The following is a 72,089-nucleotide window of genomic DNA, read 5'->3' as shown; positions in this document are numbered from 1 at the left end:
TTAAATCAATGGAGGAAAATGAGTGGCAATCCACAGTGACTGAATGGAATCCTCCTATCATTGAAGTTACTGGGGTTGATGGTTCAATGTCTATGAAAACCACACCATATTACCAATGGACCACCCTTCATAAAAGTGAGAGTAGTGCAAATGCTAAAGCACTAAATGCAATTACTTACGCACTATCACCTGATGAGTTCAAAAGAATCATCTCTTGTGATACTTCAAAGCAAGCTTGGGATATATTAAAAATGACACACGAGGGTACTACAATTGTCAAAAAATCTAAAGTCCAACTCCTCACAACAAGATTTGAAGAAATTCATATGGAGGAAAATGAGATGTTTATGGACTTTTACACTAGATTGAATGACATTGTAAACTCAATGTGGGGTCTTGGCGATAAAATCCCGTAAAGTAAAGTATGTGCAAAAATATTACGCTCACTTCCTGAACGGTTCAATTCTAAAGTAACCGCAATCCAGGAACTTCGTGATACGGATAATATGAGGATTGAAGAACTAGTTGGTTCTCTACAAACCTACGAGTTAAACTTTAAAGCTCCTAAAGGTAAATCTATCGCTCTAAAATCTTCTAAATGTAGTTCAAAAGAAATCTGATTCAGAAGATGACATGGCTCTTTTAGCTAAAAAATTTTACAAAATTTTCAAAAGCAAGAAAAGAGTTGATTTTCAAAAATCAAATGACAAAAAGAAGTTTAGACCCAAATCTCGAAAATCTTTGAAAGATAGTCAATGTTACAAGTTCCAGAATATGGGCACTTAGCAAATAGATGTCCTAAAAGGGACAAACCCAAGAAGAAGGGTATGTTGGCTACATGGGATGAATCATCTGATTCTGAAGGTTCTTCTGAATCAGAAGATTCTGAAACCGAGTCGGGCAATGAGGTCAAAGCTCTTATGACTCTAGCCAAATTCACATTTTCAGATAATGACTATACAAGTGAAGAAAATCTGAATAGTGAATGTGAAAATGAAGATGATCTTCAAGATGCTTACAATGCCCTATATAAGGAAAGTTGTAAAATTGCTGTCAAACTTAAACTTCAAAAAGAAAAGTTTTCTAAACTCAAAAATTATTTTGAATCGCTTGTCTTAGAAAAATCACAAATTTCAGATAATTTTGAAAATTCAAAATACGATTTGGAATTTAAAAACTCTTAAATTGTTGATTTAAAATCTGAAATTGAGAAACTTAAAACTGAAGTTTCCTCTCTTCTGAGTTTAAAGGACACATGGAAATATGCCCAAGGTGATCCAAAGTTAGAAAAATTGTTATCCGGATCAAGAAAATGTGGCGATCGATCCGGGTTGGGCTATGATAAAAATCAACCTCCTAAACAAAAGTATACTCCTCCTATGTTTGTTAAAGGAGAGTCCTCAAACTCAAAAGGGAAAAGTACTTATCAAGATTTTTCTAAAAATTCAAAAACTTTTTAAAAACTTAGAAACAGCCATGTCAACTTTAATCAGAATCGAAATCCACTAGCTGAAAAGATAGTTGATTTACTCAAGGAGCTATTAAAATCTAACTCTATAGGTCATTCCTACAAGTATACACAAAAGAAGACCAACTATGTTCCTAAACCCAAAACAGTTATGAAATGGGTTCCTAAAGTCACCTGCTTGGTTGCTCACACTGCTTTCAAAGCAACAAGTCATTCAAAGTGGTACCTAGACAGTGGATGCTCCAGGCATATGACAGGTGACAAAGCCTTATTCACCGATCTGAAAGATATGACTGATGGTTCAGTCACATTTGGTGATGGAAGCAACTGCAAGATTTTAGGCCAAGGTACGGTTCAACTTTTTAATCTTCCTATGTTTAAAAATGTTTTATATGTTGAAGGCCTAAAGCACAACTTGCTTAGTATATCACAAATATGTGATAATAACCATAATGTTCGGTTTTCTAATCAAAGTTGTGAAATACTAAATAATAAGGGTTCTGTAATATTAACTGGACGTAGAACGTCTGAAAATTGCTATATTATTAGCGAATCCAGCTCATCTAATCAAACATGTTACATGGTCCATACAGACGAGACTGATTTATGGCACAAACGTCTTGGACATATACATTATCGAAATCTATATCGATTGAGCAAACGAGAACTTGTAAGAGGTTTACCCAAACTTCAGAAATTAGATAAAATATGTGGTGAGTGCCAGATAGGCAAACAAACAAAGAACTCACACAAAAAGGTGAATTCAAATACCACATCAAGACCACTCGAACTTCTCCACATGGATCTGATAGGACCTACCAGAACAGAAAGTCATGGTGGGAAAAAGTATATCCTAGTAATAGTTGATGACTTTACCAGATTCACTTGGGTAGTCTTCTTAAGGGATAAATCTGAAACCCTTGAAGAAGTAAGAAAAGTTCTCAAAAGGATTCAAACTGAAAAATCTTCTCAAATCAGTAAAATTCGTAGTGATCATGGATCTGAATTTGAGAATAGCAATTTTGAGAAGTTCTGTACCGACCAAGGAATATTACATGAATTCTCTGCTCCCAAAACTCCACAACAAAATGGAATTGTAGAAAGGAAGAATAGGGTGCTTCAAGAAATGGCTAATGTCATGTTGAATAGCATGAAGCTCTCTAAAAATCTTTGGGTCAAAGCGTCAACACAGCTTGCTATATTATTAACCGAGTCTACACAAAAAAAGATAATAATAAGACGGCTTACGAATTGTGGTTCAATAAAAAGCCTACTGTTAAATACTTTCGAGTTTTTGGCAGCAAGTGCTATATTTTACGTGAATGTGAAAATTTGGGAAAGTTCGATACGAAGAGTGATGAAGGTATTTTTTTTTGATACTCTTTAAACAGTCGAGCTTATAGGGTCCTGAACAAAAGGACTGGTGTGATTCAAGAATTCATTAATGTTGTCATTGATGATCATTTAAACACACCAACTTCTAATTCAGATAATGATGAAGTACTAATCATTGATAAACCTGATACTTCATCAAATCAAACTGATTCTGAGTTGAGGACTGTTAAAGATCATCCAACCACACAAATTCTTGGAAACCCTCTCACTGGTGTTCGCACCCGTAGACAACTTGAGGATATATGTAATTATGTATGTTTTACATCCCAAATTGAACCATCTAACGTAAAAGAAGCTCTGGCTGATGAAAACTGGATTGTTGCGATGCAAGATGAACTCAACCAATTCGTAAGAAATGATGTTTGGTATCTTGTACCAAGACCTAAAGATAAACACATCATTGGAACAAAATGGATTTTCAAAAATAAGTCTGACGAACGTGGAAATATAATTAGAAACAAGGCTAGACTGGTGGTACAAGGTTATACTCAAATTGAAGGGATTGATTTCGATGAAACCTTTGCACCAGTAGCACGTCTTGAATCTATCAGACTATTTATATCCATTGCATGTTTTAAAAAGATAAAGATCTATCAGATGGATGTAAAAAGTGCTTTTCTAAATGGCGATTTACATGAAGAAGTCTATGTTGAACAGCTAATGGGATTTGAAGAGTCCAAAAATACTGATTATGTGTATCGGCTTAAAAGGCACTTTATGGATTAAAACAAGCACCTAGGGCATGTTATGAGAAACTAACGAAATTTCTTTTAACTCATAATTTTCAAATGGGATCTGTTGATAAAACTCTGTTTGTTAAAAAACATAATGATCATATCTTAATGGTACAGATTTATGTTGATGATATCATTTATGGATCAACTTGTACTGACTTGACTACTGAGTTTGCAGATTTGATGAAATCACAGTTTGAAATGAGCATGGTTGGGGAATTGACTTATTTCCTTGGATTGCAAGTAAAGCAACAATCTGAAGGAATATTCATTTCTCAATCTAAGTATGCCTTGAATCTAATTAAGAGATTTGGATTTGAGAATGGTAAGAATTTCGATACTCCTATGAGTACTGCCCTGAAACTATCAAAAGACTCTAATGGTAAAAATGTTGACTCAAAACTTTATCGGAGTATGATTGGTAGTTTGTTATATCTAACTCTGCTAGTAGACCGATATTTCTCTAAGTGTTGGTATTTGCGCAAGATATCAATCGATCCAAAAGAATCTCACTTGATTGCCGTCTGCGAATTATTAGATATGTCGCAAGTATTGTTAATCTCGGTCTCGGTATCCTCATGAAACCAATGTTCAATTAGTTGGGTACTCGTGCTGACTGGGGTGGTAATCTAGATGATAGAAAATCAACCAGTGGTGGTTGTTTTTATTGGAAATTGTCTAGTTTCCTGGTTTAGTAAGAAACAAAATTCTATATCACTTTCAACAACTGAAGCTGAGTATATCGCAGCTGGTAATGCATGTACACACTTGTTTGGATGCAACGAATGCTAAGTGATTATGGAATTAAACAGATTCTATGTTATTACATTGTGATAATTCCAGTGCGATAAATATTTCAAAAAATCCTATTCAACATTCTCGTACTAAGCATATTGACATTAGATTTCATTATATAAGGGAATTAGTAGAAGAAAAGTTATATCTCTAGAATATATTCATACCGAAGATCAACGAGCTGACATTTTCACAAAACCTCTTGATAAAAGCAGGTTCAAAAAGATGAAATTTGATCTTGGCATGTGCATTTTAAATTGATAATTTATGCCTTCTTGTATATTATTGTATATATTTGCTAGATTAAATTTCAATTTTTATGTAAATTGCAAGATATTAAATTTTTGGGGTTTGTACGACCAGTCGTGAGTATACACGTAGATACCCACGACCAGTCGTGGAGCACGGATTTCACTTCATATTGGGGATTTTTCACTTTCTTCCTCATTTCTTCTTTCTTCTCCTTGGAGCCGAACTTCGACTCGTCGAACCCATCCTTCAAGTTCTTCAAGGTTAGTGTTCCAAATCCGTTTTTCTTGCATATTTGTGTCAAGATTGCTTCCTTTTCTCTCTTGAAGCTTTCTATCTTGAAAATCATTGAGATTTGGGGTTGAGATTTTGAAAAATCTGTTTTGAGCAAACCCTCTTCTCAATCCTTTGCAACTTCTTTATTCCTTTAAATCCTTGTTGCAAATGGCTTCTAGAGGTAAGAAAACTACTTCACGTGGTCCTTCTTCTTCCTCCCGATCTACCCCTATATCTAAACGTCATCTTCTTGTTCCCAATGATGATCCATCATTTGTTAAGGACATTAGATCTCGTAAGGTTATCGTTGAACATCCTGTTGATGTCAATCATATTGCTCCATTTGACATCCTTCCTATGCTTGAAGCTGTAGGTTGGACTAACTTATTGCATTGGGGTGGGCATGCATACCGGTCCATTGCCCAATCCATGTTTTCATGTATTAGTGCATTTTCACAAGATAATTTAACTTTTCAAATTTCTACTAGAGAAGGGCCATTTGACGTTGATCGTCATTTAATTTCAGCCCTTATGGAAATTCTGTGAATGATGAGGGTATTCCAATTCATAATTTAACCGATAAACCCTCAATGGCTGAAAAACGCATGCTCACTAGAGACTTGTGTAATATGGATGTTCAATGGACTCAAAAGGGAATGCGCTCCCCGCAAGGTATTTGTTACCCAAATACGAAATTTTCCACAGAATCTTTGTGTCTAATCGGTATCCTCGATCGGGTAATAAATCTGATTTAACTTCATTTATGGTTCGTGTTATCCATGCTATCTCAAATGGTACTCAGATTTGTTTACCTTCCTTAATCTGTCATTTCATTATTCAGTTTCGACTCCATCCTGGTCATAGTGACATTCCATTTGCATATTTTATGACTGTATTGGCTACTCATATATTAGTCGATATGCCTGTTGATGAAGCACCTATCCATCATCTGATCTTCAACAATACAAATATTAATAAGATGAAGTTGGATCTGCTTCCTGAACAAGGTGGTGGTGGTGGTGGTCCTGAAGAAGCTGGTGTTGAAATTAATATGGATGATATTTTTGAGGAACATGAATCAGACTCAGCTAATGATCCAGATTTTGTACCATCCGATGTTGATGCACGTTTGAGTGCATTAGAAGGTAGAGTTGAGAATATTAATGTTAAGTTGGAGAACATGTCTGTTGCTCATGATTTGCAATTCAAGTATATGCGCAAATATCTTAGGCGCTTGAACAAAGGCATGCACCAACTTGATCCTTCTATTCCTGCTCCATCTTCAAGTTCTAATTCTGACTAATTTCTATGGGACTTTTGGTATGTAATAACTTTATTACTTTGCTCTTGTTTGATTGAGTTTGAGTTGGATTCTATGCTGGATATTTGTTCTTAATGTAATATTTATGCTGGATATCTGTGATGCTATCTTGAGTATCTGTGATGCTATCTTGAGTATCTCTATGTCTCTTTTGCTGTACTCTATTTCCTCCTCATGTTTACTCTTTTGCTGTACTCATTCCTTTATTTAGTTCTCCTTTGTCATATTGTGACAAAAAGGGGGAGAATGGTTTGTTGTTAATGTGATTGTGAGAGGAGTAGCATTGGTTATGTTACTCAGGGGGAGTGGGGTGTCAAGGAGAATATATGTTAATGTGATTGTGATAATGACTGGTTGAATGTTGAATATTGAATATTGATTTGCAGGTATTAACCAGTTGTTATCCTTTTGTTTATTATGGTTATGTGTTTTGTCGCTAATTTGACAAAGGGGGAGATTGTAAGTACTATAGTTTCTATCCCTATGTGTTGTCAAATTTGTAGTGCCAAAATCACTATTATACTCTGTTATATATAACTTGCATAAGTGAAGCTCTCTCAAGGATCAACATACATGAACAAGCTAAGCTCACATCAAGCAAAGCTCTCAAGTACAAAACTCAAGATCTTGAATGCAAGAGCTGCTCACAAAACAAGACTCAAGCCGAAAAGAAAGTACAAGGCAAGACTCAAGTTGAGACTCAAGCTGAACTCAAGACTCAAGTTGAAAGTCAAGCTGAAATCAAGACTCAAGCTGAAACTCAAGCCACTTTCAAGATTGAGCTACTTCAAGGTTTAATCTTCATCAAGACTTCAAGGCTCATTCTTCATGGTCTCTTGTTTCAATGTCCATACTTCATGATTGAGGTTTGTTTGACCATAGGATGACCTTAGAAGTAGGTCATTTCGGATACATAAACCGAATGTTATTTTACATGTGATTGGTCTGTGTTCTTCGACTAGTCCTAGGGCTTCTTCGACTAGTCCTAGACTTGCTTCGACCGGTCTAAGAAAATCCTCGACCAATCGTAAGTTTGTTACATATTCAGGATAAAATCTTAGCCTTCGACTAGTCCAGAAATCTGTCGACCAATCGTAGGAACAGTGTCGACGACATCGACCCGTCGTAGAATCTACGACTCGAAGTCCAGGAACTTTTGTAGGACCTACGACTGGCCGAAGGAAACCTACGACCGATCGTAGGTGACCTACGACCGATCGTAGGAGGGCTACGACATCGTAGAACGGTCCGCACTTATCCCGCCTAATCTTTCAAATATCTATTACGGCTTCGACTAGTCGTAAGAGACCTAATCGAAGACCCGATCTTCTCACCTATAAATAGAGCACGAATCTCAAAAGAAATCATCGATTTAATTATAGTATTCAAGCCAATCTTCGTCGAACTTCGAGAGATAATTTTGTGCTCCATTTAAGCTAAGTGTGCTTATTTAATATCTTCTTTCCTTAGCTTTATTTTAATTGATTTTGTTTCGGCTATTCCAATCCGATTTGAAAAGAGGAATTGTTATTCCCTTTCTTTGGAATCAAAATCAATTAAGGCAAGCCCTATTTGGTTTAATTTAAAATATATTAGAACTAGAACCATTGTAATCAAGTCTTGGACATTGAACTTGGACATTCAATCATCTACTTTGATTTGGTTCTACCGGTGCTACAACGAAGAAGATATTCGTATTTTACATATTGTAAATTCCTTTCTATTATTTTGGTTTCTTTCAAGATTTGCGGAAAAATCTTGTTATATTGGTTATCCGAGGAAAGCCAGAAAACTCAGAAGATGGGTTTTTAATTATGTAAGCCCACATACAAAGACACAATTGTAAGGGTTTTGGGTGAACCGGGAAAACCTATTTTTAGTGAACGCTAATATCCCTGTGTGAGGATATTAGGAGTGGAGTAGCTTTTTGTGTGGTGTTGGATAACAGTTGGTGAACACACAGGCGAACCACTATAAATCCTTTATGTTGTGGTTGTTTATTTTATTCTTTTAATTTTTTTTTTCTTTTTGTGGGATGTATGTATGGTGGTGAATGTTGTAATTATTTCAAGCTTTGTGAGAATGTTGTAATAGCTTAGAATTTACTTTCTGCTATTCCTTTATAAGCTTGTTTTTCAATTTCATTTGAAAGTTGTTCCAGCAAGGTTGCCCTGCCATTTTTATGGTGTATGGCTGTCCCTAGAACAATACATCTTTAATTACAAGTTATTTCAATTCAGTTCATATTTATTTTTGTATTCCTCTTCGATTTGAGACTTGATACAAAGACCTTTCTAGAAATAAGGTTGTCCTACCATAAACTCTGTTTTTGGTGTAAGGTTGTCCTTAGAATAACGTTTGTATCAACCTCTCAAGATCTGAATTTTGAGGTTGTTTTTCTTTCCTGCATTATTATTTAATTTGGCTATCATTTTCTTTATTATTCCGCTGTTATAAGTTTTTATTTGGCATTGTCCTATTCACCCCCCCTCTAGGACATATAGCTTGGCCTTTTCACACACAAACAGAGATGAAAAAGGGGAGTATATCACATATATAGGGGGCTCTTACCACATGGCAGGCAGCCCCCTGGGGGCCACCGGTCCACAGATGGACCTCCTTTAGTAGGTGGGATCCTCCACACATGTGTTGACCTTGCTCCAAAAAAGGTTGCACCATGTTTCGCATTTCTTTCCCTAATTGGGCTTTGGGCTTGGGCTTGGCTCAAGCCTAGTTCACGGCCTGGCTATATGAGCTGACTGGGTATATGGACTAGGTAGGCTGCCCAAGTGAGTCGACCCAATGAGTTGACTCACTAAGTTGACTCGATGAGTTGACTGGTTTGACTGGGTTTTTCTTAGGGCTAGGCTTTAGGGTTTAAGGTTTATGTTAGGCCTAGTTTAAGGTTTAGGCTAGGGTTTGGATTAGGGTTTTGGTTAATATTAGGTATGTGATTTAGGGTTAAGGTTTAGGTAAGGGTTAGGATTAGGCTAGGGTTTTGGATTAGGGTTTAAACCATCCATATAAACCGTTTAACGTTCTGATTAACTTGTCGACTTGGGTAGGTTAGATCAATAGATTTAAGGATACTTTGTATATCTATAATTAGTCTACTGAATGGTTACATATACCAACAGATGAGAAGGTTGATGAATGGATGATTTAGGATTAGTGATGAAATTTGAAGAATTTGTACACGCTGGTTAAGGATATGAATTGAGGGATTAGTTTCCCATCATGGTTGGATTGTTTTGAATAGTTTACGTATGTTATCACATGTTTCAAAGGACTTATTTAAGTCAATAGGTTTAATGGTGATTAAAGATGTAAGTCTATAGTGAAGTTCATGGGTCAATCGAAGGCAGATTAATCTCAAACTTTATGGGTTTGTTATGAGTTAGTGTAGCTCAATATTATTGATAGGGTAGATTTTTAGTGTGATCACAAGGCCCTAATTGAGTGGTTTTGATACACGGGTCATGAGTCATGTCGGATAGGTTCCGTGTATGTTCAACAGTTGGATCTGGGTTAATTTACAGATGAATAGGCAATCTTGTAAGTGTTAGTAGTGAGAGTGGAATTGTCCATGTATAAATATATGTACATATAAACATAAAACTTATCATTGATAATTACATAAGTCAATGATTCACATTAAATAAATCCATCATGCATATTAATGGTCACATTTTACATAGATTGATGGTTGCATGTATGGATGGATGCGTAAATGAATGAATGGATCTATGCATGTATGCTTGGATGAATGTAAGTGAACACATATATGTGTATTCATGTACATTAAAACCTATTAGTGCATTAATTTATGCACCTTCTTTGTCAGTCACATGAGTCATTGTTTTAGGGAGTCGGTTGATCCCTTAGAAGCTGAAGATCAAAGACATAAGTGGAGGTGAAGCATCAAGGAATAAAGAACATATATATATAAGATGCCTTAGTGACCCTAACCATTGACCCAAAACTATATAAACATTGACCCAAAACATACATGTGTACTCATGTACACCAAAACCTAATTAGTGCACTAATTTATGTACCTTCTTTCTCAATCACATGAGTCATTGTGTTAGGGCATCGGTTGATCCCTTAGGAGCTGAAGATCAAAGACACAAGTGGAGGTGGAGCATCAAGGAATAAAAAACATATATATAAGATGCCTCAGTGACCCTAACTATTGACCCAAAACTATATAAACCTCTAAATGATCTTAACCTTAAAAGATAAATCTTTTATTGATCATCCATTAGTTTTAAGATCCTTAATTGACATACTTAAATTGATTTTAAAGGTCCCATGTTGTTGGAAAAACTACACAATTTCAGCAACATTACGTCCCACCGAACCAACATTCGGTCCCACCGAAATCAGCAAAAACATGTCAGCGTGCTTGAATAAAATAAGGTAATTCTCCTGCAGACGAATGCCATATTCGAACTGACCAAAGACCATATTTGGTCCGACTGAAGACCACATTTGGTGCGACTGAATATGCCAAAATCTGTCCAGGTGCTTTCCTGTCTAATTCGGTGCGACCGAATCTCCATTCAGTCCGACTAAAAACTACTCATTTCTATCCATTTTATAAATGTTGGAACTCGATTCATTTATATAGATCATCTGGTCTTTCAGCATTTTAATGAATTTTTTACATAATAGAAGTTTAGGTGAAACCTCACTCATATCTCACACTTCAAGCCTCTAATCCGATGAGATTTAATTTATCTTCTTGAGCTTTACCATTCCAATGGGATTCCAACCTCAATGTTGAAGATAAATTCAATATCTACCACTTTCTAAAAATTAGACCTAACCTTATTAGTATACCCTTTGTCTAAATCCTCTAGAATACTCATTTAAGTTAATCCTCTAGAATTACAACTTTTCATTAGTTGTAGGAGACTCACCCAACCTCTGACTACCTTGGTTACCGTAAAGGAGCATCGTATACAAGGTGTTTGATTTGGGAGCTAAAGCATTGGTAATGCATCGGTATTACGATCAAGGGAGCAAAACGAGAGTTGATTGAAGCATGGGAGAGCATCAATCAAGCAACCTAATAATGCACATCAAAGGGGCTCAATTCGACAAGTGTCATATATGAGTTCATACTCTCTTTCCTAGTATGGGATTGATGATAAGATTTTGTGACCTAAACTCAATACGTTCTTTTATAGGACTTAAGCTCTTGTGTACGTACTAGTCTCTATGAGAGCCTCTAGTGGGAGTGAACATAACTCCTTGAACTAGGATCAAGGTTCGTGACCAGCCTATAAAAAATCACGTAAGTCTCCGAGGAGCCAATCCTTGTATAAGATTTAAAGGTTACAGGTGAATTTAATGTAAAACCTTCGATAGTGAAATCTGGTACACTTATGGATTGAGTGCATTCGTCAGTAATGAAGTAGGAAAATCGAACCACTATACATGCTTGTATTTGAGATTGTCTTTGAGCAATTGTTTGATTATGCTTATGTGATTGATTGATGAATTATATGAATACATGATTAGATGAATACTAGGAGTTAATAGTTAGCACATCTCTTACACACATACACACTATCATATATAAAGTAGTTTCTTCATTAGAATATAATTTATAGTATTTGTGATTGGACCTTTTATTGGCATTAAAGCTTTAGAGTTAATTGTTTTACTTAGTTTAATTGATATATTAATTTAAGTAGGTAATTGTGTGTTTAATTGGCTAAAATTTTATTTGATCATAATCACCCATCCCCCCTTTAAGACATATCTATCATTCTATAGCTCCGTCAAGCTTTCGGGCATAGCTTGTGGGCCCACTATGTGCAATTTTAAAACTTGGGTCATTACATTCTACTTTTCTTACAAGAATTCCGTCTTCAAAATTCAATCGCACCCACCATTAGAATGGGTGAAGATATTCCTTTATAGTCAACGGTACATCTAAGTGTCTGTTTTGTTTCACATGTTGTAAGCTTGTGTGCGAACAAGTATGTGTAATCGCCTATACAAATTCAGGTCATTATAGTTTGACCATATGATGTGATAAGGTTACAAAACCCCATCGCATCCTCAGGTAAAACTACATCACTCTTTCTTTAAACTGCATCACATCTTCAAGAGCAATCTCATCACACAATCTATCAACCCCATCACATCCTAAAGTGCAATCCATCATACTATCTTAAAACCCCATCACGTCCTCAAGTTCAATGCCATCACACTATCCCAGAATGTTATTTCATCTTCTAATGTAACTTAATCACACTAAACAACAACACCACAACCTTAGGGCCTATTTGGTGCACCATATTAGATGATATTAAATGGAATTGAATTGGGAAAATCACTTTTTCAAATCTAGCTGTTTTTTGGTTATTACCTTTGTTGGTTTGTTGGCGTTGGTTTAAGGTTTTGAAAACCACACGGGATAGAAAATTTAAATTTAAGGGATTCTCCCGATCCCACTTGATTTAATACTATTGGAGCAAATCCCTCGAGGGATTTGAGAGAAAAAATTGAAAGCTGATTGTGTGGTAGTATATGGACGTCACCAAGTTATGTCGGCCCCACCATGATGTACATATAATATCCATACTATCTTTTCATTTTTCAAGATCATATTACGTCATGAGCCCAAAAATGAGACAGATCCAAAGCTCAAGTGAACCACACCACGGAAAGCAGTGAGAACAATGATTCCACCGTTGAAATCATCCTAGGGCCCATCATAATGTTTATTTGTCATCTAAGTTGTTCATGAGGTCACACAAACTTGGATGAAGGAAAAAAAAAAATATTTCAGATTGATCCAAAACTTACGTGGCCCCCAAAAAGTTTTCAATGATAAATGTTAAATCCTCACTGCTTTATGTGGTGTGGTCCACTTGAGATTTGGATATGCCGCATTTTTGGGTCCATGCCCTAAAATGATCTCGTAAAACATATAGACAGTGTGGATATAATACATACATTATAGTGGGGTCCACAGAATGTGGTGACATAAACACATACGGAGTTTGTAAGTCTTCATTACAATTGACTTAATCTCCTCCATGCCTCCACCAAAATTGGTAGATTTTTACCGTTATTAGTCAAACACGGTATCTCATTCATTTGTGACATACATAGGAGATTTCTTACATTCCAACCATGGAATGGGATGGAATGAAAATTTTGAATTCCACGGTAATCTCTGACTGCCCATAATGATTACTTTTAAACAATCCCATCTAACTCAATCCCACCTAATCTCATGCGCCAAACAACCCTTAAGTTTCACCTCCCATTACACTTTTTTTATGGCTTTCTTTACACTTGAGATGATGTGATACCCATGTTACCCTAGTATATTATATGGTGAAATCCCAACATAATTTCAAACAACCCATTCATTCTCTCTACCAACCTCATCACAATTTTTGTGTAACCTGATCACATTGCCTTACAATCTCATCACGTCCCTAGTGCAATCATAACACACCATCCCACACCCTCATTACACTTTCAAGTGCAACCTCATCACAATACCTCACACCTATATCCTATCTTTAAGTGCAACCCCATCATATTGTCCCGCATCCTCAAATGTAACCCCACCACATGGTCCACAAAGGCTAACATAATTAACTAATATAACCCCAACACACTAGACACCAACTACATCACATCCTATAATCTACCATTGTTCCATTGTTCGTAAACCTATCACATCCACTCATAAACCCTATCAATTTATCCACTAATCAATCATATTTTTAATGGGGTTAGATTAGAGGATGTGATAGGGCCGATGGACTATGATGGAATTAGATTAGAGGATGTGATGAGGTTGGTGAGGAGTATGATGGGGTTTTACAATAGGGAATGTGATTTTGTTCATGGGCAGTGTGATGGAGTTACATTAGCGAATATGATTTAATTAGTTAACTCTGTGACGGGGTTTACATGAGATAATGCGATGTGGTTCACGACAACGCGATGGGTTTAAATTAGAGAATGTGATGGGGTTGGTTGTCTATCTGGTAGGGTTATGCATTACCGAATGTGATAGAGTTGGTCGAGTATGTAATGGGGTTTCAAGAGTTAATGTGATGGGGTTATATTAAAGAATGTGATGGGGTTGGTAGAGAGTGTTATTGGGTAACATGAAGAAATGTAATTGGTATTTTGAATAATGCGATAGGTTTACGGAAGAAATGTAATAGGCATTTTGGACATTGTGATGAGATTACATAAGGAATGTGATGGGTTTGAAAGGTAGCATGATAGAGTTGGTAGGTAGGGTGATGAAGTTATGTAGGGGAATATGATGGGATTGGTGGAATGTGAGATGGGGTTGGTAGCCTGTATAATGGAGTTATATGAGAAAGTGTAATGGGGTTCGTAGATTTTGTGATGGGGTTATATTATGGAATATGGTGGATTTTTAATATGAAATTGCTATGGGAAAAATAGACCGACCCATAGAAGTTGGTCGGACCGAGACCCAGCACGACCCACTAGGCTAAGAGCAAGGGAAAGACCAACCGTCCGACCTATCATTAAGGTCAGCATGACCAAGGTCAACACGACTAAGATCAGCATGACAAAGGTCGGACTCACCAAAAGAACCTAGAGGGGTTATTAAACCTCGTGAGAGAGCTAAAAGGTTGCCAGAATTAGAGATCACAAGGACATTACAAGGACTCAGTCAGTTTAGTTATCAAATGATGCCGACCTCCTTATAGCTCAGTCGGTATCTCAGCCAACCCTAATCAAAGCTCGGACAAGAGCGCTCCGGTCTCTACGCAACGACCAACCTAATGTGAAGGAAGACCTATCCGACCGACCGACCTAATGTGAAGGAAGACCTATCTGACCTTTCCTCCACGCATCACGGTAACCATCTCGGGATCAGTTCGGGATTCCGAGATCCTCGCCAAGGATCTCGGGAGATCTCTGACACGTTAAGTGTTCTAATCCAATTACAATATGCACTTACTAAATAGGGAGGATCCCTTCATAATGCAGTCTCTCCTCTATTATAAATAGGGAGTCTTCTAATGGTGAAAGGTATACGCGTACTTATGCCTAGATAACCCTTTACGCTAAACTATCTCTACAAAGATCCAGATTCATAACTTTGGCATCGAATGGTCCCCTAAATTAGCCAGGGTCTTCCTTTCTATTCTCTGTACAAGTGTTCAAGGGTTCAAGAAGGATTAATCAGAAATTGACATCAACAAAAATAATTTCAACGTGATAACCAGTGCTAAAGATGATATCTCATGCAAAGAAAAGGAAAAGCAAAGGAAAAATAAGTTCACAAGAGAGGAGGTGTAGGGAGAGAGAGAACACAATTGATATTGATTTATTTTTTTTCTTCTTCTTCTTTTTTAAAGATATGCAGTCTTTTTTTTTTTTTTTTCTTTTTGATTTGGACGTTTACATAACAAGTAGCTTAAAATCGTCTAATTTCTACATCGGAATTTCCTATGCCTAGAAAAAGACGATTCAAAATCAGATAAAAATCTCTAGTTTCATTGACAGATTTCTAAAGGATGAAAGGTGCAGATGAACAAATACGTTATTTTAGCAGCATTAGGAATGTCTCTCCACTTAGGTATGTTTTTAAATTTTGGTTTAGTAATCTCTAAAATTGCGGCATCAAAATGTCTTCCAACTCAAGTATGCTTTTAAAATTCAATTTAAGTAATCTCCTTTATTCATGCATAGTTTAACTCATTTCTGCGATAAAGTCTCACAAACGATCCAACCAACGTTGATATTATGTGGCCTTATTGCACGGTGGAATCCAAACCTTCCAACAGGTCTCGAACAAATAAAACGTTACAGCAATTGTTGACATTGAACCAGGAAAATAGCCAGATAACCTAAAGACCGGGAAGAGTTTTAGTGCATGCACCATACCATATCAACGGTATGAGGCATGGGGCCACTTCTACAAACTGATTAGACAGAGAAGTTGAGTTTGGACTAAGTATACTGGTCTAATAATTCCACAGGGTCCACTCACACGTGTCAATATGGAACATGTGTGCGACATGGAAGATTTGTTCTGGTTAGAAAGGATACTTAGATCTTCTGCCCCAAAAATCAAGTGGGCCAGGTAAAACATTTTTTTATCTTCTTGTCCATTTGCATTGTGTGCTGTGGCCCACTTGAGGTTTGAAGGGGCATGATTTTAGGGAGGACGAACCAAACAGTTAAAGTCACCTGATGGGACGCTCAGATGCTACACACGAGTTCGACATTGGCACGTGTGGCTGCCTGATGTGCCTAAAGCGTGCGGAATGAGCAAATTTCGGCACTCTATAATACCCTCTTTTATCTGGGGACCTACAAAATTATCATTTGGTCTTTTGCTGATAAGAAACAGCTTTCATTTCTCCAAGCAAAACTGCATACCGTGGCCCAACTTCTCGGGATCGAAGCCGCTCATAGATGGACCGATCAATCGTGCCCCACAAACCTCCCCCGTCAGATGAACGTACATCCCTGACTGTGGGACCCACCATGATGTATGTGCCTTACATCTACACCGTCCATCTGTTTTTGATAGCTCATTTTAGGGCATGATCTCAAAATGAAGTAGATCCAAATCTCAGGTGGACCACAACACAGAAATAGTAATGATTAAATACCCATCATTAAAAACTTCTTGGGGGCCACCAGAATGTTTATTTGCCATCCAAACTTTTTGATAAGGTTACAAAGACCTGGATGAAGGGATCACACAGATATAAGCTTGATCCAAAACTTTTGTGGGCCACAAGTTTTTAGTATGGTCCCCCTGAGATTTGGATCTGCTTCATTTTTTTTAGATCATGCTCCAAAATGAGCTGTCAAGATGGATGGACCACATTGATATAACGCACATACATCACGGTGGGCCCCACAGTCAGGGATCCACTGACGCCACATCCAATCAATTTGTCCCACGTCAGTGTGGGCCATTGATCTGACGGATGAGCAAGATCATGATCGGGAAGGCATTACGACAAGCCTTGAGATTGGATCTGCTCCATTTTTTGGATCATGCCCCAAAATGAGCTGTCAAAATGGATGGACCACATACATCACGGTGGGCCCCACAATCAGGGATCCACTTACGCCACATCCAATCGATTTGTCCCACATCAGTGTGGGCCATTGATCTAACGGATGAGCAAGGTCATCAAACAAGCCCCATATGTGGTGGGGCTCACCAGATGGATGGTCCAGATCAATATACCTTAGTCACACGTGACATGACGTGTGTATGACATCCAACACCCCACTTTGATAATTAGAAAATCACAACAAGCTAAATCATCAGATGGGCTTATGATACTGTAATTATTTAAAATCAAGCTTCATTTTTTATTTTTTATTTTCCAAGTTTTCTGCATGTCTTTGAGCAATGAACCTGGTACAGTAAGCTTAAGGAACTAGCAGGAGTACTTGGTTACTTCTCATACATATAAAATAAAAGAGACCCAAGACAGAATTTCAAGCACATACATTTGTAAGTTTCATTGTAAACATATCTCAAAAATACAAGTACAAAAGGTTTCCTCTAGAGCTCAACCAGTTGCATCTGGGGCCCACTGTTGTGCGTTCATGGGCATCCAACCTTGTCCAGAAGGGCTGTCCCACCATGAAATTGGGAGGCACCAATAATCAGGCTGATCCAATTGGAGGGCTTTTCTATGACGTGGCCCACCTGATGATTGGGTCACCCTGACTTTTCATGGGCCCCACTTTCATGGTGGGCTGTCCCTACTAGACAGGTTGGATGCCATACACACCATGGTGTAGCCACACACACAAGACAAGCTGTAGATGATTCTCATATACAAAAGAAGCATTGGAAATGGGGGAAAAAAAGACAAAACTGATAAACACCAATATATATAGCATAGACTTTCAAAAGGGATAGAAAAGAATCAAAACTGGGCAATGGATTTCCACCATGTCAAATTTCTAAAGAACAGAGGAATGCTTCTTTGGGACTATTAGCAAAAAAGAGAAAAGGGATGTGTGCTTTCAAGCATATAATCAAAACTAGAGTGGAGTTCCAAACTGCCGAAAAGAAGAAAAGATGAGTAGAATTTCCACTACTGGGATGCAGAAGCAGCTTCTTTTAAACAGGACCTCGTGATCTTCCCGAGCTTCGAGCAAGCGTCTAGGCAAAGCTCCATTGCCTGCTCATGGAATAGATGCATACATCAATAACAAACCATTTATCCATACTACCTATAAAAAGGGGAGTTTCCAGGCATTTTAGATTCCCTTTTAACCCCTATCTCTATAATATGCATATACCACTATTTAAAGGTATTTGAGTAAATTCCTAAATTCCTACAGATTATACCACTTAGAATTCCCTTATGTGGATTTACAGAGGTTTGGTGGGCCAAAACCTCCCCACATGTGACTCTATATGGAGCCACAGGTCCGAACTTTGGCCAATGTGTAGGAAATCTGCAGGGAGCAACAGGTCAGATTCATCACAAATTCACAATACTATATATAAAAATAAACTAAGGTTGTTGAGCTATCACAGCCACACGTATCAAAGCGACTGATAGCCTAGAAAAATTGCAAGTTTTTTTGACCATCCACGTTTGCCCTACCTTATAGTTAAACAGCCTCAGTTTGGCCAAATAATCTTAAAATGGTGTGGAATATGCACATGAGACTCAAAAGATCAATTGTCTAGACTACAGAACTATAGGATCCGAACATCACAATTGATGACTGTGTAATGATCATAACTGTATAATGGCCAGTGGTCTGGATACAGGACTATAGCCATTGGGTCTGTGGTCATGTTTGGTGATCCAAATCAATTACACGATAAGCCACATGACTGATGTTGGCTGCCTCAAAAATCTTAAAGATTAGAAGATCATCAATGGTCTAAACAACAGTCCACATTCAAAGGATGAGAGATTCATCAACTATAGGCTTAAATATTCCACTGTGAGAGTTCTTCTGGCATACTGAATCTAGGATGAGGCCTGATGATCCAATCTGGTAACTAGTGTGTATGTTTTAGCATGCATGTACTGTAATGGGTGTATGCGTATGGAATTTGGGATATGTACAAATATATAGAATTGTAATTCAAAGCCTACTAATATGGAAGGAGGTTTGCTTTTACCACCCCTTGGCAATAGTGAGTAGAGACTGCAGAAGTGCATCCCAACATGTACATTACATGGATGGACGACATGTTGTAATAAAACCCTCCTCCAAAAACAATGGAAGGTTTTGCTAAGCCCAGATGGTGTATAGAAAAGCCATCAGCACGTGTACGAGATCTGAGCTTTCCATGAGATGGCCCACGTTCTTCAGATCAAGTGGCCTAAAAACCATGCTCGTTCGCTACTAAGGTGGGCAAGATTGTACAAACAAATGAATGGCCTCAATGATATTTTCTTGTTGTCCATTTGATTTGTTCACTGTTTCCGACCCTGGGGTTGAACCAACTTCATTATTGGAACAAATGGTTTGGAAATTACAGGTAATGTCATTGAAGGCTTGGATCTTGCACATGTGCCACAACAGCACGTGTACTACAAGTGGATGAGCATGACTGTTGGTTTGGGAAAACTCTCCTTTTTTGGTCTCTCCTATCAAAATTGAGTTGCATGAAAAGGAATCTCAGAGATGATGACACAATGCCTGAAGAACCATAACAGGTAGAGCTCTCTTCACAGGATACATGGCAGAGTGATTCCACCATCATATACTGGGACCAGAACAGATAGCTTATGTTTTAGACTTTTCCAGTGGTTCATTCCACTGCAATTTTGATCCTTAACTACCTTTGGTTTCCAGCAGAACAGATAGCTTATGTTGACTGAACAAAAACATAAGTGTCATTGGTTTCCACGTTTGAAGTTTGCATCTCCATTCAACAGAGGGTCTGCCTTGAGCCAAACCAAATGTTGAGAGGAGGTCTGCACAATTCAAGGGCCCATTTGGATGCATTTCTTCAAAAGGGGATTTCTAGAAAAAGGAGAACTCAAGCGGTCCAGCCTGGTTTTTTTAGGTTGATTCGACAAAATCAGGTCCGCATTTTAGCACCTATTTTATCCAGCGGGAGATGAGATGGGGGTTTGCAAAAGTACGTCCAAACACACTATATGAACTGCCATTTGGACCAAGACGGCGTTTAGGGTTCAAACGACCTCTCAGGCGGTGTGTTCAAACGGGCTTCCAAGTCTCTTCAATTTTACTATACTCAGTTTTTTAGTTCTGACAAGTGAAGTTCATGGTTCTAATCCTAAACCATCAAGCACTGCCTCTCTCACTTTGGATGGGCTATGACCCACAAATATCCTCATCCGGGTAGTTGTGGCATATAACAGTTCACATTCAACTAAAAGCAGTCCCACTAGTAATTCGGAAGTGTTGAAATTCATTCAACGTCTAACTATCCCGCACTAGTAACTTCCTCTTCTTCGTGCTTCCTTTTTCTTCATAGGGCCTGTTTAGATTCATGGAAAGCACAGGAAATAGTGCTTCTTGGGAAACCTTATTTCCAGGGAATGGTGGGGAAGGAAACATTGTTTTCCTTGTTTGTTTTCAACAAGATTTTCCTAGAAATGTAGGATCTATTTTCAAATTTGCTGTTCGGAAAAATGAAAAGTTTTGGGAAAAAAAATATTCTAGGTAGTCGCTAGAATGCGCCAGGTTAGCACAAGTGGACATGGGATGCCTGATGTTGAATTGTGTGCACTTGAAGTTGAATTGTGGCACACATGGTACATGTGAGGTGCTTGAAGCCATACGGTGGCAAGATGTAGCACAAGATACACATGGGCAGATTTGACACATGGACGCTTTAAGCTAGATGACAGCACTTGTGCACATTAGCACCATTGGCACATGTAGCATATTTGGAGCGATTGAAGATAGACGATGGCACATTGGTGCATGCAAAGTGCTTTGCACGTGGGGCGCAGGAGAAGATAAATGGTGGTACGTGCGGCACATTAGCAAATGTGAGTGCAAGAGAAGATGGATGGTGTCACGTGTGGCACATTAGCACATGAGGGACACTTGACACGTGTGAGCACGAGATGGATGGTGTCACATGTGGCACATTAGCACATGAGGGACACTTGACACGTGTGGGGACGAGATGGATGGTGACACATGTGGCATTGTGCGTGTGTCAGACATAACTGAAGATTGACAATGGCTCAGTTGGCACATTGGCACATGTGAGGCGATGGAAGATGGATGGTGGCACATTTGGGCTCAAACCTTGAGAAACCCATCTTCCTTCCAACGTGGGAAAATGCCATTTTTAGGGGTGGAGGTGGGAAAAAAATTTGTTTATTTTCCAACAATTATAGAAAGTGGGAAATGGTGTTTCCCAAAAATTCCCACAAAGAAAAGCTTGACAAACAACAGAAAGTGAGTTTCATGGGAAACAATGTTTCCTTTCTTTACAATGAATCCAAACAGGCCTTGTAGAAGTCTCTTCTTCCTTCTTATGTTGCTTCTCATAGAAACATATTGCAAAACATACATTCCACGTTTTTAAGTGAAAATATCGTATTGGCACTTGCATAAAATAACATCTTTTGAAATTGTGCATGCATTTGCACTTACATTGGAATTGAAAATAAGAGGAGAAGCTTAGACTATTTTGAATTCTTACAATAATTTTTAATGCTTGATTATAGTTTTAAAAATGTTCAAAAGTATAATTATAGTTTTAAAGTTTTTAGTATTTCACATAGTAAATAATATCATTATGTTTTACAACATTTTTACTTTTAAGTCATGATAATAATTTAATATTTTAAGATTATACTTATTTTATAATTAAAATCTAAAACAGTGTTCCATGTGCATTCGTGCATGTACAGTTGACAAGTGTTAACATATGCAAAAGAAATAGCAAAATTTCCCAAGTTTCTCCTGAGGGAGCAGATTACCTGCCTCTAGAGGCACAACATTTTTGTGCACCTACATTGTGTACCGCACACGTGGCAGATGCATATAATGATCCAGACTGGCCATCTTGCAGGATCAGCCATCCATTGACCCTTGACTAAAATTTTCTTTGTTTAAGCTATTTTAGCCGTCAAATAAACGGCCCGTTCCTCACTTGATGGGAGTCGTTGTTGATTTTGTCTGATCATTTGTGTGCCACCAAGAAAAGGGCTAAAATTATCCAAACATTGTGATTTTTGGACCATGGACCATTTTCGATTAGAAGCACAAAATGGATGGTTTTAATCTCATCCATGTGTGCCACGTGTTCAGAATGACATCGATGCACGGAATCTGCTCCCATCTTTGAATCTCTGTTTTCCAATTAAGAGGTCAGGCTTAATCCTATATAATGGAAAATATCAAAGAAAAGTGAGGTTTTTCATCGATTCACTAAAAGTTCCTAATCTCTAAATGCAAAGGAAGTCCTCAAATGCATCTCCAACGATCATAGTGGAATTGATGAGGACATCACATCACGCACACCTTTACGCACGTATCAAAAGAGGTGGGCCTCGGTCTCTCTCTGGCTAGGGGAGTATCCGTGTTAAAGACCCCATATTGCATGTACAAGCACCTAGAAGACCTCACACTGGGAAGATGCATATGGGTTACTTGAGGGAGTGATTCGGATAGTCAGATTTGATGGACGCGACAATCGGACCATCGGATCGCATGGAGTACATGATCGGGCCGTTGATCATGGGTCATCTTTCATCAAAGGATGTCATATATATTTAGAATTGTTTTAGGAGTTATTTTCAGCTTGAGTTGTGTTTTTTTGGAGTATTTATGAAAGATTTTATATGTTTTTCTTAGAGTGAGGTTATTATGGTCAAAATACATGAAACAGGGACCATATTGTACTTTTGAAAAGTTTTTGAGACTTCATAGGGGGGAAGCATGTGACCTCTCTCTAATGGTGGAATTTCTCTAAAAAAACAACATACTCTTTGTTTCTTCTTCACGGGATGTGAATACTTGTTCCATACGATTTAAAATGAAGATCGATGTGATGCCCCCTTCTTTAGCCACGAGAGGGCGAGACTTTCCAACTATCAACCATTAATTTTTCCTTCTCTATTCGAGTTATTTTGTTGAGATTCCATCTTCTTCTTGTTTCAAACCTCCAATAGCCTTCCAAAACCCCTTCTTTGCTTTCTCTTTGACCTTCCCTATCAACCCCTTCCACTACGGACCAAACTCTAGCCGCCCAAGGCTCACACATATGACCGTACGGCCACACGTGTGGACCCTGTGGGCTGGTCCATAAGGCCACCCTCTTTCTCTTTTATTCTCCTTTTGATTCCCCACCAAACCCTATGCAATTTGGATCTCCCTACATCCATTAAATCCTAGTTATCCGTATTTAATGATCATGTAGGATGATGCTTGACAACTTAGCCTTGAACTATGCATAAATTCTTCTTTGAATCTTGAGATTTGTAGTTTTTATTAATTAATTTAATTTTGCTGATTGATCTTATTCATTATTTGGCTCCATAAATTGGTCCTAGATTAGGAATTATCTCAACTAAGGGGTAAGGCACCTGCAATGCTGGGATAGAGAGAGAAGCGAGACCAAAATCCTATACAACACCTGTTTTACATAGTGCTAAAAACCCAAACATATGGGGCCCACCATTCTGTGTATGTAGAACTATTCTGTCCATCAGGTTCTAGCCTCGATTCCAGGAATTAGGGAAAAAATCAGTGAGATCCACAACTTAGGTGGGCGGCATCACGGGGAACAATGGGGTTGGGAAGCCAACCATAGGTTTGTGTGTGGGGCCTGGACCACCATGATGTGTAACTTTCATCAAACGATTAATCATATGTAACTCATCATGATGCGTGAAAATATAAAAATTAGCCTCATACAAATATCAGACAGGCCACTCCGTGTGAACTTAGGTCTTAGGAGCAGTTTTACAATGTTCCCACTGTGTAGCCCATTAGAGTCTTCATTGGGCCAGCCTTTTGTGTGTACGGTTCAAATGATGACTCAGACGGTCAGACCTGATGGACAGAGTGGATTTGCATATAAAACATGGTGGCCTCACAGAGCTTGGTTGTTTTATACACCTGTGTAAAACAGGTGTTATGGACGATTTTGGTTTGAGAAAAGAGAGACAAGGAAGGAAAGGTGAGGACCATATGCAAGTGCATGAAAGAAAGAGAGAAGGGAACAGTAGGCAATCCATCTCACTATTTCCCTTGTTGTGGCCCCACTCAAGTTCCTAATCCACTTAGTTTTTGAGCTAATGTCCTAAGATGAGCTTACTTCACAGATGTATGGAGTGGATGGCACATAGTTATTAGGATGGGCCCCATGGAGCCTTTGACACGGTCTCTTAATTAGACGCTTTGTGCAGGTGTCGAAGAGAGGTTGGTGCAAGCCCTACATTAAAGAAGTGAAAGGAAGTGGGTGCAATCCATAATGTCCCTTGTGCGGTAAAATAAAAACCATTTCTTGCCAAACAGCTACATTTTTATGACAAATTTTCCCTCCCATAACCAATTCTGTGAAGACTAATCGTGAGGAAAATGTCCAAAAAACTGTGTTACATAGAGTAGAGATGAGCACAGGAGTAGGTTTTGTGGTTCACACCAATTCAATCAAGATACTTTTTTAATTAAAAGTGCAGCTTGGTTATCTTAAACCCCAAAAATGCCAACTTAGTGCTCAAAATATCAGCCTACAGAATAGGGTTTTTAAACCTCAAAGGGGATCAGTTTGGATTGTCCGTAGAATACATGTGTCCAACCCCCTTGCATGAGAGAATATGGTATACTAACGGGTCCAAGATCCGACCCATTATCAATCCATATCATTTTGGGGCACACTTTGAGAACGGGAGTGTTTAGCGCCTCCTGCAATTGAAATTTTTGCGGGATTGCACCAAATGGTTCCACTTTGGCAAAATGCACATGGCCAGATACGCATTCAATTCCATTCTCATTCTTGGTTACACCCAAACAGACAGTAAACTTTAGAATTCAAGAAACACAATTGCATAGTTGACTCAGGTCCAGGTTTCAAAACTTGACCTCAGAGAAAATAGAAACAACAGATTAAAATTTATAACACAAACTTTCATACCTCATGAATCTTTGGAGTCGACCATTCTCCAGTAAGGGTTAGCTGGGTGACCTCATTCCGAGAAGGCATGCAGGTGATCATAAGACTCCCATCTTGGTAGCTTTCCTCTTCTAATGTAGGATCAATGACGAGGTTCTTCCCAAGACAAGACTAAGATTTAAAAAAGAAAAGAAAAAAATCAAACAAAGAATCAGAGAGAGTTCTATTGCTCAAGAACACGAATCACTCTTTCTCATGGGCCCATGCACACGAAACTGGGGAAAATTTAATGACATGCATTGCCCATATATGCAACAGATCCTAAAACTAAACAGCCCTTCCATTTTATGATTGGGAAAATGGTAAAACATGGGGAAGAAGCATTTTAAAGAGCAGATAAAATACATGCAATTCAGTTTCATTAACAATATCATTCCCAGATCAACCTAAAAACAAGTGTTAAGAACGCGGGCCCCACTACACATGATTCATAGAAACTGGAAAACATCGACAGGAGACATACAATATGCTATCCAAAACTCCTACCATTTGAAAAAACTGAGTAAAAAATGGGTTCTCATGATTCAAAAACCCTGGATAAAGCACACCACACACACTATACTGTCTCTACCAGCTCAACTAACAAGGAAAATTTCAGGGTTCCCAGGATTCACGGGGAAGAAAGTGTTCAAGAGCCCAGCTAAAATACATGGATTAGAAAAAACCAAGTACAGTCAGTTTCCTTTGTCCATTCACACAAATCCAAATAAAGAATCAATAGGAAGTGAAAAAGGAACAGTGAAAATATGCCAGTATCCGAATGCATCTACACTCAAGAAATTGAGAAATTAATAGAAAACATGATCTACAGAAGCCTTATGTCCAAGGAATTCAATAATGGTAATGGTGGCTGAGACGGCCATCCTTATGGCCATGACAATACGGGGCATAACGGCCATTACAGCCCTATAACAATTGATTTTTTAAAAAAGGAAAAAATGTATTTGCCTTGTCTCAGCCCATTACACGCCTGTATTATGGCACTGCATCAACCCGTTATTGGCTTTTCTTTTTCTTTTTCTTTTTTTTTTTCAAATCAGGCATTACAGCCCTGTATTGCGTAACGGGCACCACCATTTCTGTTATTACATAACAGCCGTAATGTAACTGTTTTTTAACCATGCTTATGTCAGCCAATGGCAAGATAATGCATCCCTTTGGATTTCAAGATTGAAAAGGCATGCAATCATTGGGGAAGTTGCAACCATACTTAATTTGAAAACTCAAGCAATCACAAAATAAATTCACTCCCTAAATGCGAAGAAAGAATCAAATAAAGGGTGAAAATGAATGAGAACAGATATCAATCTCTTCACCAGTCTATTTTCAAGCAACGATTAAAAAATGGCAGAATACATAGATACTATAACCATCATAACAAAAATATTCAGTTTATACTTTTATATTCATTTTTTCTAAAATTTAGTAATCTATAATACATACTTTCAAATATTTTATTTTCAGTGAGATTTTCCTGATAATATCCGAGAAAAAAGTCAAAATCTGAAAATCTCCCGAGATATTCCCAGGTCCAGAAATTCGCATGAATGAGATTTGTCACACTGACTCCAACTAAGTGTTTGAGTGCTTGAAGACATTTAATGGCTGACATGCAAAAATGTAAGGATAAAAGGTCATTGCATTCTTCCAAAGCCTAGTAAGAAAGCAATTTCCAAGTTTAGGCATTCAATGGATGATTTAAGTATCTCAGCTATAATCACTTCTAACTTCAAATAAAACCAGTGGGTCCTGGACATGATCTGGGAACCAGTCTTGTTTTCAAATTTAACTTGGCTGATTCAATAAATGGCTCTCAAATTTCATAAAATATCAGCTGCATGTGTGCATGCAATGGAATGTGGAGTCAGTACTTGGAGCCTGGACAAGCCAAGATGAGTAAAGACAATATTCATGTTGATCAATAATCAGTGAACTTATGAACGTGTAAAGTTTTCAGTAGTTAGCCTGCAGTTGGATGCACTATTGAGTTGATTGTATCTAAACCAGTGTTTCAAATAGCGCCCGTAGCGTAGTGGTAGCGTACGCTACGTAGCGTAGTGTGGCCGTTGCACTACATAGCGTCCCAAATAGCGTAAATCGCTACAGGGGTTGTAGCGTACGCTACAGCTACGTAGCGTGTAGCGTCCGTAGCGTAAGCTACGATGTATTTTTTTATTTTTTTACTATTTTTTTCACGTTTTCTTTGTTTTCATAATTGTGACTTGTGGTTTCAATTAGACATTATTAATTAAAGTGGTTTGCTTAGAAAGTTGTTGATGTGATGATTATTTGATTTGGCTTATATATGTGGATTGGCTTTTGATAAATGATAACTAATAACGTTTTTGAACATGCTTATAATTGATAAAATGAATCATCTTTTAGGCATTTTTATATTTTTTCCCTTTTTTTTCACTATTTATTATATTTGTCCTATTTTAAAATTTAAAAATAGAAGTCTCGTGTAGCTTACGCTACACGCTACGTATTTACGCTACACGCTATAGAGGGCTGGGCGGTACGCATCATGCTACCGCTATTTAAAACACTGATCTAAACATTGCAACTCAACTCTGCAGTGTCTCTTAACAGTCTTCTTGAGCTAAGTACACTAGCAAAAGTGCAAGAATTTTCTGACAATTTCAAACAACCAAACATGAACAACAACATGCACACAGGCAATAACTGAAAAGTGTCAAATGATTGAAGTTTACTTGGAAACTGCCAATTGGAAACAACATTCAAGTCATCCACTGTAAAAAAGAAAAATCACTGACAAAGATCAACTGTATGTGCATACCACGGAAACTGAAGAAACTAAGTCAAACAGCATAATCCCTGCATCTGCCAATGCAAGACTCGCACATGATATGACGACTGGAAGATCACCTACAGGTACGCATCCAGGACTCGATGTTAAGAATAGAAATTTTGACATGGAAAAAGAATAATAAAGGAGAAAAAGAAAATCCTTGCAAAAATACATGCCTCCAGAGCTAAATTAAAATTTTAAGACATGAAAATCAATCATACCAACGAAGCACAACAACCAATATCTCAATAATGCGGATACCATAATGTCAGCTCATGGTAAGACACTTGTAACAGTGTATCTCTTAAAAGGTCACATAATAAGATCGGAAAATCAGACATTGAATGATTGACCATTACTACACCGGCCTGCTATCATTGAGGAAGTGGTAATTTATGCACAAACTGTTTAATTAGGTAAATGGTGGTGTTAGATGGATTAGGAATCCTTCCCTCATTAGGGAGGTTCTCGTTGTCAAGGATGGTTTGGATGCAAACGGGTGGGATGTGCTAGCTGCCTCTAGGCTAAAGGTTCCCCATTTTGGCATGTGGTGATGTGGCACGATTCTTTTGTGAAAGCTTTGCCAAATTTAGAGTAGAGCAGGGCTCCAGAGTTCACTTCTGGGAAAACTGATAGTGTAGCAAGACTCCATTCAGGGGGGAATATGAGTACCTGTTTAGAGTGGCTCCTGTCAAATGCACTGCTATGACGCAGTGCCTCCAACGTGTTGGTGGAAGGTTAGTGTGGGACATCAGATTCCGTCGTGATTTTAATGACTCTGAGATGGCATTTTGTGCCTTTTTTGCATCCTGAAATCAGTATTCATCCATGGGCAAGGTTTCAACAGGCAGATCTGGCAATTGGAATCCGACGGTAAGTTCTCTGTCAAATATTTAGCTACTGCTTTGTCTGGGGTTGGCCAGCTTTTGTCATTTCCATCGTCTCATGGACAGCATGTCTAGAGAAAATCCTCACTATACATAATCTGAAGAGTCAAGGTTTGCAGATCCCAACCAGGTGCAATATGTGTTGAGGGTGCATTTGGTAAACTGAATAAGAAACCAAAAAGTCTGAAATTAATTTGAGTACTGGATCCATTGTGTACTGAATTTTATGTACTGATAGACATAGTGTTGGAATGCATGTTTGGTAAACTGTTTCTGAACACTGAAATTTAGTACCGAATCCAAAAAATTCTGTTTGGTAAAAATGTCTGAAATTTGATAAATTTACCAAATTACCCATGTCCTAACTTAAATCCAAAAAAACAGATGGAAGGGTGGATTTCTCACAAACATCATAGCGACCCCACCTAACCACCTAACTTCCCATGGTATAAAGTTCCTGCTAAAGGCTTTCACTAGCTACGTCAGATTAGGGGTTACTAGTAACACCATAGTGGGTGATGCCCTTACCGTAGGGCCCACCTTGATGTATGTGTTGTACATCCACACTGTCCGTCAGTTTTTACAGCTCATTTTATGCCATGGTCCCAAAAATGAAGCAGATCCAAATCTCAAGTGGACCAAACAGCAAGGATTGAATACCCACCATGAAAAACATTTTGTGGGCCACGAAAGTTTTGGATCAAGCTAATATTCGTTTTTTTTCCCGTGATCCTGGTCTATGTGACCTTATAAAAAATTGGATGTTAAATAAACATTGCGTGGTGTGCCCCACACCACCGACCTCGGTGGTGTGTTGACGTCCCCCGATGTATGTGTTATATCCACACTGTTTATCCATTTGGCGAGATCCTTTTAGGTCATGAGCCCACAAATGAGGCAAATCTAAACCTCAAGTGGACCACACCATAGAAAGCAATGGAGATAATGATTCCTACCATTGAAACCTTCCTAGAGCCCATCATGATGTTTATTTGTCATCCAACCTGTTCAAGAGGTTACATAGACCTAGATGAATGGAAAAAACAAATATCAGATTGATCCAAAATTTCTACTGCCTCCAAGAAGTTTTCAATGGTTGACTTTCAATCCTCATTGTTTTTTGTGGTCCAGTTGAGCTTTGTATCTACCTCATTTTTGGGCCCATGCCATCAAATGGTCTCGTAAAATGGATGGACAGTGTAGATAAGACACATATATTATGGTGAGGCCCACAAAACTCAGTGACATCAACACAGTGGTGTGTGGCACACCACGCAATCCATTTCCGTAATAGATTGCCTAGTATAGAACACAACATCGGAGGCCAGTACCGTATTGACGTGGCAAAGTTTTGTACGCCCCACTATGATGTATGTGTTAGATCCGCACCGTCCATCCTTTTTTTTTTTCAAATTATATTAGGTCCGGTGCTCGAAATATCGGTATCACATTACATATTGCATTCTTGGGATATGGATACGTATCGGTAATTGCATAGGATATATCAGTTGTATCGTGTAATGTATTGCTGTTGTTGGAAACATGGGGAAACATTTGGAAATTGGTTGAATTTTTCAATGAAAATGTGATTGTTAAAAAAGACATCAATACACACTTATAAATCAAAACATTACAAAAAAATAAGTACACATAATAGGTTTTCTTTGTAAGGGGTCCTAATTTATGTGTTGTCTAACTGAATTGATGCAAGTATATTCAATGTCTATTCATAATTTATAAATGTAAGAAGACGTGTGGAAACACAAGCAATACATTCAAAAGTAAAAGAAAAATCACTAGATTAGGTTACACATGTTTGATTTGATGTTTGGACACAAAGATTGCAAACGATTTGCGAGAAATTGGGAAATTTTGATTTTTTCCAATTTTCCGCAACTTGGCCCATCTCCTCCAACCTTGAAATCGAAGCTCCCAATCCATGATTTTTCATGCAAAACATGGATTTGTAACAATTTGACACTAATTTAACATGATTTACAGCAAAAATAAAAATAAAAATGATCGAAATTCGAAAATACTCACTAGATCGAACATGTGGGATATACTGCACTACTTGTGCGTTTCGTATCACACTGGTGGGATACAAGATATATCGTGGGATATATCGGCTAAAATCATCGATATTTAAAACATTGATTAGGTCATGATCCAAAAAATGAGGTAGATCCAACGCTCAAGTGGACCACACCACAAAAAAAAAAAAAAAAAAAAAACAAAGTGGGGATTGAATGTTTACAATTGAAAACTTCTTGGGGCCACAGAAGTCTTGGATCAAGCTGATATTTGTTTTTTTCCCTTCATCCAAGTCTATGTGACCTTATGAACAGATTGAATAGCAAATAAACATCATGGTGAGCCCTAGGAGGTTTCAACAATGGGTGTCATTGCCCCCACAGCTTCAGGTGCGTGATCCACTTGAGTTTTGGATCTACCTCATTATTTGTATCATGTCCTTCGATGATCTGGAAAATTGGATGGACAGTGTGGATATAACAAATACATCATAGTGGAGCCCACAGGACTTTGCCACGTCAAAATGAAGTCCGTACGGAAGGGGCAAAGTTGTCATTTTCAAAAAAAAAAAAACACAAATCCACTTTCCGCGTTCCAGACACATCACTTACCGCTTTCGATGCATGGACCACCCCAGAATTAATTCTGTGATTAATTTCCATTAAGGACTTGTTTTAAGTGTGTTAAACAAACACCCAAAATAGCATATTAAGCTGCTGAAATCTGATTTTCAGATTTCAGGGGCATATTAAGTGGTAAACAAACAGCCCCTGAGTTAGCAACGAATCAGTGACTCATATCTTGTTACACTATCCGATGGCTTCCAAGGTTTGGTCTGCGGTGCTAGCCAAGTTTCAGGTGGTTTGGGTGTTTCCTAGATCAGTGGTGGAGGTTATTAGCAGCTGGGCTGTGGCAGGTTGGGGATCAATTGGGAGGCTGTTGTGGGATCAAGCAGTTTCAGCAGTTATTTGGACATTGTGGATCGAAAAGAAAAGGAGAATTTTTTATGGCAAGTGCAAGCCAGATCTTTCAAGTATTCCAGCTCATTTTAGAGTGGGCTGCTACATGCTCTAGATTTTTAACGGTTTGGTTAGAGTCAATTGGGATGCAGTTCTCATAACTGGAATCGTCCATAGCCTTCTATGTGGCAGACAGCCCCCTCTCCTCACTGTTTCGAAATGAACTTTGATGGGTGTTTGTTTGGAAACATGGGCTAGCAGGTATCAGTGAGTTATGTCACAACGGTCGTGGGGAAAGGCTGCTGGAATTCTCTCGTCAATTGGGTGGCAGGCAAGTTTCGCTAAGGCGTCATAATGCAGGGGCATTTTCACACCGGGCTCAAGTGGGGTCGCTTGTGGGATGCAGGGGCACACTCGGGGTGGGTGCGGCCCACGAAGGTCTCGTGTTTGAGACTCCTCACCGGGGGTGATTAATGCGCATTTCACACTAGGCTCGAGTGGGGTAGCCCGTGGGATGCGGGGACACACTCGAGGTGGGCGGCCCATGTGATTTGGGGCCCACGAAGGGGGTTCGGCCGATGTCCTAACCCATGCGATGTGGGGCCTCCTCACCGGGGATGATTAATGCAAGGGCATTTTCACACCGGGCTCGAGTGGGGTCGTTTGTGGGATGCAGGGACACACTCGGGGTGGGTGCAGCCACGGATGAGGTCTCGTGTTCGAGACTCCTCATCAGAGGTGATTAATACGCATTTCACACCAGGCTCGAGTGAGGTAGCCCGTGGGATCCGGGGACATACTCGGGGTAGGCGGCCCATGTGATTTGGGGCCCACGAAGGAGGTTCAACCGAGGTCTTAACCTATGCGATGTGGGGCCTGGGCTATGAGATAAAGGGATTAATTCCCCATACGTTAATAGTTCGAGCTTTTAGAGCAAGTGGTTAATTGTCCTGAATCACATCAACATTGCTAAGGTCCGTTAACCTGATTATTGAGTTCAATTTCCTCCCCATGTTCATTAAGAGAGATTAAAAAAATGTTGTTGCATTGGGAAGGGGGATTCTTCCCATGGTGATGAGGACATCCGAGCACCTTTTAAAGTTTATCAAAGGAGGAAAGTTGCCCCAGTTTCTTTATGGTTAGGCGATCATTACATGGAGCCCAGTAGGCTCAATTCGAGTTATTAGCTACATTGAAGATCCCACATGCATGATCATGCATCTTTAAAGACCCCACACTAGGGAGGTGCATGTGGGTTGCGAGAGTATTGGATTGTTGAATCGATTGGATTCATCAATCGGACCGTTGGATTTTGCACAATGGGCCATCTTGACTGTTGGACCATTTTGATCGTTGGGTCATTTTCATCAGGAACTCATATCGGACGCTAGTTTTAGTTATTTTGTTTAGTTAGTTTGATTATTTTGGTTTATTTTATGATTTAGTTGATATTATGGGTGTTTTGGACATTTTATAGTATTAACATTTTTGAAAAAAATGTTATAAATAAAGCATATAAGGCTTGGGCATGTGAAGCCTAGGGCATTATTGGCTATTGAATGAAAGTTTCTTCTTGCTTCGTTTTGGAGCAAAATTTCTCCTATGATTGGAGTTTGGTGTGAAGCTATGGAGTGATTCCAATTATCTTATTTCTTTTATTCTCTTTTCAGGTAATCTTATTTTTGTTTTCTTCTCTTCTCATCTTCTTATTTTTCTTTTTTCTTTTTTTCCTTTTCTTTTGTTTCCAACCAAAGACCACCACCATCACCCTAGCCGTCCGGGTCACTCTCAAGCCGTCACCTCCAAACCCTAATTCCCTAGATACCCAAACCCTATTTCAAAAAAAAAAAAAAAAAAAAACCGTAATTCCTAAAAACATAATTCCTAAAACCCTAGCACCAACTTACCCAAACCCAAATAAAACCAAGTGTTTTCGTTTGAATTAAGATTTGTGCCTATGCTAGATGGAAGTTCTACCTTCCATAGGTCCAAATTAATCAATATCCTCTAAGACCTACACCGCGGAATTGTAGGCAGTCTTGAACTAGAGCATCCTTTAATGCTTGAACTCTTTAACCTTGTGGTAGATTAGCTTTATTTTGTGCTTTGATTTCTCTAATTAATCCATTGATTAATTTCATTGCATCATTCTAGGTTAGACTATCTGTCCTGCATCAATTTTTTTGTATCATATCCTAGGGTTTAGTGTGGTCTTGAAATTAGCGTAGGACTCTCATGTGGCATTTAGAGTAGGTTTTTCATATTATCGTGTCTAGGATTAGCAGTCTTCCCATTCTCAGCACATTGCATCTAGAGTCTTTAGTTCTTAAGTTTCCCATTAGATCCCTAGTTTATACCCACTCGTACTGGACGTAGTTTTGGTCTACACCCCACAATGAGTTTTGAACAACTTATTGAGGCTATCAATGCCATGAATAACCATCTTGTGGCTCTTGAAGCCCAAAGTAGAGCCACCAACAACCAACTAGCGGCGACTAACACTTGCATAACCCAATTGGAAACGTTCCTCCAGGCAAACCCCAACGATGGGTAAGATGGCCGATCTCAAGTGGGAGATTAAGTTGGAGGACGTGGAAGAGGTTGTGGTTGAGGTGTTGGTAGTGGTGGGGTGCGTACCCAACCACCCCTTGGAGAGTATCAAGACCACCATGATCTCGATGAGCGAGTGATGAAAAGTGTGAAAGTTAAGGCACCGAGTTATGATTGTCACTTAGACCCCAAGGCTTCCTCAATTGGCTTGCGGACATAGATCATTATTTTGAGTAGCATGATATGTTTGATCGTCATTGGGTGAGGTTCGCCAAGATGGAGTTGGTGGGGGCCTAGCCAAGTTGTTTTGGACGAATGTCAAGTGGAAGATGGAGAGGTCTAAAGATGACCCGGTCTTACTGTGGGCCGAGATGAAAGAGATCTTAAAGGAAAAGTACCTTCCTCTCTCTTACCACTAGAAGCTTTTGGATCGGTGGCAATCCCTTCGTCAGGGATTAATGCCCGTGGCTGATTACATCGCTAAATTTGATGAATATATGATGTGATGTAACGTTCAAGACGACTCGTTAGTGACCCTTTCCCATTTTAGGATGGGCCTCTGACTCGAGATTTCGCACGACCTTATTTCTTACGACATCAACACCCTAGGGCATGCCTATCAAGTGGTGCAAGAGTTGGAGCAGTATCTGAAACCACAATTTATAAGGCGATTCGACTCTCAGGAATCCAATGTAAGGGCCACTCCTGAAGGAGTTGAGTCTAATTTTGGGCGACAATCCAAAGCCCCCACTGGTACTCAATCCACTTATAGGGATGATAAGGGCAAAGGTCTAGTTAGTACCAGCTTGAGGGTAGGTGAGCAAGCGTGGTATTACAAATGCCGAGGATATAGCCATTTCGCATATCAGTGTCCTACGAAAGAGTGAAATAAGGCTGTCGTGATTGGCGAGTTTGATGAGGATACAGATGATCAAGGCGATCGTGAACAAGAAGAATATTAGCAGCTCGAAATTGGTGCTAGTGATGAAGGAGTTGAGATCGTGCCACTCGCAGTTGTCAGATGTGCATTAGCCCAAGCCAAAGAAAGTGATGATTGACGCATGAATTCAATTTTCCACACTTACGTCAAGTGTAGTGACAAAAACTGCAAGGTGATAATTGATAGTGTTAGTTACACCAATGTGGTCTCCACTAGCAATATATCTCGTTTGGGTTTGAAACCCGCTCCTCTCCCTCAGCCTTCTTGAGTTTCATGGCTTAATGCATCCTCGATATTGGTTTCTCAGCGGTGTCTTATTCTCATTCAATTTGTTGCCTACAAAGACACTTGTGTTGTGATGTTTTGCATATGGATGTAGGCCACATTATCTTGGGCAGGACTTGGTTGTATGACCCAATGTTTTAAATATCCTTATCATGTAATGTATCACACCCTTGGGATACGGATACATATCGATTATCGCATGGGATATATCAGTTGTATTGCGTAATGATCAATGTTGTTGGGAAACATGGGAACATTGAAAAATTGGTTGAATTTTTCATGAAAACTTAAAGGATTGTTGAAAAAGACATCAACACACACTTAGAAATCAAAACATTACCAAAAAAAAAAAAGTGCACATAATAGAGATTTCCTTTGTATGGGGTCCTAATACATGCACTGTCCAACTGAACTGATGCAAGTATATTTAAAATCTATTCATATAATTTATAAATATAAAAAGACATGTATGGAAACACAAGCAATAAATTCAAAAGCAAAAGAAGAATTACTAGATCAGGTTATATTCATGTCTGATTTTGTGTTTGAATACAAAGATTTGCAACTAATTTGCAAGAAATTGAGATATTTCAATTTTTCCCAATTTTCCACAACTTACCCCATCTCCCCCAAATCTCGAAATCAAAACTCCAAATCCATGATTTTTCATTGAAAACATTAAGAATCATAGATTTGTAACCATTTAACTCTGATTTAACGTGATTTATAGAAAAAAAGTGGATCAAAAATCGAAAATGCTCATCGGATCAAATAGGTGGGATATATCGACACTACCTGTGCATTTCATATCGCACAGGTAGGATACAAGCAGTGTTCGAAATATCGGTATCGCGCAATGTATCACACCCTTGGGATACAGATACGTATCGATTATCGCACGGGATATATCGTTTGTATCGCATAATTTATCGCCCTTTTGGGAAACATGGGAAAACATTGGGAAAATTGTTGAATTTTTCAATGAAACTTCAGGGATTATTTAAAAAGACCCTAATACACCCTTTTAAATCATAAAATCTCAAAAAAGAAATGGACATAATAGGTTTCCTTTGTATATTGTACTAAGATATGCGTTGTGCGATTGAACTAAGACAACTATATTCAGTATCCACCCCATCCATCCGTTTTTTCATATCATTTTAGGACATTATCTAAAAAAATGAAGCAAATCCAATAATCAAGTGGACCATACCATAGGAAACAATGATGATTGACCATTAGTGGGCCACAAAAGGTTAGATCAAGCTGATAATTGTTTTTTCTCTTCATTCAAACTTGTGTGAAGTTATCAATAAATTAAGTGCCTAATAAAATATAGAGCAAATCAAGGTGCACCCTAAAAAGTTTTTAATGGTACCGTGTTCAACCACCATTGTTTCCTTGAGTATAGTCCACTTGAGACAAAAAATAAGATAGATCTAAGGATCAAGTGGACCACACTAAAAAAAGTAGTGGGGGCATTGAACGTCTGCCATTGAAACCCTTTAGGGGTTCACAGAGGTTTGGGATCAATATAAAATTTGTTTTTCCTCTTCATCCAGGTCTTTGTGACCTTATGAACAGATTGGATGGAAAGTAAACGTTATGGTGGGCCCTACAAAATTTTTAAAGGTGAAAATCATTATCTCCACTACTATTAGTGGTGTGGTCCAATTGATCTTATGGTTCATTTTTTGGTTAGTACGCTAAAATGATCTCTAAAAATGGATAAATGGTGTGGATATAATAAATACATAATTGTGGGGCCATGTACCTTTGATCTCCTCTGAACGGTTCGTACAACTTGGAGCTAGAGGAGCGTCAGCACTCGTCTTCGCACGAAATGTACCTACTCCAGCTACGGACGCGGATTGCGTACTACCCCTGCCCATCCCTAGCTCCAAACAGGCAGGTCTGTGGGCGGGCCCACCATGATGTATCTCTACATCCAAACCGTCTATTCCTTTTCTCAAATTATTTTAAGGCATCAAAACAAAAATGAGGCAGATCCAACGATCAAATGGACCACACCACAGATGACTCTTGCATTTAATCCAACTGACATTTAATGCTTAGTGCATTTTCATGCAACCAAGCTTATTATTTGGTGTGGTCCACTTGAGTGTTGGATATGCCTCATTTTCATGTTCATGCCTTAAAATAATATGAGAAAAGGGATTGACGGTTTGGATGTACAGATACATCACAGTGGAACCGCCCACAAACCTGCCCGTTCGGAGCTAGGGATGGGCGGGGGTAGTACGCAATCCGCGTCCGCCAACTGCATAGCTGATGTGTGGTACACCAGCCAATCCACTTCCTCTTGGACAAGATTCAAAGTTATATGCGCCCACAATAATATATTTATTATATCCACACCATTCAACCATTTCGACAGATCATTTTAGATCATGAGCCCAAAAATAAGTAATATCCAAAGCTCAAGTGGACAACACCACAAATACCAGTGGGATAGTGATTCTCACTGTTAAAACATTCGTAGGGCCCACCATAACTTTTATTTTCCATCCAATCTGTTCATGAGGTCACACAGACCTGGATGAAGAGGAAAAATAAATATCATATTTATCCAAAAATTCTAACCTCAAAAGGGTTTCAATGGTAGACGTTCAATCTCCCACTGGTGTCTGTTGTTTGCAGTGTGGTCCACTTGATCTCTGGATCTATCTTATTTTTCGGCTCAAGCCTTACGACGAGCTCGCCAAATGGACGAACGGTTTGGATATAACGCATACCTTATGATGGGACCCACAGAACTTGATGACGTCGACACATAAGTTCAGTGGTGTGCGGTACACCATCCAACCCAAAATCACTTAAAGAGGGCTCGGATGCCCTTTTTTCGACGCAGAGAGGGTTCCGAAAGGCCAGAACCCTAAAATTTCGCCCAAATCCAGAAAATTTTAGATCTCACGATGATTTCTCGAGATTTCGGAGAGGATTTCGCTTGGATTTCTTCGGACGTCAACAGATTTCTCTCCTGTGATCCGGAAATGTCGACCATGGCCCACCAAATTCAGTAGAAAGCTCCGCTCTTAGGCATATTGAACAGGTAATAGATTTTTTTCTATATATTTTTGGAATTTCTGGATGGGATGCAGATAAAATGTCGTGGTATGTCGCGTGTCTGCCATATCTGGCATTATCGTGTAATATATCGGCGATATCTCACGATATTTTGTGTATATCGTGCGATATCGCTGATACATTGTGCGATATCAACGATATATCGGGCGAGATCTGGATTTTTGGTTTTTTTGTATCTTCCGGGGGTTATCGGACGGGTTTCGTCTCGCTGGGGGCCGATAACGATAATATCAGCCGATAAATCGGCTGATAGTATCGATACTTAAAACACTGGATACAAGATATATCGTGGGATATATCGGCCGATATTGTCAATATTTAAAACATTGTTATGACCATGATGTGACACTATTCGGTTGTTCGAATACATGGTCATTTATTCATAAAGGTAAGAGGATAAAGTCCTCATACACTCAAAAGCACCCTGAAGGAGGACATCAAGAAAGGTGACCCAAAAAATGTGAGAAAGTCTCAACCTAAGTCGCTCCACATAATCAACGCCAAAGAGTTTGAAAGGGAGACTAAATCCAATTCGATGGTGTATGCCCTCGTAGTAAGAGAGGGGTTACACCCGAGGTTAGTGTAGAGTTGCCACCTGAAGTGATTTTAGCATTGGAGTTTAGTGATGTTTTCCTAGAAGACCTACTGGAGGAGCATCCACCCATGTGGGACATTCGGCATGCTATCGATCTTGTCCTTGAGTCAACTCTACCAAACCTTCCTCACCACCAAATGAATCCCGTGGAGCATGCGGAATTAAAGAAACAAGTGGATGAGCTTCTAAGAAATGGTTCATTTAGGAGAGTTTTAAGTCCATGTGTCATACCAACCCTCTTGGCAATTGGAGCATGTGCATGGACAATCGTACTATCAACAAGATCATAGTTAAGTATCGATTTCTTATACCGCGTCTTGATGACATGTTGGATGTAATAGCTGGTGCTATGATCTTTTCCAAAATTGACCTCAAAAGCAGGTATCATTATATACATATTCATCCAGGAGATGAATGAAAGACAGCCTTCAAGACGAAGAATGAGCTATATGAGTGGTTAGTTGTGCCTTTTGGCTTGACCAATGCTCCAAGTATGTTCATGAGTGTGATGACCCAATTGTTAAGGCCCTTCATGGGTAAGTTCTTGGTGGTATATTTTGACGACATCCCCATTTATAGTGCATCCAAGGAACAACACCTCCACCATTTGAGGCAAGTTTGCAAGGTCCTTAGGACAAAGAAGTTACATGCCAACCTGAAGAAGTGTTCTTTCTCGTCTGACAAAATTATCATCTTAGGGTTCATTATTTCATTTGAGGGCATGTCTGCAGATCCCGACAAAGTCAATGCATAGTAAATTGGCCCGAACAGTTGAATTCACGAAGTGTGTAGCTTCCATGGGTTAGCTACTTTCTATAGGCGATTCATTTGAGGCTTTAGTTCTATTATGGCTCATATCACAAACTGCATTAAAAAGGGGGAGTTCAAATCGACTAATGTTGCCTCCAAGGTGTTCAAGGAGATTAAGGGCAAAAGGATTGAGGCTCCTATCATGCGCCTTCCTAACTTTTCAAAAGTCTTTGAGATTGCATGTAACACATCTGGTGTAGGTATAGTTTGAGTACTTAGCCAGGAAAGGCACCTCATTACCTACTTTAGTGAAAAGTTGAATGAGGCAAAGCAACGATATTCTACCTATGACAAGGAATTCTACGCGATAATCCAATCTTTGCGCCATTGGCGACATAATCTACCACCGAAGAGTTCATCTTGTTTTCTGATCATAAGGCCTTGCAATACCTTAACTCCCAAAAGAAATTAAACCCAATGTATGCCAAGTGGGTTAAGTTTCTTCAGGAGTATACCTTTGTTTTGAAACATAAGGACGGGGTTGAGAATAAACATGCCGATGCCTTCAGTCATAGAATGGCGTTACTCCAATCCATGAGCATGGAAGTCACTGGGTTCGAACAATTGAAATGAGAGTATTCTATGTGCCCAGATTTTGGAAAAGTGTACAAGTCACTTTTGAATGACCAGTCAAGGAGTGATAGTGGTTGTTTTGATCAGTGATTTTTTATTCAAAGGCGACAGACTTTGCATTCCCCGCACTTCCCTTCGGTAATTTCTAGTTTGGGAGTTTCATGCTGGTGTAGGCAATCATTTTGCTTGAGACAAGAGTATTGTCCTTGTCGATGATAAGTTTTATTGGTCCAGCCTTAAGCAAGACGTGGCCAAAATCATTGGGCAATGTAGGACTTGTCAACTGGCAAAGCAGAAAAGGCAAAACATTGGATTATATACACCCTTGCCACTGCCACACACTCCGTGGCAAGATATTAGTATGGATTTTGTGCTTAAACTACCAAAGACGATCAGAAAGCATGATTCCATCTATGTAGTGGTGGACTATTTCTCGAAAATGGCCAATTTTCTCCTATGTTCCAAAACGTCTAACACCACCAACATTGCCAAGCTTTTCTTTAGAGAGGTGGTTCACTTACATGGTTTGCCAAAAGCCATTGTGTCTGATAGATATGTGAGATTCATGAGTTATTTTTTAAAGACACTTAAGCACATGATGAGTACAAGATTTTAGTTCTTGTCGGTATACCACCCTCAAACTAATGGTCAAACGAAAGTGGTCAATCGAACCTTAGGTAACATGTTACAATGGCTTGTGGGTGACTATATTAGGACTTGGGATTCAGTTTTACCAGTCGTAGAATTTGCATATAATAGTTCAGTCAATAGGTTGATAGCAGGAGTGCTTTTGATGTAGCGCATGGTTACAAGCCTAAGAAGCCTATAGATCTCCTTCCCATGTCAGCAATGTTGTCAAATCGCATATGCAATTGCATGTGATCAACATATGTTGTTCGTACATGCGATCGCACAATCACATATGCCATGGCATATTTTTTATAAAATAAAAAAATGAAAAAAAATCTTTAAAAAAAAAAAAAATCAAAGGAAAAACTTGCCTGATTAGTACACAATATTTGATTGGGTTATTTTACTTATTTCATTATAGTTTGAGTGTTTCATTAAATTATATGTTTAATTACTTATATTATATTATATAAATTTTAACAAAACAATCAAGCTACATTAAAAGAGAACTAATTATTATAAATTTTGAACAAAGAAATTTTACTAATAAATGGATAACTTGAAACAACTTACAAGTTATAACTTACAACTTAATTTACAAAAAGTAAGCAAAACTTATAAAATACAAAAAATAAACATACTTGAAATAATTGTAGAGAGATTAGAGTAAGAGAGAAAGAGTAAGAGATTTAGAGCTTTGGAGTAAATATTAGTGAAAATGGAAGGGATATGAGTACCTATTTATAGGCAAAAGTTCTCCAAATTGAATATATATATATATATATATATATATATATTTACTTCCACTCTCGCTATTAAGAAATATGCGATCGCATACTCGCATATGCAATCGCATATTGGTTGCATATAAAAGTATGCCATGGCATACTTGCCAGGATCGCATATGCCATCATGGCATATGCGATTTGATCCACAGTATGCGCATGTGTGATTGCATTTGCGCATATGCGATCGCATTCGACAATAATGCATGTCAGTCTCCCATAGACCTTCAGAGTCTACGGATGCATTTGCACGACATATTCATGATTTGCATGCTGAAATTAACAAACGGATTAATGTGAGCAATGAAAAGTACAAAATATTTACTGACTCTCATCGTAGGCTCAAAGAATTTCAAGTATGCGATTATGTAATGGTTCGGACAAGACCAGGACGGTATCCGCAAGGGGCCGTGAAGAAATTACAAGCTCGTAATGCAGGAGCTTATAAAATATTAAAATTATTAGGTTTCAATGCGTATGTTGTAGATCTTCCATCTAACATGTGAATTAGTTTTACATTCAATGTGAAAGAGCTTGTGTCTTTTAAGAGTCTAGCAACTCCACTCACTAACCCTTCTCCCGACCCTCACAATGGCCCAGCTAGTGGTGCTTCTAACCTGCCCCATGACCCATGGCTCTTGCCAGACTAGCCTTCCCATCTTTTACCTCATTTATTATCCATACCTACCAAAATAGAAGAGATAGAAAGTATTTTGGATGAATAAGTGGATTTACCATATACGGAGGTTTCAGAAATATCTCGTCAAGTGGAATAACAGGCCAGAGTCAGACAGTACGTGGATTACAAAGACCGAGCTTCAGAGACTAGACCCGGATCCCCTAAAGCATTATCACAGTTTTATTTTACCAGAGGCAAACTTCTCAATCAAGAGAGTTGATAAGGACATCCGAGCACCTTTTAGAGTTTATCATAGGAGGAGAGCTACCCCAATTTCTTTATGGCTAGGTGATGCAGGACAGCCCTAATTATGATGCATGCTCATGGAGATAATTAAACAGCGGAAATAAAAGGAATAAATGATCTAAAATTCTAACAATAATCATCATAACTGAGAAAATCATAAAGGAAACATGCAATGGAGCGGGCCATCACTACAACCATGGAGTATGGAATTCAATTACTACTTAGGTTGGATCCGGCGAGGGATGAGACCTCCCGATCTTGCATGGTCACACCCAATCGATCAATGAAGATCACTAGTCCGAAGAACCAAGAAGTTTCTCGGATTAGGGATTTGAGAATTTGGGGATTTAGGGTTTAGATCGGTTCTCAAGATTTTGATCGAAGAGGAATTAGCCAAAACAAAAAAAATAGAAGAAAGAAAGTTATTACCTTGAGGAAGTTGGAGAGGCACAAGAAGAAATTAGAAGAAGAAGATCAAGGGGAGAGAAGAAGCACCATTAGAGAGAAGAGAGGAAGGAGGCAACCAAAGGGTTTGCTTTTCATTCATCAATAGTTGAAATTCGTGTTTAGGGCTTTACCCAACTTAAATAAGCACATAAAGACATAAAATTACTAAAATACCCCTAGGATAAGCAAATAAAGATATAAGATTACTAAAAGACCGCTAACTAAGTCAAAAAACGTGCAAATAACATAAGTATGGGAAAGTTTGAGCGCTCGGTCCTCTTTCTCCAATCTTCCTTTACATGTGTCTTCCCTAAGTGAAGTCTTCTATATGTCCAATCACATGTGAAAGGTCTTCAGCTCCTCAATAGTCGCCTATCCATAAGGACGGCACTTGTGGTTGGAACTTTCTTCGTTGATACACCTTGAATGCGCTTGTGTCCGCATCAATTCCCCTCGGGTGAGAAAAACTCGACTTCGACGAGTTGAAACTTTTGTAGCGCTCGAGTAGATCTGGATCAATACCTTGCAATGTGTCGCCCGATAACCACGTAGATTCAGATGATGGTTTATTCTTTCACTTGACAAGATACCTTTGGAAACCTCCATCTCTCGTGGATACTATCTCGTCATCCAAGATTTCTTCAATTGCTTCTTTATGGGTAATGGGTGGAGGAGGGGGTGAAAGGGGTTGGGTAACAAACTCAAAAAAAGGCCATGAAAGGGACGATGTATCAATAATGGGAGTATGGGCATGGACTAGATCTTCCACATTAAAAGTTGGATTAATACTCATTTCAGGTGGAAGGTCAACCCGATACACGTTGGACCCAACCTTTTGTAATATCTTAAATGGTCCAGCACTACACGCTTGTAATTTCTTTGCAGATCCTTGAGAGAATCGCTCTGGCCTTATTCGCACCATTACATAGTCTCCTTCTTGAAATTCTTGCACTCTACGATGAGAATCGGCTGAAACTTTATAATCATCATTGCTCTTATTTAACCGCTGTCTAATATGTGTATGCAAATCATGAATATGGCGTGCGAATGCATCGGCTGACTCAGAAGACCTTTGGGTAACAGACATAGGTAAGAGATCTATGGGCATTCTAGGTTTATAACCACTTACAATTTCAAAAGGACTCACCACCGTAGATCTATTAACTGACCCATTATAAGCAAGTTCAGCAGTTGGTAAAATTAGGTCCCAAGTCTTAACATGTTCACCCACTAGACAACGTAGAAGATTTCCAAGGCTACGGTTTACCACTTCAGTTTGACCATCTGTTTGTGGGTGGTAAGCAGTAGAAAATTGCAAACGAGTTCCCATAATGTGCCACAGTGTCTTCCAAAAATAGCTAGTAAATCGAACATCACGATCAGACACTATGGTTTTAGGTAACCCATGGAGACGCACCACACCATCAAAAAAGAGACAAGCAACATGAGACGCATCTGACGTCTTCGAACATGGGAGGAAATGCGCCATTTTAGAAAAACGGTCCACAATGACAAAAACGGAATCGTGCTTTTTTATAGTCTTGGGAAGCCCGAGCACGAAGTCCATACTAACGTCCTGCCATGGAGCATGTGGCACTGACAATAGCGTGTATAGCCCGGTATTTTGCTTTCTTTGCTTTGCCAGCTGACATGTTCGACACTGCCCTAAAACTTTGGCTACGTCTCGCTTGAGGCTTAGCCAATAGAAATGATCTTCCACGAGGGCAATGGTCTTATCACGACCAAAATGGCCAGCTATCCCTCCTGAATGAAGCTCCCAGATGAGGAATTCACGAAGGGACATACGGGGAATACAAAGTCTGTCTCCCTTGAAAAGAAAGCCATCTTTAAGAACATATCCACCCATAATATACTGGTCACTAGAGAGTGACGTGTAAGTACTCCCAAAATCAGGACATATGGGGTATTCATCTTTCAGTTGCTCAAATCTGACTACCTCTACACTCAAGGAGTTGAGCAACGCCACTCTCCTACTAAGGGCATCCACTCTGGTTTGTTTTCAACCTCGGCCTTGTGTTTCAAAACAAACGAATATTCTGAAGAAACGCTACCCACTTGGCATGCCTTGGGTTGAGTTTCTTCCGAGAATGCAAATATCTCAAAGCCTCATGGTCGAAAACAAAACGAATTCTTGCGGTAGGAGGTAGTGTCGCCAATGTCTCGGGATTGCACTACCGCATAAAATTCTTTGTCGTAAGTGGAGTATTTTTGTTTTGCCTCATTCAGTTTCTCACTGAAATAGGCCACCGGGTGTCCTTCTTGACTCAACACTCCACCTATACCGACACCAGACGCATCGCACGCTACTACAAAGATTGTAGAAAAGTCAGGTAGACGCATGACAGAGCTTCCACCATCTTGCCCTTAATTTCTTTAAAAGCCTTGACGGCGGCTTTAGACCACACGAACTCTCCCTTTTTCATGCACTCAGTAATGGGAGCCATGATCGTGCTAAAACCCCTAATGAACCGACGATAAAAAGTTGTTAGGCCGTGAAAACTTCGCACCTCATGAATGTTCCTTGGTTCTGGCCACTCAACTATGGCCCTGACTTTTTCAGGGTCTGCATCCTTTCAGATGACACTATAAATCCTAAGAACACAACTTGGTTAGACATGAATGCACATTTCTTAAGATTAGCGTACAACTTTTCCTTCCTAAGGACACTACAGACCTTCTTTAAATGTTCAAGGTGTGATTCCTTAGTGGTACTATAAATAAGAATATCGTCAAAGTACACCACTAGGAATTTTTCCATGAACGGCCTCAAAGCTTGGGTCATCACCCGCATGAAAGTACTGGGTGCGTTAGTCAAGCCGAAGGGCATGACCAACCACTCATACAACCCATCTTTCGTCTTAAACGCCGTCTTCCACTCATCTCATGGCGTATACAAATTTGGTGATATCCACTCTTGAGGTCTATCTTAGAGAATATAGTGGACCTGGCCATCATGTCAAGCATATCATCAAGTCTAGGTATAGGGAACCTATACTTGACAGTAATTTTGTTTATGGCACGGCTATCCACACACATGCGCCACGTGCCGTCTTTCTTTGGCGTCAACAATGAAGGCACGGCACACGGGCTCATACTCTCTTGGATGAAACCCTTTTGCAGAAGCTCATCAACTTGCTTCTTCAACTCTGCATGCGCTGCAGGGTTCATCCTGTGGTGAGGAAGGTTCGGTAGAGTAGACCCTGGGACAAGATCAATGGCATGTTGTATGTCCCTCATAGGTGGCAACTCATTCGGTAAGTCTTCAGGAAATACATCACTGTATTCCTTCAGGACCGAGATCACCTCACAGGGCAACTCTGATGGAACCTCAGGTGTAATTTCTCTAGCCACAAGGGCATACACCATAGAATCCTCCTTAGCCTCTTTTTCAAACTCTCTTGCGCTGATTATATGTAAAGACTTAGGTTTGGATTTCCCCATTTCTCTAGGCTCACTTGCCTTCTCATCCTTCTTCTTTCCTAGTGTATTCTCAGGTGGCATGGGATTGAGTTTGATCTTTTTACCATTATACATAAAAGTACACGCATTCGAACGGCCAAAGATCGTGACATCATTATCGAATAGCCACGGTCTACCTAGGATAACATGCCCCACATCCATAAGTAAAACATCACACCACAGGGACTCTTTGTATGACCCAAACTCGATGGGGACTAGACATTGCTGGGTGACAGGTAGGGACGTCTTGTCAACCCAAGAAACTTTATACGGGTCTGGATGAGGTGTGGATTTCAGTTTTAAGCGATCTAAGGTGCTAGTGGAAATCACATTCTGACAACTTCCACTGTCCACTATCACCTTACAATTCTTTTCACCACACTTGGCAATAGTGTAGAAGATAGTGCTTCGACGCCAGTCAGCACTACTTCTAGACTGAGCTAACACACGCCTGACTACTGCAAGCGTTGCTTCTCCATCCACTTCTTCATCAGTAAGTCCTCCTTCAGGGTGATACTCTTCAACTTCATAATCACCCTGGTCATCTCCACCCTCTTGGGATTCGCCTATAACTAAGGCTCTCCCACGGCTCTTCGTAGGACACTGATTAGACATGTGGCCAAGGTTGCCACACTCATAGCACCTCACTTGGCTCATGTTACCAGGACCGGCACCAAGAACCCCTTTGCCCTTGTCCTCCCTAGGCCTAGGCGGAATGGTCGCCTGTGCCCTAGGTTGATTACCAATATTAGGTCTAGTTCCTTGGGAACTAGATCTAGTATTGGAGTCTCGGGACTCAAAACGACGAACGACAGGAGCCTTCAGATACTATAACTCCTGCACGACTTGATATGCTTCATCTAAGTCCGTTAAGGGCCGAGTGATAAGCTCGCGCTGAAGATCCGCACAAAGGCCCGTCTTAAAACCCGAGAGCGTTACTAGAGGGTCTTCTCGGATATCACATCGCATCACATACTCTTCAAATTTAGCGATGTAGTCAGCGGCAGACATTGACCCTTGGCGTAAGGATTGCCATTGGTCAAGGAGCTTCTGACGGTATGAGAGAGGAAGGTACTTCTCCTTCAACTTCTCTTTCATCTCATACCAATGTGTGATAGGGGCTCTACTAACTCTCTCTACCCTACGCTCGGTGTTGGTCCAGAAGAGCTTGGCTTGACCCACAAGCTTCATCTTAGCAAACCGCATTTGACGGTTTTCTGACATGCCATACCACTCAAAGTAGTGGTCCATGTCAGCAACCCAGTCAAGGAATGCCTTGGGATCCAAGCGTCCATCAAAACTCGGGGCCTCAACTCTCACACTCTTCATCGCACGCTCATCTGGATCATAACGGTCTTGATGACCACATGTGGTTCGTGCCTCTCGCACCACACCACGACCGTTACCACGATCTCTATCCTCACTACCACCACGTGTGGCAGCACGTTCTTCAATGATTCCTTCCACTTGGGAGTGCGCATCTTCCCCTACAGCGGGGTTTTCCTTTTGGGACGCCTCTAGTTGCTCCACCTTAGTCATGGTGGTGGTAATTTGGTTCTCAAGGCGGGCAAACTCACGCCTTTGACTCGCTTCTAGGGCGGTTATCTTTTGTATCAATTGAGCAAGTTGCTCAGATAACTGCTCGTTATTCATGGTAGGTTGAAGTCCGAAACCTCTACCTCTTCTCGTGAGCATACAATGAAGACTTGAACCAAACTCTACCTAACTAGACTACTAGGTGTAATGACTTTCAAGATGAATGCGATGAATGCAAAACTACTATGAACTGACACAATTAAGTTGAAACAGGAAACAACTCAAATCTGAAAATTTTCCAGATTATGAATCAATGCACATTTCCTTCTCCTTTGTCCCTAGGGACGCAAACAAGGTGGATGAGTTGGCAAAAAGCGGGGTGTTTGAGTCAAGTTTATCTATCTCTGCAGTGAGTAATCGGAGGTCCTTTAAGGTCACGGGCCTGGGGTGTAAGGCCAAGGTCCCAATGTATCTTGTATCTTGGCATGTGGTATGCGTTGTTGTTGTCTGTTTTATTTTCCCCTTTTTTCTTTTAATAAAAATGTTATTCCTCAAATACACACACACGTCCACAACTTAGATGACACCCGAAAACCTGAATACCTGATAGCCTGACACATCCATATAGTTATATAATGATATATATGATAAACAGTTGCATTAGAATATCTGGACAGTCCAACCAGCTGGTCTAGACCATCCATTGGGTTCAGCCAACACTTCATTGGCCACCATGCAGAACTCACACCAACCTGATCAACCTAATCATTGGGTTAATGGCCAATAATATAGACAGTCAAGATATTTTTATGGAAACATAGGTCGACGGCTCCATGCAACAATTTCAGCCATCCATTTGGTGGGGCCCGTCCTGGATTTATACTTCTAAAGGATCTCCACATGGTTTTTACTGACTTAGAGAAAACATATAATAGAGTCCCTAGAGAGCTAATCTAGTGGGTATTGGGAAAGAAATGAGTTTTAAGAGGATATATATTGGCTCATTAAGGATGTGTATGAGGGAGAAGGAACAAATGCAAGAACCACTAGAATTCCTAATTACTCTATGCTTGCACCAGGGGTCAACATTGAGCCTGTACCTTTTCACATTAGTTATAGACGAGTTAATGAGACATTTGCAGGAAGAGATCCCATGGTGTATGTTGTTTGTAGACAACATAATTTTGATTGACAAGAGGGAGGGTGTAAGCCCCAAGCTAGATTTATGGAGGGGTGCCTAAGAATCTAAAGGATTTAAAGTTAGTCAGACTAAAACAGAGTATATGAAGTGCAATTTTAGTAACATAGGAGTGAAAATGAAGAACTAGTTCTTATGCAGAAGTTTCTCAAAATGACAACTTATGATTACCTTGGGTCAATAGTTCATGAGAGTGGGGAGATAGAGAAGAATGTTGCCCATAGAATTCAAGTTGGGTGTAAGAAATGGAGATACGCCTCTGGAGTTTTATGTGATAATCGTCTACCACTCAAACTGAATGGAAAATTTATACGATATAAAACCAGCCATGCTTTATGAGATAGAATGTTGGGCAGTTATAGAGCAACATGTTCATAGGATGAGTGTAGCTGAAATGAGGACATTGAGATGGATGAGTGGCAAGATGAAGAATGCTAGAATTAGAAATTGAGGAAATTTAAGAGTAGCACCAACAGGTAATAAGATGAGGGGACGGTTAAGAGTGAGTTGGTACAAGTTGAAGGCTCTAAAAAGGCAAGGGGAAGTCCCAAAAGGACGTGGATGGAGGTAGTAAGAAAAGATTCAATGACCTATGGTTAACCGGAACTATGGCCCTTGATAGAGTGGAATGGGGGAACAAGATTCACGTAGCCGACCGCAATTAATTGGGGTAAGATTTAGGTGGTGGTGATGATGATGATGATGATGATGATGGGAAGTCGAGATTGATTGATCGGAGAAAGTGTCTCAAACAAGTGGGAACAAGATTAGTTATGGTTGCTGGTTGCCTGCTCTTGCATGGTTGCCCATTGAGCATGTGTCGTTAGTTTTAATGGGAAAGAGCATTACGTAGTCATATTATTATAAAACCATATAAAAATGTGAGGATTGGAACTAATGGGAGTATCAGATCATCAAACATGATTCTTCAAACTATATAGCTTGGATGCAGACAACACCAAGAAACAATAAAAAAGATAAACTCAGCTTTAATCCAAATAGACATATAAACTTATATCACACATACGAATAAAAGAAGAAATAAAGAAAGAAAGAAAATGGATAAAAACATAAACTTCTGCCACACTAGTCATTTGTGAATACTGCTACTACTTAGAGCTTTCCAAGAAATCATATAGAATATGGCTTCCATGGGAGTTTCCCACGATAGTACAGCATATTACTTTCTTAGAAGTTAGTGTTGCACCAAGCTTGGGATCTCCAAGGTGCACCAAGACCTATACCTCCATCCTTCGTCAATACGCATTTCCTATTAGAAACAAGACGGATGTAAGACATGATTAATGGATTTGATTTTACCACTTCATGCCATTCTAACAAAGATGGGTACAAGGCCCACTTAATTCCCCTAAGAAATGTTAAAGAGAGACAAAGAAACATAGAAACTTCATGCAAAATATTCAGCAGCTAAGCTTTGTTGAAATCCATGAATAATAACACCACGAAACAAAATTATAAAAAATTAAAAAAAAATTAAAATTAAAATTTAAAAAAAAAAAAAAAGCTAATGTGCTGTTTGGTTGCAACTTAAAAATAGTTCATCTCATTTAGTTAATAGTAATTATGTATTAGAGATTTTGATAAGGATAAGAAATAATCTATGATCTTTAATGTCTATAAACTGTGATCTCTAATACATAATACTGTTAATGAAAATGAGACGAACTCATTTTTAGGTGCCTACAAAACAGGGCCTTAGGATTTGTTTGTATTCAAGATGAACAAAGGTGGGAATGGGACCATTGAGCAGCAATGAAAAAATAGCCATTAAGGGTACAAAAGACCTAGAAATCATAATGGTATGGGGTAAGAGCACCACACTAGGTAGAACATTTCATTCGCAAGTAGGAATCTACTTGCCGGAAGTACACCTAAAAATCTTATTACATTGATTTTCAACACAAACACTACACCTCCCAATAGGGGATCTTCAAAATCCATCCATGCTTTGGATACCACTTTGCCATATTGGCAGTAAATATACATCGTCTTGGACCCAATGCAATTGTTGAAACTGATCTAATATTTTAGGTAGCCTTAGGAAGTACCAACAAATTGACATTTGATTGAATCTGTGGTGTTTGAACTGATTCAGCATTTGGGGCAATGCAAAAATCAGAACCTAAATGAGCAGGTTAAACTTTTCTGCTTTTCTGCCACCAAAATGATATCCCATGAGTTTCAAATACTGAACTACTATTTTAGCAAAAAAAGCATTCTGCCGACCGCTGTTTCGGACATACTATTAACCGCAATCAATGGCTAGAGGTGTATGTTAACCAAATTTCTCTAAACATAGCAGATCAATGCTAATAACAAATCATAGGTTTGAACTAATATTATTACAAAGAGTGGATTGGAAAACATACTGCCACCAGATTCCAACACCAAAGCAAAAACATCTACAGTTGTCTTGGGGAAAGACTCCAGTATGATAGCGCCCTCCAAAGCTTTATGAAGAATTGATGAAAACTCTTTGTGGTCAGACCCCTGAAAATATTAGAGAAGCTTGCATCAGATCAATAAAGAAAGTATCCATGAAAGGATTATTAGAAGAAAAAAAATGTCTTCACATAGCAAGGATGGAAACCCCATGTACCTGGCTGCGAGCTGGAGTGGCAAAAGTTGTGAAGCTCACGTTACAATTCAACCGACCTACATCACTGTACATCATTGCTTTCTTACTTTCTCTAGGACCAAATCTGAACAAGGGAAAACTAGGTGATCATTACATGGAGCCCCATGGGCCCAATTCGAGTTCCTAGGCATGTTCAAGACTCCACATGCATAATCATGCATCTTTGAAGACCCCACGCTGGGAAGGTGCATGTGAGTTGCTTAGTTGAGGGTATTTGATGGTTAGATCAATTGGATACATCTATCGGACAATTGGATTTTGCACGATGGACCATCTTGACCGTTGGACCATTTTGATCGTTGGCTTGTCTTAATCATGGACTCATATTGGACACTACTTTTAATTATTTTGTTTAGTTAGTTTGATTGTTTTGGTTTATTTTATGATTTACTTGATATTATGGGTGTTTTGGACATCTTATAGTATTAAGGGTGTTTTTGTTAAAAACACCCCAAATAGAGTATGTAAGGCTTGGACGTGTGAAGCCTAGGGCATTATTGGCTTATTGAATGAAATTTTCTTCTTGCTTTGTTTTGGAGCAAAATTCCTCCTGTGATTGGAGTTTGGTATGAAGTCATGGAGTGATTCCAATTTTCTTTCTTTTATTCTCTTTCCAAGTAATCTTATTTTTGTTTTCTTCTCTTCTCATGTTTCTTTTTTTCCACATTTTCTTTTGTTTTCAACCAAAGACCATCACCATAGCCATCCAGACCACTCCCAAGCTGTCACCCCACCCAACCATATGAATCAATGCACATTTCCTTCTCCTTTGTCCCTAGGGACGCAAACAAGGTGGATGAGTTGGCAAAAAGCGGAGTGTTTGAGTCAAGTTTATCTATCTCTACAATGAGTAATCGGAGGTCCTTTAAGGTCACGGGCCTGGGGTGTAGGGCCAAGGTCCCAATGTATCTTGTATCTTGGCATGGGGTATGCGTTGTTGTTGTCTGTTTTATTTTCCCCTTTTTTCTTTTAATAAAAATGTTATTCCTCAAATACGCACACACGTCCACAACTTAGATGACACCCGAAAACCTGAATACCTGATAGCCTGACACATCCATATAGTTATATAATAATATATGTGATAAACAGTTGCATTAGAATATCTGGACAGTCCAAACAGCTGGTCTAGACCATCCATTGGGTTCAGCCAACACTTCATTGGCCACCATGCAGAACTCACACCAACCTGATCAACCTAATCATTGGGTTAATGGCCAATAATATAGACAGTCAAGATATTTTTATGGAAACATAGGTCGACGGCTCCATGCAACAATTTCAGCCATCCATTTGGTGGGGCCCGTCCTGGATTTATACTTCTAGAGGATCTCCACATGGTTTTTACTGACTTAGAGAAAACATATAATAGAGTCCCTAGAGAGCTAATCTAGTGGGTATTGGGAAAGAAATGAGTTTTAAGAGGATATATATTGGCTCATTAAGGATGTGTATGAGGGAGAAGGAACAAATGCAAGAACCACTAGAATTCCTAATTACTCTATGCTTGCACCAGGGGTCAACATTGAGCCTGTACCTTTTCACATTAGTTATAGACGAGTTAATGAGACATTTGCAGGAAGAGATCCCATGGTGTATGTTGTTTGTAGACGACATAATTTTGATTGACAAGAGGGAGGGTGTAAGCCCCAAGCTAGATTTATGGAGGGGTGCCTAAGAATCTAAAGGATTTAAAGTTAGTCAGACTAAAACAGAGTATATGAAGTGCAATTTTAGTAACATAGGAGTGAAAATGAAGAACTAGTTCTTACGCAGAAGTTTCTCAAAATGACAACTTATGATTACCTTGGGTCAATAGTTCATGAGAGTGGGGAGATAGAGAAGAATGTCACCCATAGAATTCAAGTTGGGTGTAAGAAATGGAGATACGCCTCTGGAGTTTTATGTGATAATCGTCTACCACTCAAACTGAATGGAAAATTTATACGATATAAAACCAGCCATGCTTTATGGGATAGAATGTTGGGCAATTATGGAGCAACATGTTCATAGGATGAGTGTAGCTGAAATGAGGACATTGAGACAGATGAGTGGCAAGATGAAGAATGATAGAATTAGAAATTGAGGAAATTTAAGAGTAGCACCAACAGGTAATAAGATGAGGGGACGGTTAAGAGTGAGTTGGTACAAGTTGAAGGCTCTAAAAAGGCAAGGGGAAGTCCCAAAAGGACTTGGATGGAGGTAGTAAGAAAAGATTCAATGACCTGTGGTTAACCGGAACTATGGCCCTTGATAGAGTGGAATGGGGGAACAAGATTCACGTAGCCGACCGCAATTAATTGGGGTAAGATTTAGGTGGTGGTGGTGATGATGATGATGATGATGATGGGAAGTCGAGATCAGTGTTTTCAGTAGCGCCCGTAGCGTAGCGGTAGCGTACGCTACGTAGCATAGCGTAGCGATTTTGCTACGTAGCATTACAAATAGCATTTTTCCCCTGTAGCGTAGCCGTAGCGTACGCTACGGATACGTAGCGTGTAGCGCAGGTAGCATGCGCTACCTGTTTGGTATTTTTTTTTTATTTTTTCAGTGCAGGAAACAGTGGTGAACTCACACCACAAGCCAAACTAAAGTTAAAAAAGAAAAAACCTAATTCGAAAGGGCTTCCACCCCCAAACCGAAGCAGCCGACGCAGCTGCTGTCCCCACCCTTCCATTTGGAGACCAAAAATCTTCTCACAGCGCCAATCCGACGCTGCCGACGCTGCTCCTCTCCCCACCCTTCAATGTTGACGTCGAAAATCTGCTGTCAGGCGCAAACCGACGCTGTTGACATTGCTCCTCTCCCCACTTTTCAATCTTGAGTTTGAAAAACTGCTTCCAGAGGCAAACCAACATTTGCAGTTTTCACTGATTTAATCTCATCTTGAGACAAAAATAGGTACGCTCCTTCCTTTTTCTTTTTTTTTTTCTTTTTTCTTCTTCTCCTCTTCCTTCTTCTCCTTCTTCTTCTTCTTCCTCTTCTTCTTCTCGAACTGCTGCGGATTCTCTCTCTCTCTCTCTCTCTCTCTCTCTCTCTCTCTCTCTCTCTCTCTCTCCCTCTTTTCTTTCGGTTTCCCCCTCTTCTTTTTCATTTCCGAAATAGACTACGTGGCTGTTTCACAACCATGCACTTATTATTATTATTATTATTTTGTGTTCTGCGGTGCACGTTGAACAGTGCACTTGCACTATTTTGTTACACGGTCCGTTGTAATGTTTATTTTCCATCTAACCTGTTAATTGGGTCACACTGACATGGATGAAGGGAAAACACACATGTTAGCTTGATCTAAAACTTTTGTAGCCCCCAATAAATTTTTAATGGTGGACGTTTAATTATTGTTGTTTCTTATGGTGCGGTCCACCTGAGTAATGCTGAAGCTCAAGACCTTATAATTCCTCATCCTGATTCAAGAATCTCGTTAGGATTTTTTTATTTTTTATTTTGGAAAGATATCTCATTAGGATTCTTTTTTCTTTTTTCTTTTTTTTTCTTTTTTTTTTTTTTTTTTTTGTTTCTGCAAATTCTGGAGGTGATGATGAGATATCCCAATCTCCTAGAATCTCAGAAACTTTTCAGAATACAGCTTCATTCCCAAAAGATTACAGCTTTGAGATAGGTTGTCAATGAGCTAATAATAAAGCCCCGGGCCAGTTCTCTTAAAAACCCACAACTTATACCTCACATCTTTTTTACAAATGGAACAAGAAGAAGAAAAGCCATGCTTGGCCCTCGAGCTAATGTTCATGCAATAGAATCATGGTGTGACATGCTTGGCCCTGATGCAGGACATGGAAAATTAAATATGATATGCAAGATTTCAGGCTTAGATCCTACCAATTCAGAAACAATCACACAAATTCCACGTCCCACATGAAAATCCAAACATACAATTAAAAAGGGGAATCTATGCGGGTCCAAGCCGACACAGGCTAGGACTGGACCAATAAAAATTATAAACCAAACGATGTCAAAGGGAAATAAAATCAACTACTCATGCATAAAAACCAGTCCCTAATCCAAGGGATTCCCTAATTTCAATTCAAGGAACCCTAAGGTGATAAAAAGGGGCAAATCAATTAGGGATCATGTAATCTAAGGTTAGGATTCATGAAAAACGGCTATGAGAGGAGAAAAGAGGATAAAAACCTGAGCTAAAAGATGATCCCGCGTGTGGACAGTAACAACGGCCCAGACGGACGTGCATGTGATCCCGGCCGCACGTGTGTGGGGCCCACTATTCAGAAAAAGGCCACCTTGGCCCTAGTCGGCCAGGGATGGACTCCAAAACCCCCAAATCTCAGCTCGATCCGATGTACGGTTTGTGCGTGGTGCTCCGCCGAAGTTTTAGCTCGCCTGCGGGCCGAAATCTGGAAACCTGTTGTAATGAAGAAATCTGATGCAATAAAAGGACAAATTCGAAGTACGGATAGTGGGGGAAGATGGAAAAAAAAGATGATGGAAGATGGGGGTGAATTAGGATCGATGTGGCTTCACACCATGGTAGTTAGCCCTTCGAAAAGGGAGGGCTTCGCACCCATTTTTGAATTCTTCCACAACTCACGAAGAGAGCAGAAAAATAAAGCAGGAATTTTTTATTAACTTCAATGAATGAAAAGAACTACAAGGGGTGCCTATTTATAGGGAGAACCATATACCCAAAAACTCGCACCATGTACGACACTTATTACTTGGCGATGAAGTAAACTAAAATAAAAACCAAACAAGGAAATCTAAAGCGTTCACGATGTTCTAAATAATAACAATAAGCAAAACCTAAAATATAAAACAAATCCGACGAGTGGGCCACGATCATGAGATCCTATAGTGGGCTTTTCTTGACTATCGGGCCACTTTTCTAAACCAAAACTTGACTTCTAGCTAGGAGGCACTCCCTGGACGTCGTCATCTAGCCAGATCGATGGTGGGGTCCTCCTTCTACGTACGTACGTGCGTAGGGGGGTGGCATGAGTGCGCGTGATGTCCCCATCAATTCTCCCCGGCTGCAAAGATTTCGCCACTGACGAAATAAAACTCCTGAACCGCTCCAGGATGTCAGGATCAAGTCTCTGAAGCTCCTCCTCAGTGAGCCACGTGCTGTCTGAAGCTGGGCGTGACTTCCATTTAACCACGTACTTCTGAAACCCGCCGTCCGACATTGAAACTATCTGATGGTCCAGGATATCCTCTATTTCCTTTTTGGGTGTGTGAAGGTTAGATATGGGAGATAGATGCTGAAAAAATGAGTCGAGAAGGATAGGTATGGGTGGTAAAGGCTGAGAAGATGAGTCGGGACTGGTAGGTATGGGAGGTAGAGGCTGGGAACATGGGTCGGGACGGGTAGGTATGGGACATAGAGGCTGGAAAAATGGGTTGGGAAGGATAGATATGAGAGGTAGAGGCTAGGAAAGTGAGTCGGGACGGGTAGGTATGGGACGTAGAGGCTGGGAAAATAGGTATGGGAGGTAGAGGCTGGGAAGAAAGGTTAGAAGAAGTAGATATGGGAGGTAGAGGCCATGGTTCAAGGGATAAATATGGGGAATCAAGATGGGTGGACGAAGGGCCGGACAAAGTATCAATGGTCCCCTGAAAAGTAACTAAATCCTCCATATCGGTTGTGAAACTAATTCCCATGGAAGGTGGAAGATCTACCTCATACACATTGAGACCGTTTCGTTTTATAATTTTAACGGGTCCAGCGCTACACGCGTGTAACTTACGAACGGCACTCGAAGGATACCGCTCGGGCCTGATGCAGACCATCACAGAGTCCCCAATATTGAATCCTTTGAAACATTTATACTGGTCTGTAGAAAATGTGCAATGTTCATTATTAGTCATGATCTTCTGCCTGATTTCTTGATGCCATGAATGAATGTGATGCACAAAAGACTCTGCAGACTCTGACGGCCTATGGGACAGTGACATAGGGACAAGATCAATAAGTTTCCTAGGTTTAAAATTAGTAACGACTTCACGAGGACTTAGACCTGTGGACCTATCGACAAAATTATTCAACGTAAAGTCGGTTGTAGGTATTACGGTGACCCATGTTCTGGTATGCTCTATATCCCTCCTAGGGGACTCATCTAGTAGATCATCAGGACAAACATCACGAAACTCATCCACTATCGGAATGACCTCAGTGGGTAACTCTACACTAACATCTGGTGCACTCTCTCCAGTCACAAGGCTGCACATGTTGTACCCCTCAAAATAGTGGTCTTGATGTCCCTCATGGGGTAGGTATACGGGTGCACGCCCATAACTGATTCCTTGGCCAACTTCATTCATTGGTCTATCCTTCAGGCCACCTACCTGAGATTGGACATCTATCCCAATGTTGGGGTTTGTCCTGGCGATGGTCTTTAGTCGGGCAATGCGTTCATCAAGCTGCTCAAAGTATTGGTCCATTTCCAAGCGCTTAATCATAAACTCTAACTTTTGGGCAACTTGTTTAGTGACTCTTGCAATTATTCCATGTTTAGTGTAGGGTGCCAACCAAAATTCAGCAATATAGTTGTCAAAATATAAGAGTTTTTTTTTTCTTTTTTATTTAAAGAATCGACCTAGTTTCTAAAAAACGAAAAAGGAAAGTTTCTAAAGAAACAAATTAGGAAAATTTCTATAAAAAATAAAAAATAAAAAAATAAAAAAATTAGAAAAGTTTTTTTTAAAAAAAAAAACAACCTAGTTTCTAAAGAAAAAGAAAAAAGGAAAGTTACTAAAAATAGAAAGTAAGTTAGTTTCTAAAAAAGAAAAAGGAAAGTAAATTAGTTTCTAAAAAAGAAAAAGGAAAGGAAATTAGTTTCTAAAAACAGATTAAGAAAGTTTTTTAAAAACTGCTACTACTTAGAGCTTTCCAAGATATCATATAGAATATGGCTTCCATGGGAGTTTCCCACGATAGTACAGCATATTACTTTCTTAGAAGTTAGTGTTGCACCAAGCTTGGGATCTCCGAGGTGCACCAAGACCTATACCTCCATCCTTCGTCAATACGCATTTCTTATTAGAAACAAGACGGATGTAAGACATGATTAATGGATTTGATTTTACCACTTCATGCCATTCGAACAAAGATGGGTACAAGGCCCACTTAATTCCCCTAAGAAATGTTAAAGAGAGACAAAGAAACATAGAAACTTCATGCAAAATATTCGGCAGCTAAGCTTTGTTGAAATCCATGAATAATAACACCACGAAACAAAATTAAAAAATTAAAATTAAAAAAAAAAAAAAAGAAGCTAATGTGCTGTTTGGTTGCAACTTAAAAAATAGTTCATCTCATTTAGTTAATAGTAATTATGAATTAGAGATTTTGGTAAGGATAAGAAATAATCTATGATCTTTAATGTCTATAAACTGTGATCTCTAATGCATAATACTGTTAATTAAAATGAGACGAACTCATTTTTAGGTATCTACAAAACAGGGCCTTAGGATTTGTTTGTATTCAAGATGAACAAAGGTGGGAATGAGGCCATTGAGCAGCAATGAAAAAATAGCCATTAAGGGTACAAAAGACCTAGAAATCATAATAGTATGGGGTAAGAGCACCACACTAGGTAGAACATTTCATTCGCAGGTAGGAATCTACTTGCCGGAAGTACACCTAAAAATCTTATTACATTGATTTTCAACACAAACACTACACCTCCCAATAGGGGATCTTCAAAATCCATCCATGCTTTGGATACCACTTTGCCATATTGGCAGTAAATATACATCGTCTTGGACCCAATGCAATTGTTGAAACTGATCTAATATTTTAGGTAGCCTTAGGAAGTACCAACAAATCGACATTTGATTGAATCTGTGGTGTTTGCACTGATTCAGCATTTGGGGCAATGCAAAAATCAGAACCTAAATGAGCAGGTTAAACTTTTCTGCTTTTCTGCCACCAAAATGATATCCCATGAGTTTCAAATACTGAACTACTATTTTAGCAAAAAAAGCATTCTGCCGACTGCTGTTCCGGACATACTATTAACCGCAATCAATGGCTAGAGGTGTATGTTAACCAAATTTCTCTAAACATAGAAGATCAATGCTAATAACAAATCATAGGTTTGAACTAATATTATTACAAAGAGTGGATTGGAAAACATACTGCCACCAGATTCCAACACCAAAGCAAAAACATCTACAGTTGTCTTGGGGAAAGACTCCAGTATGATAGCGCCCTCCAAAGCTTTATGAAGAATTGATGAAAACTCTTTGTGGTCAGACCCCTGAAAATATTAGAGAAGCTTGCATCAGATCAATAAAGAAATTATCCATGAAAGGATTATTAGAAGAAAAAAAAAATGTCTTCACATAGCAAGGATGGAAATCCCATGTACCTGGCTGCGAGCTGGAGTGGCAAAAGTTGTGAAGCTCACATTACAATTCAACCGACCTACATCACTGTACATCATTGCTTTCTTACTTTCTCTAGGACCAAATCTGAACAAGGGAAAACAAAAGAAATATTATCTTAATAGAATGACAGAAAAGTAAAAGAACTAAGAATGGTAATTGATAAGGATTAAGGCTTGCATCAATTAAAACGGCTGGCTACAAAAACAATTTACATCTGAAATTAGGTTAGGTCTTAAAAATCCCTCAGTTGGGTATTTGAATGGCAAAAAAGGCAGAGAAGACGATCCCTATTGAGGAATTATACTGTATAAGCTGAATCAAACATAGAATTTGCTATTATCCCAGTTCCATAAATTTAGGGCCTATGGTTCGTTGATCCAGATATTGATCTGATTGGGCCTCAATGTAGATGGGGGCACCCCAAAAACTCCCACATTGGAAGATCCCAAACGGCTAAACCTTCATTTGGTGGCCTGCAAAACGAAGGTTAAGAAAATTACATCAACAATCCACATTCAATGGAAAAGGGAGCAAGTGATCTAAGGGTTAGGATCTTTCAATCTGATAGATTTCAGAGGTATCCGCCATCCAAGGAGGGGCCCATTGGATCAACGGTCCCCCCATGTATGAAAATGGGAAGATCAATTATAATGCTGAAGCTCAAGACCTTATAATTCCTCATCCTGATTCAAGAATCTCGTTAGGATTTTTTTATTTTTTATTTTGGAAAGATATCTCATTAGGATTCTTTTTTTTTTTCTTTTTTTTCTTTTCTTTTTTTTTTTTTTTATTGTTTCTGCAAATTCTGGAGGTGATGATGAGATATCCCAATCTCTTAGAATCTCAGAAACTTTTCAGAATACAGCTTCATTCCCAAGAGATTACAGCTTTGAGATAGGTTGTCAATGAGCTAATAATAAAGCCCCGGGCCAGTACTCTTAAAAACCCACAACTTATACCTCACATCTTTTTTACAAACGGAACAAGAAGAAGAAAGGCCATGCTTGGCCCTCGAGCTAATGTTTATGCAATAGAATCATGGTGTGACATGCTTGGCCCTCAAGCTAATGTTTATGCAATAGAATCATGGTGTGCCATAAAGGTCATTACGTAAAGGTAACAATGGCAACCATTACACATTACAGAAAAAAAAAAAAAAAGACTCTTAACAGCTGTTACAACCCCTGTAATGGCCCGTAACACTCCACATAAAGGTGGTAACGGTCCATTACAGGGCCGATATAGGTTTTTCGGTTTTTTTATTATATAAAAAATTAAAAATTAAAATTAAAATTAAAAAAAAAAAAGACTGCAACAGCCGCTACAACCCGTACCGTAAAAGTAAAGGTGGTGGCCGTTATAGGCATTGTTACCGTTGTGGAATACCTTGAACAGAATCCAATTAAACTTGGGATCAATTACCTAAAAACTTGTGATTTTTGGAAATGAAGTGCCCAAAAAATGATGCAGTTGGTGTCATAGTAGCCAATGTCTACTTGGTAAGACTGAAATTGTCAAATCACCACTTGCTCTAAAAGCTCGAGCCATTAGAGGATGGTGTATCAATGTATATAAAGGGACTTTAACACTCCCCTGCACGTGCAAGGTGGAACTCCGCTTGGGAACATACTGACAAGGGTGGAGGGACACTTGCACCATAAACAGGCTGGGCTTGATTTCCCAGTCCCTGGGCCGGACTTGATTTTCCTAGCCCCTTGTGGGAGAATGTATTAACGAGGCATATTTTGCTGCTCCCAGGATTCGAACACTCGACCTTCCTCTCTGATACCATGTCAAATCACCACTTGCTCTAAAAGCTCAAGCCGTTACAGGATGGTGTATCAATGTATATCAAGGTACTTTAACAGAAATATTAATCACCAGTTTCATATATGGTGAGAAAAAAGAAAAAAATAAAAATAAAACTCCACCTACTAACAATATGCTAGCTGGTCCCAGGCTCCTAACCTAGGTGACTAAAAGCTAATGTCAGGTAGGCAGCTGGTCGTTAAACCTTTGCCCATCATTATCCAAAAAAGAAGTTGACCCCAAAAAACTGGGAAAAGGCCATAATGATGACAACAATGATGATATGTAGTGAGAAGCCAAAACAATGTGCTAAAGGCTGTCCAAACAGTGTTGAATCACCAATCTTTGGAGAGTGGTGATTGTTATCCCCCGATGCATCACAAGATAAGCTCTTAATGACCATTGACAATTTCAGACTTAAAAAGTTTTAAAAAGGAGAGTATCCAGGAAACTCGAGTAGTGGATCTGTCTGTCCATCAGTTACAATAACAGAGAAGGTTCAGCGAGTAACAAACTGCTAGCCAGATTCGGGAAACTTGGTCCTAGATCTGATCACTTTCCCATTCTTCCTTCACCAGAAGTAGGTGCCAGACTGCTTCAGCGGAAAAGCAGGTGATTCAACATTCATCTTCTGGGATGCTGAACTGACCATATTTTGTTTCAATTAACTGTATTTCCCAGTAAGCAGTTAACATTCTGTATTGCAACAGTTTGAGGGCCTTGTTCCCCAGACTTCGAACAGTATTATTTTCCTTTCTGGTATAATAGATGCTTTTTATTTGAAACTGTAACAGAATTCCCTGTGGGTATTTGTTCTCTGACATTTAAAAGATGCAACAAAAAAAAAAAAAAAAAAAAAACTAAATGAGGTAAAATAAGTACTCACACGGAGACAATGACCTTGGTATTTCCAAACTCGGCATAAGCAGATCCTGATGCAGCATTCACTGCTCCAGTCCTCAAAACTGCAAGTTACCAACATGCTTCTTCTTGTAAGTAAAACTCTAGGTAACACAAAAACACCATTACAGCTCAACACAGCTGACAATGACCAATATGTAATAGATTCATGAGCATCTGAATTTGTTAAAAAATAAAAACATTCTTCTTTAGAAGGCACTCCTTTCAGCACAGAAGAAATATTAGAACTTCAGCGCAACAAACAAAGACAGGCCACAAGTTAGCAAAATGTTTTTGTATAATCCGCCTTCATTCAAAAATAGAATGAAAACATCAAGAAAGCGAGAATGGTTTCCCAATACAAAGAAGCTCCTTTACCATACCTTCTTCAACTAAGGTGTTGGCAATATCATTCCCCTCTCTACAGCCATGGGTTAGTGAAATGTTTATCCTAGAAACTAAATCATCGAAACTCATTACAACCGACAAAAGCCACAAAGCTCACTTACATCAACAGAATGGAAATAACTTCAGTCTTTTCACAGAAGGAAAATTTGAATAAACCATGCCAACTATCCAATTTCATTAACAGTGAAGAAATGGTTGAGAAACGTCAAATTCCAATGGAAAGAAATCTTCCGTCGTTTTGAGGAATGAAGAATTTAGCCAAAGAGATTAGCAGCTGAACAAAGCAAACAAAACCCATGACATGCACTTGCATTTGCATCTAATAAAATATCAATATAAAATAAACCCAAAGAAAAGAAAATGATATAAAATAAACAGAATTAACCATTGCTAACACAAGAAGCAGACAAAAATGAACCAATAGAGAAGCTGCCTTGATCATATCAAAATATCAGAAGACTATTTGAATGAAAAGCCAAAACTTCAAGAACTAACCATGTGACAGTATAAAAGGTCAGGCTTTGATTCATCAAAAACAAAAAGCCAGGCTTTGGAAATCAAAGAACAAATTAACCTAATGAAAGTTACAAACAAACCTTTTGTGTCATTTAATCTACATCAATACCAAACCGACAAAGGTCCTCAAGTCAAAACCGACCTTCATCCAATTAAAGTACTTAAAAACCATAACAAATTCCAAACAGCATAGCTTTCCAGCAAAAGGAGTTTAAAAAAAAAAAAAAAAAATCCAAAATACCTGAGCAACAAAACACTTCAACATTCAAATAAGAAAACACTAAATAAAATGACTTTCCAACACATGGCTTAATGGTAGACAAAGTGTGTTTCAACATTGAGGTCATGGGTTCGAGTGCCCATGTGGTGCGTGTGAGTAAAAAAAAATGACTTGATGACATGAGTGAAATAACAAGCATAAATATTCGCTTTACCCTTAGAAAAAAAAAAAGCATAGATATTTGCTTTTGAACCCTTTTAATCTGCAGGAACACAGATTGCAGCAAATGAAATGCCTCAAAACAACCATTTAGTACTTTGAAAAAAAAAAAAAAAGGAGTAATAATGAAAGAAGAGAAGGAGAAAAGAATCATAAATCCCCTCCAACCCCACCACCGACCCACATACACAGCGCACCAAGAAAGCACCTTCTTTTAATAATTAACAGAAATTGTAGCCAAAGAACATAAGGAGAGTAAAAATACAGGAAGGGAGAGGCAATAAATCACAGATGCTCAGCAAAGATGTCAATGCACCAAAGCAAGAATGCCAGTTATATGGTTGGCCTCTCTCAAGGTAGGGGAAAAAGATACATCCTTCATCCAAACAGTATCTCTTAAACAGAAGAGAAGGGAGGGGAAAAAAAATCAACATCCCATGAATTGCTGACAAACAACAAAAAAAGGGGGGGTAGAAAGAAAAGAAAACAAAGAACCTTAAAACTCTCCTTCATCTAATCACCATGCCTAGACACCTGAACATTGCTAAATAAAATATATTAAGAGATAGGCCAATCATAAATTCATGAAACACAAACCCTTTAAACAGAAGCAATTTAAAAACAACCAACAACAGTCGAAATCCAGATTTTTAAAAAAAAAACAAATAAAAAAAACCAAAAAAAAAGCAACACAATCCACTTCTATCTAATCAAAATTCAAAGAAAAAAAAACAACTTAAATAAAAGTGGAATTAACAGACACCATTGTAGATATCAATTTAAAATAGAACCTTTATAAACAATAGGAGAAGAACAAAAACAACCCAAAATGTGAGAAATGCTGATACGCACACATGCAAAAGCAAAAGAAAAGGTGCCACAAAACCAAAATCCATCTTTAAGAAATAGCGTTTTTTTCCTTTCTTTTTGCCTATGTCACGAATCAGGATCACCAGGCTGTGCCGCCCATAGGGCCCAAATGTAGAATGGCCCGATGATTCAAACCGTTATTTTGTCAATGCTACCATAAATAAGCTATGGTCCAGTAATCAAGCTTCAAGGATGATCCTGACCTTCGATTTTTGGAGTTGAACTTGAGCCAATTGAATTTTCTTTTCAATGTTCTACATTCATCTACACATAGTCATGTTCAAAATCATCCTTTCAGGGTAGCTTTCTTATAACGAAGCATCCAGAAGACAGACAGTTCCAATCACCAGACCCTCTCGGCCTATGGTACCCAAGAGCAACACATGCTGGCGATCTTGGGCTGCAACATGGGCAAAATGGATTTTAATCAAAATCCTCAGAAAAATAAAATGATGAACACATAGAATTGAAAGCCATCATAGGGAGAGAAAAGGCACCTTCTTGACCCAAAGAGAAGCAGAAAAAACATGAAATTCTACCAATTCAAACCACATGCCGTGGAAAAATAATAATCAAAGGCTTCAAACTGACTACGAAAAACAGAATCCCAGTGAAATCAATAACAAGAAGACATGACATTCATCCACCACCAAAGAAATACTAAAAAACAGAGAAAAAAAAATCCAAACAAGGAAATGCAACAAAACCAACTTTCATCTAATGGAAATACTCAAACAATCAAAACCGAAATGCGAAAAGTCAAATATGGGTGTTAAGAAAAATACGATTTTGTTTCTTCTTATCTACACGCATGAATATATAGTTTCTTTTCCCTTGTTTTCTGAAAGCAGAGAATCAAATGAAGATAAATAGATAGATAGAGAGAGAGAGAGAGAGAGAGAGAGAGAGAGAGAATACAGACAAGCAGGCCGGCACTGATGAAATCCTCGTCCATCGCAACGAACCCAATCAACTTCTTTGAAGATGGATTGCTGCTGCTGCTGCTGCTTCTTTAGCGTGGGAGGAGTTGGCGCATAGGTCGTTGGGGCTGTTCCACCCTTCCCTCCCATCTCTCTCTCTCTCTCGCTCTCAAAAAATCAATTCCTCCTGCTGCTGTCGGTGCGCAATGCAGGCCCCTCTTCTTCGTCTTTGCTTTCCAAGAACTTCAAAATATAAAGGGAATTTTACATAAAAGTACTTAATTAATATGAAATTTATATTCTGATATGGAATTTACATTTCATACCCTTTTTAAAAAGATCTTCCAAAGGTACTCCATCAATCCATGTAATTATTATTTTACTGCCTTCCATCGTGACAAATGGATCAGTGGCTTAGGTGGGCCCCATAATAATTTTTATATAAAATCCATCCTGACCATCAGGTGTGTCGCCACATGTCAGGCCAAAGGCCCAAATCTCAACTCCATTTGTGATTAAGGTGGTCCACATGAATAGAAATGTATAGGGTAATATTAGTGTGGTCACATAAATCACCACAGTGAGAATGAGTTCTGGGATCCAAATGTAAATGTTTGTATATAATTTAATAGTTGGAGTAGATTTTATATAATCATCATAATAGGCCCTCTAAAAATTAAGGTAGACATCTCTCCCAATTTCTATCTTTGGTTGACCAATGGTTCACAGGGGACTAAATATATTATTTTAGAGTATATCTTACATCAACATCATGATGGGCTCCATCAAAATCAAGAGCAATTCCCATGTGGTTCCTTTTAATATATATATATATATATATTCTATCATACAATTGGAGATGGAGTGGGAAGATTTTTGCCAAGGCCCACCATGATGTGTATACCAAATCTACATTACATGCGTAATCACAATCCAAACCCATAGCAAAAAAATGGGCTGACTTGTAATCAAGTTGATTGCATTAGTTGGGAGAGAGGCATCCACCACTGATTTATATAGGGCCCATCATGATGATTATATAAAATTCACTCTAACCTTAAAAATGTCACACAAAAATTTAAGTATAGGGACTGAAAACTAGGTCAATCCGTGATTGAAGTGGACCATACAAAGGGAACAATTTGGAGGGCAACCATTGCCCTGTACATTGTTTCCCATCATTTGATCTACCTAAGTCATGGAAGGGATGAGTTTCAAGCCCTTGACAAAACATAAGGTGATGCATAGGGGTGTACATGAGTCAAACCGAGTCGAGCTTGGCACAGTTCGACTTGGCTTGGCCACTACTTGACCCCAGCTCGAACTCCGCTCTGCTCGATTTGGTTAGCAACTCGGGCCAGTTCAAGCCTAGTTTGAGCCAAGAACGAGCCTCTGTAGCAATTTTCCAAACATATGGAGTGCACCTTCAAATTTTCACGGAATGTAAAGCAGCAAAATAGATTTATAGGTATTTCACTCAGCAGGCAACATAAAAATCAAGATACAAAGGTATTTGTTTCATATCCATACATTCGTCGCCTTCATTGAGTCATTTCATTAAACACTTGCTGAGCAATATCAATATCAAGATAACTAAGTCACCGAACCAGTTTGATCCGAGGTTGATTCGAGTTGGCGTTTGATCCGAGTTTGATTCGAGTTGGCGTTTGATCGGAGTCAAGGCGAGCTTGAACTTGGCTCGAAATTTTTTTTGAGCTTAAAAAATCAGCTCGACTCAGCTCAAACTTAGTTTTGAACCGAATCGAATCGAACTTTTTTGAGTCGAGTCGAACGAGCTAACCAAGCAGTTCATGTACACCCGTAATGTTGCATAAGGTGGTCGGAGTAGATGTTACATAAAAATCATGGTTGGGCCCAACCCAAGCATCAGACACATTGCTTGCTGCCAACTCAACTGTTAAATGTAACGGAGTGGAAGGTAATGGAATGATTGTTAAGTAGTTTTTTGAACACTTTTATGAGGAAGGTATTAGAATGTAATTTTTTTGTAAAATTTCTAAAAGGCAAAAAGACATGCTGGCCTCCGCTAACTTGTGCCAGGGAGTCTGTTGGCTAAAGGATGCCGCGAAACCAGGGGATCGGGTAGCAATCATGAGCTGTTCAAAGCTCCGTCAGCCTGAGTTTTAAAATGTTCTTAGATTCATTAAAAATATGTCTCATTTCTTACACGAGCTACTCACTCTTAGTAAATTTTATACATATGAAATATGCTTATCATGTGTATAATACATGTAATCTCCATTTTCCTAAAACCATTTCAAATACAAGGCACTAAAATCTTGTACATGCGGCACATATTACCTTAGTCCAACTGACTAATAGGTAACCCTCTGGTCTAAGCCATATACTCAAAATGGGACACAGATTTCCTGCAATGCTCTTGCAGGAAGTTCCTACATTGGGACATCAGGTGGAGCCATCATGATGTTCACGAGTAATTAACTTTGTTCATATGTATTGCGAGCTCATTTTACGACATGCAATAAAATAAAAAATAAAAAAAATGAGGCTGATCCAAAACTCTAGTGGGCCACATGAGAGAGAAAATTGGGAAAGAGATTGTAAGTGCAATAGTTATTTGTTACCTTTATTGTCAAATTTTATAGTGTCAAAACTACAATATGTGTCTTGTGTAGCACGATGATATATTTGTTCAAGGCAATGCATCTCATGCACAAGGACAATGCTTCAAGTAGATTCAAGTAGGACAATGCTTCAAGTCAAGTACAATGATCTACTTCAAGTAATGCAAGGTGAAGTATATTGTTCTCTTCTCTAAAGCTTTAGAGTTTTAAAGCTATGAGATCTTGTTCAAGACTCAAGGTGAAATACAACTCAAGATCTACAAGTTCAAGGTTTCAAAGATCTCGAGTTCAAGCTTCATCATGTGTCGAGATGTCAAGTCTCATGAACTTCAAAGATCATCCATCATCTGAAGAAATGAAGATTCAATGTCCATCCTTCACATTTAAGGTATGAATGACCTTAGATTGACCTTAGGGTAGGTCATTTTGTATACATAATTCAAATTGAATCATTTTATAAGTGTTTGGTCTATTCTTAGACTAGTCCTGGACTCTATTCGACTAGTCCTAGAACTGGCTCGACGAGTCCAAGAAATTTCAAGGCCAGTCCTAAGTTGTTACAAATTTTCAAAATTTTTTGGTTGAGCTACGACCAGTCTTGGAGTTTGCTCGACCGGTCGTGTGAACAGTGTCGACTCATTCAAGATCAGTCCAGTAGCTACGATTCAAACTCCAATAAAGAATTCTTATGTCTCACGACTAGTCGTGGGCAAGTCACAACCAGTCGTGGAATGGTTTTATCCAATTGCGTTCAAAATTTCAAAATGTTGTTGGTCCTACAACCAGTCGTAGTGTCCACAGGATCAGTCAAAGATGCGATTTCTGCAACTATAAATAAAGCACGATATTCAGAGTTTTATATCCAATTTAAGTAAAATCAAGGCATCATTCCGAGAGATAAGTTTGTGTTCTTTTTAAGCTAGATTGTGCATATTTAATATTCTTTTTTGTTAGCTTTTTATACTTGATTTTGTTTCTGCATTCCAATCTAATTTGAAAGAGGAATTGTGATATTCTACTTCTTGGAATCAAAATCAAATAAAGCTAGCCCAACTTGATTTAATTTAAAATCAATTAGAACTTAAAACTATTTCAAAGTGAGTATTGGACATTAAACTTTTCTATTTGAACTTCTACTCCGATTTGGTTCTTCCGGGCTGCAACAAAAGGAGAAATCCAGGTATTTTACATTTGTGTAAATCTTTTATGTTTTTGGTTTCTTTGAGATTAAGCCAAAAAAATCTCTTGGTTATCTGAGGAGAGCCAGAAAACTCAGAGTGTAGGGTTTTTGAATTGTATAAGCCCATTTAAAAGACTCAATTGTGAGGGTTTTAGGTGAACCTGAGCAGAACCTATTTTCATATTGAACGCTAATATCCCCTATGTGAGGATATTAGGAGTGGAGTAGCAAGCTGTGTGGGTGTTGTTTAATAGTTGGTATACACACAGGCGAACCACTATAACTCTTTGTATTTTGTGGATGTGTGATTTATTTTCTATATCTTTAATTATTCAAGTTTGTGGGATGTATGTGTGAATGTGAATATTGTAATATTTACATTTCAAGCATTGTGGGGAATGTTGTAATAATTTAGACTTTCATTTCTTACTATTTCCTTTTATTCCTCTTCAGTTTGAGATATTGATACTTAAACCGTTCTAGTAAGGTTGTCCTACCATAAACCCTTGGTTTTTATGGTACAAGGTTGTCCTTATAACAACATTTGTATCAACCTCTTAAGACTAGAATTTTGAGGTTGCTTTACATTTCCATATTGTGATTTGTTTAAAGTGTTATCTTTCCTTTATTCATTTAAATTCCACTGTTAAAGTTTTAATTTGGCACCCCCCTCCCCAAGGACATATAGCTTAGCCTTTTCAGAGATGACTATAGTTGAAACTTTCCTAGGCTCCACCTTAATGTTTATATGCCATCCAAACCATTTATAAGGTCATTCCCATTGGGATGAACTGAAAACACAAAATACTTAGCTTGATACAAAACTTTTGTGGCCATGTGAATGTTTCAACAGTGATCATTAAATTCCCATTGTTTCCTCTCATGAAGCCCACTTGAGTATTTGATATACCTCGTGTTTGGCTGATGAGGTGGATTTCTCATAAACATCATGGTGGCCCCACCTAGCATCCCAACGCAGGAACTTCCTAGGAGAGCCTTTGGCAGGAAATAGGCGTCCCTCAAAATCAGACTAGTTGAACAATCCTGACAGCTGAGCTTTGGACACTTGTTTGTTAGAACAGCGTTATTGGTTTTTTTTTTCATATTTAACTGTCCAATAAATGTAAACTAAGGTTAGATGATTTTTGGGGCAGGGTAAGCTTAAATTATCATCACTTTGGAGGGTTTAATTTGAATTAATTGTATGCTCATTATATAGTTTCTATGTGCCTATGTAGCACTGATAACACTATCAAAGGTTTTCTCAAAAGCAAAAGGCTATGTTTCATCCTCTGACAGAGTATAATGCCTGATGAGGCATTAAAATAATGAGTCGGGATCCTCTGTTATCTGGTCAACAGGGATTTCCTATTACCCTAATGGTTTGGTGTCCGAAGCTTTTTGTTATTTTTTTTATTTTTTTAGTGAGTTGTGACGTGGACCAATGAGGAAAAGGGTATCAGGAAATCTCTGTTG

The 72,089-nt window shown here is 39.0% G+C and overlaps 1 protein-coding gene across 1 annotated transcript; it reads right to left on the bottom strand.

Moving 5' to 3' along the window:
• Positions 1 to 18,168: 18,168 nt before the first annotated feature.
• Positions 18,169 to 67,046, bottom strand: LOC131245930 (exosome complex component RRP41-like). The gene is made up of 7 exons (XM_058245718.1): positions 66,830 to 67,046; positions 63,661 to 63,739; positions 60,947 to 61,049; positions 60,715 to 60,835; positions 28,186 to 28,274; positions 25,347 to 25,496; positions 18,169 to 18,429 (listed from the first exon to the last, which is right to left on the bottom strand). Exons 1-7 carry the CDS (start codon positions 66,975 to 66,977, stop codon positions 18,343 to 18,345), a joined length of 777 nt encoding a protein of 258 aa, XP_058101701.1. The 5' UTR covers positions 66,978 to 67,046; the 3' UTR covers positions 18,169 to 18,342.
• Between the last annotated feature and the right edge of the window lie 5,043 nt (positions 67,047 to 72,089).

Source organism: Magnolia sinica, chromosome 5 (genome assembly GCF_029962835.1).
Source record: "Magnolia sinica isolate HGM2019 chromosome 5, MsV1, whole genome shotgun sequence".
Taxonomy (NCBI): domain Eukaryota; kingdom Viridiplantae; phylum Streptophyta; class Magnoliopsida; order Magnoliales; family Magnoliaceae; genus Magnolia; species Magnolia sinica.
The sequence above is the reverse complement of the archived record's forward strand: the minus strand, read 5'-3'. Positions and strand labels throughout refer to the sequence as shown.

Bases quoted from the DNA above. Each gene is read 5' to 3' on its own strand.
- LOC131245930 (XM_058245718.1), bottom strand. From the start codon at position 66,977: ATGGGAGGGAAGGGTGGAACAGCCCCAACGACCTATGCGCCAACTCCT. The intron at 61,050-63,660 runs GTGAGTACTTAT...TCCCTTGTTCAG, and splicing joins ACCAAGGTCATTGTCTCCGT to ATTTGGTCCTAGAGAAAGTA. The intron at 60,836-60,946 runs GTACATGGGATT...TAATATTTTCAG, and splicing joins CCACTCCAGCTCGCAGCCAG to GGGTCTGACCACAAAGAGTT.